We start from the raw sequence: 72,089 nt of genomic DNA on the forward strand, positions 1-72,089 counted from the left end.
TAATTTTAATCATCAATTTAAAATTAACTTTTTGTAATATTTATTAATATTATTAAATTACTTCATTTCTCTACTTACAGTAATTTTTAATTTATATTATTTTTTTAAATATGCATCTCTTATCAAGGTTTGTAATTATTTTAATAAAATAATACAACTTCTAAAATTAATATTGCTTAATAATGAAAAAAAGGTTCATCGATAATATTTTACATAAAATAATGTATCAGTTCAATACTCATTATTTGATCGATAATTAAAGGCCAAAGCAAGCCTTGGCTATTTTGCTAGTGATACATTAGTTCTAAAGGAATTGCCAATATGGTTGACAAAAATCGCAGATGATAAATTTTTTGATAAATATTAAAAATCAAATTTTATTTGGTGTACAGATAACTTCATGTCCAGTCCACTAATAATAACATTTAGTGCTTTGAGTTTGTTCTTTTTAAAAATATATATTTTTTATATTAAACAAAGTAATTCACAGACAGAAATAATAATTTATTGATAATATAAATAATAAATAAAAATAATGATTGAATTAAAAATATAAAAGATAACTGAATCGAATCGGGTCATGTATATTAAACGCTTCCTTTAAAACAGATTTGTTCTCACTGTATGTGAATTGCAACTGTTCTCAAGATAAAACAAAACACAGAACACCGACCCGTAGTTCTCGACAAACCAAAATTATCGTCCGAACCATGTTTAAAACCGAATCGGTGGCCGAACCGATGAAGCCACCGGTTCAACCGGTTTAACAAACTTTAAAAAATATAAAAAAATTCTGGTTCACCGTTATTTTACCGGTTCAACATCCGGTTTTTAACCATTCAATCATGTCCAATCCGGATAAACTAAAAGATCCGGTTTTCAGTTGTTTTAGACCGGACCGCTGGCCGGTTTTCAATTTAACCGGTTCGACCGGTCCGGTCCGGTTTTTTATAATACTGGTCTGAACTCTGTCACAAAGAATACAATTTTTGAGAGGAAAACTTAAATTTTTGATCTGTTTTTGCATTGGAATTGATGGCTTTATACACCCTTCAAAAATTCCATACACATCTGTAAATTAAATTGGCAAGTTATAAAACTGAAATTTAAAAGATAAAGAAAAAAAATTAAACCGGGTGTTATACAATTTGAAAAGAAATTAAAAATGTAAAATAAAACTTACACGAGATTAGTTTTGTCGTTGCATTGGCGTGCTCTAATCAATCGACCACTCATTATCCTTTGAAATTGGTTGAGTGAATTTTGAGCTATTTGGCTCACTAGCTTGTAAATAAGTGGGAATGAATAATTTTATTTTCAAATTCATTTTGTAAGGTGTGACTATTGATCATTCTGTTTCACCCTTTTAACTATTTTAAGCATATAAATATACGGTTTGAATACTCGCGGTATAAAATACAAAACCATCAAGATCCGACGCTTTTGGATAATAGGTCCAACTCAAAATTAAATATCAAAATGGATAAATAATCATGTAATTTTAACACCCATTTTTAATATTTTCCAACATTTTATTATTTTCTTTTTGAAATATTTTTTTATGAATGAAAATTTGATTAAAGCAAGAAAAAAGTGATAAAAAGTCCACTAATCAAAGAGTTTACACTAATCAAAGAATACATATTTTTATGAATATGAACAATCGGCAACAATATTTCCTGTCAGTGAAATTTGGGTGAAAATATGATGTAATTCTCGATGCAGCCAAAGTATTCTTCTCTAAATCAGATAAAATTTTATAAAAGTTACATTATTTTGAGTATAATTTTATATAATCATATTTTGATCGAAATAATAAAAACATTACAGAAAGATAAATGGAAAAAGCTCTTTTAAGAAAAATGTAAAGAAGACGAATGTATTTTTAGTAAGAGATTCATTCTAATCCTTTCTTATTATAAGATAGATTATTTAATTTTTTAAAATAAATTTTTAATCAATTAAATTGTTTGATATAAAAGATTAATCATATAAATCTCTAATTAACGGAATTAATCGTAAATAATTATAATACGATTAGTTTTAAAAATAGTAAAGTAATCTTTTTATTTCAAATTGGACCAAATAATTTTTTATTTAGCTAAAAAGATAAAAAAAAAATAGTTGAACAACCATGTTGTTTGATTTAAAAAAAAACAAAATCGTTTATTTAAAAAGTATTTCACTTTTTTTGATTAAATTTATGGTTCTGTTATGGTAACACATAATTATTTAAATATAAAAGGCAATATGTCTTAAAAAAAAAGCATACATCTTTTAACTCCTTTTTAATTAGGCCTAATGGCAAAAAAAACCCAAACCTTTACGACTTGTTGCAATTATATCCAAAACTTTTAATTTTTGCAATAATATCCAAATTGTATTATTTTGTTGCAATAATATCCAAATTGCACTTTTTATGTGAATTTTTTTGAGTTTTTTGTCATTTTTTGGGACTTTTACTATATTATTATACATCAAAACATAATAATAGCTTAATATCTTAATTAAAAACAACAAGTTTAGCCATCAATTTGACTATTATTGCTACAAAAAATACAATTTGGATATTATTGCAACAAAATAATACAATTTGGATAATAGTCAAATTGATGGCTAAACTTGTTGTTTTTAATTAAGATATTAAGCTATTATTATGTTTTGATGTATAATAATATAGTAAAAGTCCCAAAAAATGACAAAAAACTCAAAAAAATTCACATAAAAAGTGCAATTTGGATATTATTGCAACAAAATAATGCAATTTGGATATTATTGCAAAAATTAAAAGGTTTGGATATAATTGCAACAAGTCGTAAAGGTTTGGGTTTTTTTTTGCCATTAAGCCTTTTAATTATATTTTTATCTTATAAAATCGTCAATTTTGTTCAAGTATATGTTTTTCATTTTCGATTATATCCAATTTTGTATATTATAATATTTTTCAATCGAAAAAGCAATTCAAAACCACATTTATGAGTGACTTTTTTAAAATTTACCATTCAAAAGGAATTATTTGATTTTGTTTTGGAATAGAAAGATATTTTAAAAGTTGAGTATTTTTAAAGATATTTGCTTATTAAAAATTATAATATATTATAGATCACTCTTGAATGAAAATAATTGTACATTGATTATTAATACAATATTGTGATATATGAATAGAAAATTAATACAAATTAAGTTATTGAGAGAGATTCATATCATTCCAGGCATGAAAATTAATGCAAAAATATGGTTGCTTGCGAGTACAAGAATTTAATCGGGAGCCCAATCGTGTCTTGAAGTTGAAGAACAAATAGTAAGGGATAACCATTCCAGTCATCAGAGTCGGCTAGTAATGGTCAATACAATATATTTTAATTATAATTAATTAGTGATAGAATAATTTAATATAATTATATAAAGCATTAATTCAAACCTAAAAACTGTTATACATATTCATCAAAAAAGGAAAAATACTCTGTAAATTTGTTCAGATTGTCATTGAGAATTTTTTTTTTATGTTTTACTTTAATTGATAATTTTGATTTTCTGAATATCTTTTACACTATTTTTTTATTCTCTTCAATAAAACATTTATAAGAATTATAAAGATATAATGTATTTTAATATAATTTAAAAATATAACAATAAAAGAACTAATTTTTAAAAAATATGATATGTTAAACTAAATATTCAAATTCTCATGTATCAAAAAAAATACCACTCCTTATATTATATGTTAAATTACATATTCAAACTAAAAATTATAATTAGATTCAAATATAAAATATTATAAATTTGGAAGTGCCTTACCCCATGCTTTCTGTAAAGGCGGCTATAACACATTGTAGCAACTTTGGTTGTCATGATTTATTATAATTCAAATTTTATTGAAGTGCATGGACCAAACCCATAGTTGTCATGATTTATTGTAATTCAAATGTTATTAAAGTTTTTGACAAAAAAAAAATGTTATTAAAGTGCATGGACTAAATACAATAGGCAGGTGAGTTGGTAAGCCGCTTTTTTAATTTAAATTAAATTATGGGTTCGAACTGTATTCATGTATGTATTCGTTTAAAATTTAGAATCAGAACTTTCCCTCCCGCAAAGGATTTACCCTGCTTAAGTGGAGATTAGTCTGAATGTGGAAGATTTAAAGATGTCATTTCATTTTTAAAACCCGTTCAGAACACCTTATAAAATTAACAAAAAACAAAACAATTAATGGACCAATCGGTCAAATAAACACTACCCTTGAGACTTATGTATCAATTACTCTAAGTCCTACCAATAAAATCATCAAATATCCTACTTTCCTAGCACTACGATTGTGCAGGAATCGAACCAGACTGAAAAACTAAAGCTATCGAAGTTTGTTCTTTGGATCGATTGTTTGGTGATAACGGTGTGGTTTGGTTACTAGAATATAAAAATTTGGTTATCGATTAACAGTGCGGTTTGAAAGTGTTAGACCCATATTTGGATTTTTGGTAAGCTCAAAATAAAACTCATGGATATAGGCCTAAAGTCGACGATAGTATGAGTTATCCGCTTCATAAGAAATCCCAACATCAAAAATTTGAAACCAGGACATCAAGAGGTTTTTATTTAGCCAACATTCATCCTCTTGCTAAATTAAAGAAAGGGTGATCGGAATGGCAATGTCAACCTCACATAATGAAGTATTGGTTTTAAAGCCATAAAGACGGAAAAAAATCGAAGAGATGGCCAAGTAAGAAATGAGTAAATCATCCCTTAGAAGGCATACTCGCTGAGCATCACCATGCTTGAGGAGTAGGCAAGCTTCCAAACTTGCAGGCTGGAAGCCTGCTTGACGAGCATGGCCAGCTCGACGAGCATGGCCAGCTCAAAACATGGCCTGCCCGACGAGCTGGTAAAGGAAAACAACTATATTTTTCCTGAATTGATGAATTTTGCTTCTAAACCATTTTGCATAGGTTTTTTTAAGCCTGCATAAATCATAAATATTGTATAAAAAGAATTAAAAAGAGGTAGTTCAAGAATACAAGAGGTTAGGGGCATTTAAGAAAAGAAGGGAAATATGCAAGAAATTACCTATTATCCAAAAACAAGAAAATCGAACCTTTGGGAGTTGGGAAGCTAACCAAATATGTTTATATGAATAAATAACCGTATTTAGGAAATTGTGGACATGAAATATGAAACATGCATTGTGGAAATAGTTTGTTGTATCAAAAGAGAAGTTACATCAACTTATATGCTGCAAAATATGGGCAAAAAAGCACAAAATGGTACTTGAAGAAGCTTTGGAGTGATTGACAAGCTTTCAAAGAGGTTTTCAACTGCTTTCGCAATCCTATAAATAAAGGAACACTTTCTCATTTACCGGTTCGCTTTGGGTTTGCCTATATTTTTTCTGTTTCGCGACCTAAACAGCCCCCACCCGTTTTCTAAATCCTAAAACCTATTCTAAATTTTTCATAATCATTTTCCTCTCAATCCTTGGTTCCTCAAACATTTGGTAAGTGTTTCAATCCATATTTTTCTTTGTAAATCCTTGGTTCATCGTTTGACTCGATTCGTGGCTCAATCTTTCCTTTTAATTTCATTCTAGTAGCGTTGGAACCACTTCAATTTTGCGATTCCTTGATTTCTTGGATTATCAAGGTATCTTTCCCTTTCATTCTCGTTTTCCTCGATTCGATTGTTATGCTTTATAATGTTGTTGTTTATATCTTGTGATGTTAGTTGTTGTGGCTTGGATTTTGATTGTATAATGACTGTTTATAAATGTTTAGGACTGATCTAAGTATTGTGATTATTATTGTTGCGTTTGGCATGTTGTTGGATCGGACCTTGGATTTGTGGCTTTAGATTTAAAATTATGATTTGTTTTTGAAGTATAAATTGTTTCGGTCGCTTAGTTTTGTTCAAGCATGATTATTGAGATGTTTTGTATGTTGTTGTGATTCATACATGCTGGATTAACAATTGTTTATTTGAATCCAAGGTTTGTGATTGTTATTCGGGTTTGCGCGTTGGTTGATGTCTATAAACTGTATTGACTTGATTTATAAGTTTAGGGCTGTTTGTATATTGCTTTAAATGATGATTTTATTCATAGATCAAGGTGTTCGTTTCATGTTGGTTTAAGTCTAAATAAATCTAAAGAATATTGTGTTATGCCATGCTCCATTTTAAATGTTAGTATGATGTATAAATGGTTGTTGATGTTTCTTGGGCATATTAAAGATGTTTTATGTATAGATGACATGCTAAGGTAATTATGTGGCTTGTGTTAGCCACTTTAAGCGTGATTGTCCATTGTGAATCTTTATCAAACACCTTGTATGCTTGTTGTTAATAATTGGTTAGTTGAGCAATATTGAATTCCTTTACTTTTCAATTTGGTTTAGATTTATCAAATGACTTCCCGAATTTAAACCTTGGTTTGTTAACTTGGTGTTATGTTGGGTCGAGTTAGACTTAGATCGCCCGACATGTGAGAATAAACTTGGAAATTTTGATAACTTGGCTAACTCACCACTTTAGGATTTTAACTTGGTTTTATCGTTTTAACTAAGTTGTTTGAAAAGGTTTCTGGATTATGCTTTAAAAGTGGACTTCAATTAAACTTGACTTGTTGTTTAACTTTGGAAATGGTATGATTATGTATGTTTACTCAATGTTTGATTTATGCTTTGTCTTGATTGGTGAAGAAAGCCCCTACTCCTAACAGTTGCGGAGTTCTACCAATTGTTTATTCGCAATGGCAAGAAATTTTTTGATAACACGGATTCCTATTTCTCAATGATATCCCAGGATCAAGACAATTGGCTGAATCCCGTGAAACCATTTTCGTAGCGACTGAGGGGGTCGAAGACCAAGAAGTGAGTTATTTATCAGCCAAGCATTCTTCTTACGACTTTGATATTATTATTATAATTATAAGTGGCTGTATTTTGTTGATTATCAATAAAAATTACTACACGTTTGACTTTTTATGAACGAATTTCATTCTTCCCATCTATATTTGAGACAGATAGAGTTTTCACACAAACGCCTTGACTCGCCTATTCGAATCCTCTACTTTTCTTGTTCGTTCACCAGCCCGGTCTTCTTCTGGCGCCCCCGCCTCAAAACTGACGCACATGGCCCATTTGCTTCGCGCGCCGGAAGGCAAGAAAGTTCAATTCATGAGACGCAAAGTAGAATCGTAAGTCCCGACCTTGGGACTGGGACATGGAAAACGAAAATCAGTCTTTCCCGGAACAAGCAAAAGCTAGAGATCAGCTGATTTTCCGCTTTATCATTAGTCATTAGTTATATATTTTTCTTTAGAGGTTGGGGAAGAGTAGTCAGGTAACCGAGGTCGATTTCTCTCCATGAAATTACCGAAACCAAGTGCAGCCCGAAGATGAAGATGACCAATGGTTCTTCCTTTTTTTGGCTGAGTAAACTTGTTCAGCTTTACTGCAAGTCTAAAGAATTTTTTTGTATAAACAAATTAGGGTTATCCCCGTTAACTATTAATTAGTTAATTTTTAACTGATTAATAATTAAAAAGATAAAGAAATATATGGAATAGAACCACTATATTATCATGGTCGAATAAAATTCGACTCTTTAAAAAATTTCAAGAAAATAAAATTATTTAAATAAAAATTAATGAAAAAATAGAAAAAATATTAATTAGGGTTATAACGAATATTTTTTCTATTATAATTTTGATATCAGATCGCTAAAATTTAGAAATCCAATAGTCTAAAAAATTTCGCGAGTGAATATTTACTATGGTTGCTATCAAGCGAGCTTGCTTTTGCTTTTGAGTTCTTAACTACTCTGAATCTCTATCGCTTTTCCCGAAACCAAGGGAAACCCCCCAGAGAGACGAGTTCACACCGACCGCTACTCTGTTGTTTCGCCCTTCTTCAAGAAAGGCGGATCGAAAATCTATCTCTTTCTCGCAGCTCGTGCTTTAAAGTGAACGAATGGAACTCAAGTAATGATTGTTGACTACACTTATACAAAATTCCCTCTGATTCCTATGTTAACAAAGGAATAAAACTTGACTTCGACTTCAATTAGACCTCTTGTCGGGTTATTTGGTAAACCGAGTACCATAAAAAGGATTACCAATGACGTCGGGAATGGATCTAAGAAGAGAAAAAGGTACGTGCCGACCAGTCCATATTCCTGATTCGAGATGAAAAAGCAAAAGCGGATTCGCTAAGCATTCATACGCGAACCTAGTTTCATAAAAAAACTAATAGATTCCCCCGAAAAATGGACAAATTCCTTTTCTTAGGAACACATCCAAGATTCGTCACTACAAAAAGATAAGGGTAACCCCACCATTAACTATTTCATTTATTAACTAATTCATTTATGAATTTCATAGTAATAGAAAGAAAATACATGTATATCTTACCGAGACAGAATTTGTAACTTGCTATTCTCTTGCCTAGCAGGCAAAGATTTACCTCCGTGGAAAGGATGATTCATTCGGATCGACATGTGATAAGCGTATATTTTACGTCATTTAGAGGTCATTTATTTACTAGTTTTTAGTACTTTATGATGTAAAAATACGCTTATTTAGTTAATTTCACTTATTTGTTAAATTATATGAAAAATATAAATATTTAATATTTCTGGAGTTTTTAGGAATAAAACAGAGTTAAAATGCAAAAATAGTCAGAGCCAGAAGGATTCGGGCCAAGTTCCAAGCCAAACCGGAACCATGTCGCGTATTTCATGAGTTTTAACCCATTTGGAAGCCTTTTGAACCATAATTGGAATATAGTAGAATGTGGTGCGAAGATCTGATGAAAATAGACGCCAAGAGCAAAAATGCATACTTGTGAATCTGACCCCGCTGCAATGATTGAAAGTTTTGTAGTATTTAGAGACCTCAATTGTCTTTGTGTTCTTCATAAGAAATAAATTAGACATCTTAAGCTTTCCGTAGAATCAAGAATCAGCTCATTCCGACGTGTCTACAAGGAGTTATGAGGTTTTGAAGTTAGCGTTTGTGCAGTTGAATAAAGTGTCACGCAGAAGCTCGGCCGGCCCTTGGCCGGTCCACGACTTCCGGGCCGGCCACGGGCCGGCAGAGGCCTGGAAAAGTTGCATTTTTTTCCATTTTTGAAGGTTTCGGAAGTTTTGGTGAGCACTCATACACCTTCCATAAGCAACATATATTGGGTTCACACTCAAAGAGATTTTCCTTTGCTTGCACTAAAAGTATGTATCAAGATGAGATTTAATCAAGCTATCTTTGGAAATGAGATAAGTGAACCATGATTCACTCAAGACGGTTATGGAAGAACTTGCTCCCTACTCCGCTCTACATGGAAAGAAGAGATTCAAAGTTTGATCATCACTCAAAGTCCATAAAGAGAATAGAGATTCTTGACTTGAGCTCCACTCCTAGCAACTCTATAAATAGCTTGCATTTGTGTAGAGAAAAGACATCCTTTTTGGATCTTATCATCTTTTCCTTAGACAATTTAGAGATCATACATTTTGTAGTTTACATCTAGATCATAGACAAGCCATTAAAGGCAGTCTATTCTAGTATCATTTCTACTTTATCATTTGGGATTATTACGCAAAACATATTGGAATTCCGGAGTTAAGGTACAACATTATTGAGAGATCAATTACTGTTGTGCTCTTGTTAATCATGAATTCCATGAATGTTATTGTTGAATTTCCTTTAAATATGAGTAGCTAAACCCATTTTCGGGGATTATTGATTGGACTTATGTTTACTTAATCATATTGGGATATTGGATTGTTATTAAAATGATGTGTTAATTAATGCTCATAATGCTTGAATGTTTTTTGCCAATTCATTCACTGCCCTATGTTTTAATTATGACTTGAGAGAGCTTAATTGAAATAGATCAGTTAATTAACAACGTATGAATTAATAACACGAGAGTGAGTTAATGAATACGTGTTCTTAAGGTTTGCTTAATAAATATCATTTAATCACTTGATTTGTATTTTATAACACGAGAGTGAGTAATTTGCCTATTAATTGGTTATTTATATATTTTTATCTATAGCGGCTTGAGAGAGAGTTATAGATGCATTAGACTAGGCTGAACCATAAATTGATAACATAATCCATATATCCCATGAGATTAATGACATAGAGAAAATTTATAATCCCTGATCTTCCTTATTATTGTTTAAATCCATTTTTATTCAAAGCTTAATTTTATTCTAAATTAAATCTGCTAAATTCTATTTTATTAATTTCAAATCACTTCAACCAAACTATCTTTTTGGCTATCCAAATTGAGTATCATAATTGGGTGTATTTAGTTGCTTTCCTTGTGGGTACGATATCTGGACTTCACAGTCTATATTACGAGTTGACACTGTGCACTTGCAGCAAATTTTATCAACAACATGAGAGTCCAACTACATTGCATTGACAGAATCCATGCTGTATATTTGAAAGAGGTGGACCTCCTTGCTTGGCTGCGGTTCCCTCCTATCAATTCCATGTCTTCCCCCTTGTCCGACTTTGCTTCACAGGGTGAGACCAGGAATAACAGAAGATCTCTGAGAGCTCTTTCCTGGATCCGAAAGAGAGTACTTGGGTTTTTCCAATAACTAAAAAGTGTACCATGTCTGAATCTAATTGGGGTTCGCGGTGGTGGAGGAACTGGATCGGAAAAAAGAGGGATTCTAGTTGTAAGAGCTCTAAGACTAGGGATTTCTTGCCTACGCATTTTCATCTATACTTTGATGATAGTCATAGGGCCCACTTCAGTTGGGTCGAGACTTCTTTTGGTGACCGATTCCCTTCCAACTTCTCAATCTGGGGTGGTGGGTCACCTCATTTGCTCTCCTTCCTTTGACGGATGTGCACGGAGAGCCCCCTTTTTCCGCGCACTCTTTGGTCTTAAGAATGCTGGTTTTAATTTTTAAGAATGAGTGATTGCCCTTCTTTAATTCAAATTGAATGGATTCAAAACGCCGTTACTGCATGGATCGGGATTAAAAACTCTCCCATTTTCATTCAGTCAAATTGTAGGATGAAGATGCCTCTTTTTTCTGCTGATGTGAAGGAATTGGTACCAGCCTACTCGATATGTTCCTTGCCAGGAAAAAGCTCTTTTTCCAAAGAATGTATGGGAAGGCGTTTGTTCTAGTCAATGTGGTGTATAGTACTCCTTAGAGTTAGGGGATAATTTAATTGTGATTTATACTTTGTTTTTTAGACTTGTCGACTGCTCGTACTTCAGAGTCGAATCAGGTCTAGTTTGCTTGCCAAGCTATTTGGGAAATTCGCAAGTAGTAAGTTTATATTACTCCCTCCGTCCAATACAATAGTCCACTTTTCTCTCTTTTTTGTCCCAAATAGTTGTCCACGTTCTTAGTTAATCACAATGTAGAGTTTTGTTTTTTCCATATTGCCCTTATTTAAAATTTAACATTTAATGTCATTAGCCTAAAAAGTAAATTAGTCATAACATTCAATAAGGGTATGATAAGAAAATTGAAGATAAAGTCGTGAAAAGTAAGAGCATTAATTGTATTTCTTAAACTATGTGAAAAGAAGAAAGTGGACTATTGTCTTGGGACGGATGAAGTATTATTTACCGCTTTATCAAGTAAATTGTATACTTTGTTATATAAATGTATATGTAGTTTTTGAACTGGTTTTCGAACTCATTATGGATCTGGATTGTAGCGAGCTACTCGATTGGCATCATCGAGACCGCGTGCATCGGAATATACATTGACATCGCCAGAGTTACATATGGCCTACTTTAGGATCGATAGATTTATATCTGACCTACTTTGAGATCGATAAAAATTCGTCTCACCTATTTTAGGATTCTTTTTAATACTTATCTGTAATGTTATATATAAGTATAAAATGTTTTATTGTTTTGAAGGTTTTCACTTAATAAATATAAATGGTAGTATGAACTCCTCTCAGTATATCTGACTCCTATTGTTTTCCCACTTTTCAGGTTTACGTTTTGAGCGCGTCTATAGATCTCCTGCTTTCATTATTATGTGGAGGTCTACTTTTGTTTTACATAAAATGGTCATAACTTATTTAAAACTCTTAGACCGCAGTAGTACTAGTTTATGTCTTTATTTCTTATTTAGGCTTGTGGTTTGTCGGATTGCTCCGAATGTTATTATATTATGATTATTATTTATATATACCATGTTGTTGGAGTATCGGAGTTGACAAGCATTATTTACATGTTGTTGCTTAAATGCTAGATTAAGGTTGGAGTCTCGGTTACCCCCGAGAATTGGTTTTATGCAGGCTATGTGACGGTATTTATATTGTATGTTTGTCGGCGAAGTTAGCTACGGTCTTCGGAGTAATTACTCCCATATCCTAGCGCCGGTCACGATTTATGAATTGACGTCGTGACAAGTTAGATTTTGGATAATCATTAAAGTTTGTTTAGTAATTACTTTTTAATTAACTAATCAATTGGTGTCCTAATATAGCGAGAGTGAGTTAGGTATTGATTTGTTCATTGAATTGTAGTTTTATTGGTCCTAGACTTGAGAGACTGGGATCTGGTGATATAGAATAACTTGATTCTTGATAAATTTTTAAAAATTCATAATCCGTATTGATAATTTTATGAATAATATTAGCTCTTGAGCCTTTAATCTTATTATTTTAATCTTAATTACTTATTCGCTTTTAATTCATTATTTAAATTAAATAGGCAAAACCCATTCGCAGGCCCCTGTACTTTACAATTTTTATTCGAGAGGTCCCTACCTCAAAGTTGCTCACGCTTGAGTCCTCGTACTTTCAAAAAGCGTATTATTAGACCCTTACGTGGACGGGAAAAAACGCGTCTGCCGCACTCGCCGTTACTCTCCGTTATCCATTTCCACGTTAGTTTTTTGTTAATTTTGCAATTTGACACGGTGGAAAATAAAAAACACATGGCAATGTCCTAAATGGTAAATTATCTGCCGTTTATCTCTAAATCCTAAATTATCTCGCTTTCTTCCCCGTTCTCGTTTTTCCTGTTCTCTGTCGTTTTTATTATTCTCAATTGTTGTGCTCTTCAATGGCGGAAGAAATGTATGATGGTGTTATTCCTGCAAGCGAAATCAGTAACTGTAAGTGTGCGAAAAAGGCAAAAATGCTGGTTTCGTGGTCTGACAAGAACCCTGGAAGGAGATTTTTCCGATGTGAGGTAATGCGATGAGTTAATTTTTTTAATAAAATTAGGGTTTTAATATTTTTTAGAACAGATCCTGGATTTCGTAGTGGTATTTTAGGTTTTATATTGTTTGTTTCAGTCTCTTTGACGAGTATTTGGAAGAAACCCTAATTTTTAAGCTCCAGTTAAAACAGTTAGAAACCCTAATTTAACCCTAAATTGATGAACAACGGATTATTGTTTGTGTAATTGATGTAGTGTTTCGTTTTTTTCTTGTAATTCACGTGGTTGTGTAATTTAGGGCTTGAGGTTGTGATTCTGACGTAGAGTTTGCAATACAGTGTCTATAATTGAGTGGATTGTAAATTAGGGTTTTTTGAAAATCTTCGTATGTGGTTTGGGGTTGCAATGCAGGATTGATATAAGATGTTATAGGGCAGGTTTTTTTTATAAGATTTAACTCTTATATTTTTGTTAGGCAAACCAGTGCTCGTACTTTAAGTGGTATGATGAAGAGTATGCACACCACATTAAAGTCATGTTGAAGCATTTGAAAAATCAAGAAGCCACATTGTCGAAGGAGGGAGAGTATCTGAGGGGCGAAGTTTTCCGCTTGAAGTATTTGATGGATCATGCCAGCACTCTCGATGCAATTGAGATGGAGAAGAACGTGCAAGAACTGAAGGCTGACAAATGTGCCTTGGAGAGCAAAGTGGATGACTTGAACAAGGAGCTGAAGATGGAGCTTAACAGGAAATTGGTGGATATGAGGGAGTATGAGAAACAGATCAAGTCTGTGAAGAAACAGAAGGATTTCTGCAATTACCTTGCAGTTGCAGTGGTTGTCTTGTTTGTCACTTTAGCTATTATGAATAAGTTTTAAGTAGTATGATTATGTGGTGCATTATGTAGGAACTATTTATGTCGAAGTCTTCTATTAACTATTATTAAGTATTGAGCTCAGGCTTGTATTATGTAGGAACTTATTTTGCTGAATTAAACCCTGTAGTAGTAAGGGTAGTACTTAGTACTTTTGACTATTTAAGTACAATATTAACGGTTTATTTATCTTTGCATCTCTATTATATTTTATTTATCTTTGTAATAGACTGTTGGATTGTAAATGTGTAGCAATGAAGCCACAATTCTGTGCAAAAAAAACAAAGTAACACAACACAATGTTAATGGCTGGAAGCCACAATTCTGTGAAAAAAAAACAAAGTAACGCAACACAATGTTAATGGCTGGAAGCAACACATTGGATTACTAAATAGACATATATATTGAAGTAAAAATCATAAATAGATGTCAGTTTGTTTGACTACATATGAACATGCTTATAAGAAGCACCACTTCATACTTACAAAAAGCCACATCCTATGCAAGGCAGGCTCAAAAATAGCCTAGCATAATTAGCCTAAGTGTACACAAAATGAGGCAGGCACAAAAAACCAACCTTACATGCACAACTAGTCTAATTATGCACCAAAAAAACTACCATAACTACAGTGCCATCTTGTTCAAAATTTGACAAGTTTTTTGTAGGCATATCCAAAATCATCAAAAGCAGTGTGAACTTTCAAATATTCCTAGGTCTTTGGAATGGTTTCCTCAAAGCAGTGTCAACTTTCACTGAGCTTGCAGGCATTCCCAAGGGTTGACTTGGTGTAGTTGTTGGTGCAGCTGCTTCCTATAAAAACAGACAAATATAGTTACAGCCAACCCTAAAAATGCATAGTTGCAGCCAACATAACCCAAAAATATACTCACAGCTAAATTCCATGAAATTATACTTACAATATTTTGAGATGTAGATTTCCATCTCATTGATCTGAGTTCCATTTTCTGCTTCCCTTTTGCCTCCCTACTCAGTCTACGCATCTCCCCAGTAATCATAAAGGAAGTGAAGTCATTTAGGCTTTCGACAGAAGCTCTGATTTCAGCTTCAATCTCATCAGGTTGTGTGAGATCCATTCCTTCTGGTTGAGTAAATTCAATGACCTCAGGGTGCACTTGCAGTGGTGCTTCATCTACAATATCTTCTGGTGCATCATCAACAGCTTCTAGTGCAACATGTACTTCTGGTGGTGCATTATCCATATTTGCTTCATGCTCAGGTTGCACTTGTGGTGGTACAGCTTGCACTTCTGGTGGTGCAGCATGTACTTCTGGTGGTGCAGTACGTACTTCTGGTGGTGCAGTACGACCAGTAGCTCTCATTCTCTTTCTTCTATGACCAAATTCTGCAACCAATCGATCAGAAGGTCTGACCACTTGTGATGTTGAGGCTCCATTGCTTTTCTTCCTGGGTTTGGCTGGTTTAGCTGGAAGTGTTGGATCCTGCCAACATTAAAGGTAGTTAGTCCAATTATGTAATGATAAAGTTACTAAATAAATGAGAGGCAGTGTAGTAATATTACCTTGTTAGGACATCCCCTAGCATTATGCCCTGGTTCACTACATGTTTTGCATCGCATCACCCTTCCTACCTTGGTAATCTTCCCAACCTTCTTTGTTTCGTGAATGTCTCTTCTTCTGGACCTTTTTGGTCTACCTGGCATCCTCCTGTATACAGGTGGCTCAAGAGATTCAAGTCCACTTTCTGGCCACATTATCTTCCCTCTAATAGGCTCCAACATAAACTGGTAAGCTTCTCTGTATTTTTCCTCTTTATACCATTCATGTACATACTCCTCAGGCTTCCCACTTTTACTCTGAATTCCTGCAATAGCATGCTGGCAGGGAATACCACTAAGGTCCCACTCCCGACAAGTACAAGTACCCCTTCTGAGGTTCACAACATGCTTATCATGAGCATCATTCACATTGGTGATCTCATAGCTGTGCTCCTCATTCCATATCATCTGCCAATTGTAGGACATACTCTTATTCTTGTCAAGCTTTGTCATTGCTCTAGGGCATATGTCACTTATCCAGGTGTTACAAAAATCCCTTTTCACACGCAATCTGGTCATAACTTGAACTCTGATTGCCTCAAGCATACTGATTATAGGCAAGCAGCTGTAAAGATCAGAAGATATTACATAGTGTAAGACACAATCATATGAGCAGACATTAAAGGTTTAAAAGGAAATAAAAGAATAAAAGAATAAGTCTAGAATATACCGTGCATCAAGGATCCACCCATTAAAGGTTTCAGTCAGATTATTGTCAATGACATCGCACTTCACAGTTGTGTTGAAGTAAGCTTTGCAGAAGGTCTCTACATCATATGAACAGACATCCCTTGCCATCCCAACTCCCATTAGATCAAGCTTAGTCAGATTTTTTCGTAGCTGTTGTTCAAACGTTGATTTTGCACAGGTCCAGAAACCAAGTTTTCTGTCCTCTCCCTTCCAACGTTTAGCCAAAGCAGCGTAAACATGGCGTGCACATCGCCTATGCTCAACTTGTGGAAGTTGGTTATGTATAGCACTCTCCAATCCCTGAAAATAAAGTACACAAACAAAATTGGCACAAACTTGGCACAAACTTGGCACAAACTGAATATCATACGCTCACAGAACACAGGAATAGCTGTTTCTGGATCATACCTGACACTAGTTCTCCTAGGAGGCTTAGGATAAGGATCATCTTCGTTCTCACTGTAATAACTACCCAAGTCATCACTATCATAATAGACACTGCCAGTGCCACCCCCACCATCTACATCATTACCATGTACCTCATCTTCTTCAACATAGCTTTCATCGCTGCTATCATCACCACTACCCTCAAAATCTATTATATCCTCTTCTGCAGTTGGATGGTCTGGCCCAGAGTCTACTCCATCATCTCCTCCAACCTCTCCTTCATCCTCTCCTCCAACCTCTCCTCCATCCTCTCCATCCTGTTCACCAACCTCTACTCTAGCCTCATGTTCCTGAATACCCAGGTTCCTATCACATCTGCTATCATCATGGAAAATCAATTTTCTCTTAGATTTTCTAACATTCTTTCTAGCATGTTGTAGCTCTTCGTCCTCCTCATCATCAGTCAGTATACTAACATTGACACATACATTGTCAAAAGTTTGATCCATCTCACCATCCTGCACCCTGCTAGGCTCACCAACTACTTGTTCCTGAGCTACTTGTTCCTCCTCAGCTTGTTGCTCCACTTCAGCTTCTTGTTTCTCCACCTCATCTTCTTGTTGCTCCACCTCAGCTTCTTGATGCTCCACCTCAGCTTCTTGTTGCTCCTCAATATTATCTACCTCAAGCTGTAATTGCACAACAGGTGGCAGTTCTATTGGGGGGCCCTGCTTGCCATTCACAATGTGCTCTAGATAGAAGTACAAAACAGATCCACTCAGCGGCTTCCCAATCATATCATACAGTCCTTTATCATCAAATATTAGGACATGTTCCCCAGAAGCCAGTCTGTAGTATAACCCACTGATTACTGCATACCCCAACCTTTGCACATATGACATTATAACACTGTATGAGAGCAAATCCATATCCAAATATTCTTCTACCATGGTATGTTTACCAGAAATGTACTTCTGTCTTGCTGTAAAAATACCACCATGGTGAATCACAATGCTAACGTACCTCATTTTCCTGCATGAAATACAACACTACCCTTTAGGACTGCATGCTACAAATATTCACTCACTATAATAACCACACATAACTCCAAAAAAAAAACAATTCTAAACCTAAGGACCACATATTCAGCCCCCACAAACAAAATAGCATTAAAAACAGAAATAAATATTGATCCAATTTTATTACTAATCTAGTTATACTATTCAGTGCATAAAAATGTAAAGTAATATCAAAACCCTAATTGCATAAATTTTAATTAATTAAAGTACTAGCAAAACTCCCATTACATAAAGTTCAATTACAGATACAAACTTCCAAAAAGGCCATTGAGAAACCCAAAATATTGAAATTGCCGAGCACATAATGATTTAAAACAAAACCCTAATTGCAAAAATTTCAATTACCAACCCTAACTTCCAGAAACACCATTAACTTCCAAAATTGGGGACCACATATACATTACACACATTTACAAACATTAAAAAGATAGAGACTGTTCTACCAACTTTGCATTTTACCCAATAAAAAACCCTAACTTCCAAAACCCTAATTAATAAAGAAAGAGAGACATTGGGACCACTACCCAAAAGAATAACTAAACAAACAAACCCTACATGATACAGCCAACAATAATGGGGACCACAGTTAATGAATAAATATGTCAAATGTGAAAACTTACTAACCTCTACAACTACACCCAACTTTACAGCCTTTCTCTTACTTCTGCGATTTTTTGCAAGCACCGGCGTTTTACAACTTTTCTCTTACTTCTCAAATCTTGTCAACAAACAATCGCTAAACGGCATGTTAAGGCTTCTTTCAGTTCATGTTTTCTAGTTTTAGGGTTATACAATCGAAGCGAAAAAAGGAATAATTATGAAACTGGGATTACAGAATCGAAGAGATGAAGAGATTTGCAGTTGCACGAAGCGAAAATTCTTAGTCTAAGTGATTACTAAATTAGGGTTCTTCGATTTTGTGAGTGTTGAAAAAAAACGATTCAGTTTCTTTTACCTTTTAAGTTTCAACACCGACACCGTTTTAGAAAAATTGGTACTGATGTTAGTTGAAAGAATACGACGCCGTTCTGTAATGTTCAGATCAAAAATTAAACGGCGTCGTTTAGCGTAAGGTGACTCAGCATCGACGTGGACCACAAGGGTAACACACGTGGAGAAAAAAGTCTGGGCTGGCATTGCAAACTTACTCGTAACGCTCTGTAACGGCGAGTGCGGCAGACGCGTTTTTTCCCGTCCACGTAAGGGTCTAATAATACGCTTTTTGAAAGTACGAGGACTCAAGCGTGAGCAACTTTGAGGTAGGGACCTCTCGAATAAAAATTGTAAAGTACAGGGGCCTGCGAATGGGTTTTGCCAATTAAATATTTAGTTAATTTCTTATTTGAATTCTTATTTGATTTGTTTGGTTCTATTAGCTGTTTAAGTTTGAGACATAAAAACATTCAAAATCCTTATTTCGTTAGCTAATCAAAGTAATAAACAAAATTGGTGTGTTAAGTTCAATTGTCTTTGTGGGATAGACATCTGGATTTCTGAAATAATACTACTTTGGGGATACCGTTATTTGCAATTTTTATTAACAAGTTTTTGGCACCGTTGCCGGGAATAATTGCGTACTTAATAGATTGAGAGTAACTGTAGTAAATAACGACGGTTTTTGGAACCTCGCTTTCCGCCACATTAGCGACGGATCCATCGCTAAAATTTGTCGGTAATTCTTTACGCCAACTTCATACCATGCTAGCCGGCAGATTCTGTCAGTAATTTAACGATGGACAAATTCGTCGCTATTTACAAATTTAGCAATGAATTTGTGAATTGTCAATTCACGGTTTTCGAGTAGTGAAAAGAGGTGCCTATAAATTATAAATTATATAAACTAGTATAATTATAATAAATTTTAATTAATATATAAATTAACGAGTCACACGTATAGCTTGTAATGTGAAACTAGCCTACAATAAATATTCTTTATTACCTATAGTTACTTGTAAAAAATTCTCAATTTCACGTTTTTAGTGATATAAAACACAACCTTTAAAAATAGTAAAAAAAAGTTTAACTTACACTTTTCGTAGCAAATATGACATTATTTAATATCGACGAGCCCCAAATTGCTACAAAGTAGAATGCTGCCTTTTTTAAATTATAAGAGTTGTAATTAAATCGCTAAAAATACGAAAAGTTGAATTTATTTCGTAAAGTAATCATATTATTTAGGGTTAATGTCATAAATTTCACAAATTTTATGTGTTTTCTCAATTTAATTACGTTTTTTTAAAAGTGTCATATTTTGAACTTTTTTTTTTCAAATCAATACATGAAGTCATAATTTGCTGAGGTGACATCCACGTTTTAGTATAATATTTTGAGATATAAGTCATTTTCGGCTACCACCTCAGCAAATTATGACCCCATGTATTAATTGGGAAAAAAATAAAAGTCAATGTCTAAATATGACATTTTTAAAAGGTGTGATTAAATTGAGAAAACGTGTAAAGTTTGTAAAATTTTATGAAATTAATCATATTATTTCTGATATCAAAAACTAATATTTTGTCCAAAACACTTTTTTGATTTAAATAAATTTAATTTAAAATATACAATAAATTAATCCTCGTAATCACACGGATACCAGGGCAGATTTAAGTTAAGGCTAGAGTAGGCTAGAGTTCGGGCTGCTGTCGGAAAATTGAAAGTGGACCGGTGGAGGCGTGGTGGAGTGGCATCGGCAACAACTCTATTAACCCATGCTCTGTGTCGGTGAAATTCCTACGAAGAAGAAAACTGTAAAGGAGACGAATGCCTATAAATGCCTGTTTAAATAAATGCCGATAAAAAGATAAAATATTCTAAAAATACAATGTTAATTTTTTTAAAATACAAATTGTACTCTTTTTTTTGGAAAAATAACTTTTTTTATTTTCAAAAATATAATTTTGGTTAACCAACGGTATACTAACAGGTTACTAACGATATACTAAAAAATAATTTATGTTTTAAATGCACAATTTAAATTTACTAAAAAAAATTAGGTTTAAATGCACCTAAAATTACCAAATTTCGCGTGTTTTTGGTATTTAACATAATCTTTTAATTCTGACAAAAAAGTACATGAAGTTTCAAAATTTTGCAATTAAAGACACGGGCACCGTTTTGGATGTAAAACGACAGCGTTTTAGATTAAAACGACGTCGTTTTAGATGTATAATGACACTATTTTTCAAAGGAAAACACACGTGGTTTAATTGCAAAAAATTGAAATTTTCATGTTAAATATGGCAAAATTAAAGATTGTGTTAAATATTAAAAACACGCGAAAAGTTGGCGAGTTTTGGTGCATTTATGCCAAAATATTATTAACAATATAATAAAAATCAATTAAATATAAATTTATCAGTGGTTTACTCACAGTTCACTAACGGTATCCTAAAAATAAAATAATTAGTTTTTTAAAAGATACAGTTTGTTATTTATCTTCATAAACAGCTGTATCTTTTTTTGTTATGAAGAGCATCACATATTAGGATTTTTATATATAATATATTTATGAAAAGAGAAAACATAAAAATGAAAAAAAAAATACAAATTGTGTTTATCTAAAATAAAGCATACTACGGTGATCTTGAGATTAAGTTTATAAATTGTAGAATTGTATATAAAAAATTTAAAAGTTTAATCGCCCAAAGGTTGTGGCCCAACAAATGGGTCCGACCGAACAGGCCTCTCATATGTTTTAAACTTATAAGAAAGGGTGTTCCATTCTATAGATTCATAATACTTCTAAAATTCCACCTCTGTATCAAAGTCATGATCGATGTCGTCACTCACATTAATATCGTCACTATCATCAATAAAAAAAATCATTAGGCTTGTTATCCATAAACTTCTTCAGAAATATTGTAATGAGGGAAAGATAGGAGTTTGTCGGTAGGTATTTGATCAAATAGGATCGCCCATTTCTTATAGAACCTATCACTAAAATACCCCTAAAAGAGGATAGGGCTAAATAGAGCGCAAAAGGTTTTTTATGAGATGAGAAATGAAAACTATTCACGTCATTGTTATTTCTTGGTTTCGTCCAGTCATTAATAATTTGAATATTTTTAAATAATAGTAGATACAAACAACGCTCGTTAGGAGTCCTATTAAAACCAAGAATATAGGCTTGCCTGCTATCCGCACCAAAATAAATGGAATTTTTCGAGAAAAAAAATTTGCTAGTGGAGGAAGATCTCCTAGGGATAAGAGTTATAGGGCTAAAGAGAAAGCCAAAAAAATGAGAATTTCAAATTACAGGAGCAATAGGTCTTGCATATAAAGGGTCTTGTACCCATACTTCAAAATTTCCTTGTCAAACTACATGAAAGAGATTTTCGAAAGTCAACAGAAAAATGACTGCTAATTGTCCGAAATGAGAAGCAAAAATATTCTAATCAAGACGTTCCTGCCCCTTATCAAATTAATTTTCATTTTTTTTAAATGTCTCAATTATCATTTATCAAAAAACTACAAAATTCTTTAAATTAAATTCTATTTCAATATGTTAACCTAATTTTTTAATTTTTCAAATTTATATTTTTCAAATTATTTATCTTTCAAATCAAATTAAAATTTTCAATTAACAAATTTAATTTTAATAATTTTTTAATTTTTCACTTCAAAAATCAAATCACTTTTGATTTTGAGTATTTTAGTGATAATAATATTAGCTAAATGAAATCGTATTGCAGTGATCAAAATCAATATAAAAGATTCTCTTTTTTTTGAGAATTTATCTTATAATTGGCAATTTTCTTACATTAACATATATTGTATGCAAATAATATTTTATATATTTATCAGTTATATATTGTTTAGTCAGACTAAAAAAATTTCTGGATTCGACACTGCACGAATATATGACTAATTCTTATACAGTCCTATTTATGATGAGAAATTGTTGAGTGTCGTTGTTGGTAGCTTATAAGTGACCGGTGGAAATGAACATTGGTGTAGTCTTTGATTCATTCGAACTAATAACTGGATTCCTTTTGACAAATCTTATTTTCTTTTATGAATGATATATAATATTTTCTCCCAAATAATAAAGACAAGGTGTAAGAATGGCCCTAATACATATCACATGTCTTTTGTAAGCATTTTATATAGTTCGGACTTTAAATAATAACTCTAACATCATGAAAACGCATAAAAAAACACAAAAACTAAACAATGTTAAATAGAAATGTAAATAGAGTTGAGCTTTTTTATGTTTTTTTGAAGCATTTCAAAGACGTAGGTGTCATTTTTAAAATTCAAAATACTTGAGATGCTTAAAAAAGACACTGACTATATATTAGGGTCATTTTTACACCTTTTTCCGATAATAAATATATCATTATTTCAAGAGTACGTTTCCACTACTACACACTTAACTGATCAATGAATAATTCACATTAGTAATCTATTATTCGAATAGCCATGTCCATGCATGTGGTTAGCATTCAAATTGGCAATGGCGGATCCACATGGAATAGGGTGGGGTCCATGGACCCCACCTTTATCTTGGAACATAATTTACCTGTTTATATATGAAGATTATAAATGTTGAATAACAATATTAAGTGAATTATTATGAATTCATTTATTAAAGATAGTCCATAAAATAGCAAAACTTACTAATATATCCATTAAAAATCTTAATATACATTTTATAAATACAAATGATTAAAAAAATCAAACTCTTTTAAAAACCTAATATGTATTTTTTGTTAATTAAAAAAAATTAAATGCAATTTAAATTCTACACAAATATAGTGAAAAATTCAATATGATATATATAATTTTTAATATATATAATATTAATAAAATTTGAATATCATAAATTATTATTTATATATAAAGCATAATTATATTAAAAAAATTTACAGATTTGTTGATCTACTTTGTTTATTTATTAGTATTAAAATTTAAAAATGTATAATTATTTATTGTTGATTAAAAGTGATTTATGAATTAAAATGAGTGATAAATAATTGAATGATTGTTTAATGTTCTTCGAGAAAAAAAATGTAGATGTGTATTTAACTGTGCGATAACTGTTGGGTTTTATAGGTTCATAACGCAGCGGAATTTCAAAAATTTATCTAAAAACTCAAACCAAGATCCATGTAATTCGAATTAACAGAATAATTACTTACTTGTATGTCGAATTCAACAGCAATGTAGGAAGGAAGGAGGTGGTTCACTTTGATGATACCTGGCCTCGGATCAGAAACGCCTCCAAAAGAACGCGTCCTCTACGAGTATCCACACGAACAGACCTTAGCCAAAACTAGTGCTTGTGTGCTAGCACTATTGCTTCACAAGCAATTTCGAATTTTAGTGATTTAGTGAATAATGAATTTCGTGATTCTCAAACCAACTGCTTAATGAGTATTTATAGTGATAAATAACAATAGGGTTTGAGACAAATTCGAATTTCAATCTCATTGCAATTCTACAAGTTTATGTTTACCAAAAACTCCTTTTTGATAATTATCTATATATATTAATTACTATATTTATTATCTTCCAAAAATAATAAATTAAGGAAAACACTTATCCTTAAATTTCGAATTAATATATATATTTATTAATATATATATATATATTACGAATTATATATATATATATATATATATATATATATATATATATATATATATATAATTAATCACTTAATCACATTGGGGTTGTACAAGCCATAACTGTTTTGGGCCGGTCTTAGTGTGCGACCCTGTAGGTTCATATAACGTTGGCAGTAGGCTCGAAACCCCTATTTCAGCCCACAAGTCATAAGTGGCCTCTAGCAAGACATTATGACTACCCAAGTTATATGAATATCGATAATCCGATTTAACCATTTACAATAATATTTTAATCCTTTTGTCTCTCGATATCCAGATTGAATATAAGGCATAGTTATGTCATCCTTATAACATTCAATCATTAGTTTCTTGACTCTAAGTAGACTGAAAATGATAACTTCTTATCAATTAGTATGGTCATGCATTTTCTTCAGTCTATCTTCTTCAAGGGGTTCATAGATATCTTACTCAAATAAATGAGGGACAAATTCCTTCTCAGTCACTCACATTTCTCACATAGTTACTTTTATATTCAATGACAATCTATTCCATTATCCTGTTAAAGATAATGTAAGACTGTATCAAAATATGAAATAGCTATGTAGAAATCCATGATGATTTCAAGGTCAAAGGATTATACTAATAGAACTGTAATGAGAATTACTTATGACAGTGATCTATGTAGTATTCTCACAGTGGGTCATCCAGTGCCTTATTTCTCAAATAGCACCTATGATTTGACTTAATATCTCATATACATGATTAGTAAAACATAATCATCAGTCAACATCATACTAGTCTCAATGTTCTATTAAGACTAGGGATAGATGGTATATAATTCTTTTATTAAACCTAAGGGTTCTACTATCAAGTCACATACTCGATGACCTTAGAAAGAATTAACCATTCAAGTATTTTAATCATTAATATAAAGAGATAAAAACTGCCAATCAATAAATAATAAAATGATAAAGTCAAAACATGGTCAAACATGATTGACCTAGTGCATATCACTAACAATAACAATAGAATTTTTTTTCTTTTCAAAATATAAGAAATTATCGAGAATAATTGTAATAACTATATTTTAATATCTTCATATTATTTAATTAAAATTTTGAAAAGAAATTATAATTATAATTTTTAATATATTTATATAGATCCCACCATATGAAATGTCTAAATCCACCACTGCAAATTGGAATAAAATTTTAAATCAAATTTTACTACTGTTCGCCTGGAAATATTCCGGACTCGAATCTTTGAATTTATAATCGGGATCGGTTTGAGGTTTGATACTTTAACGAACCTATGCAGATATTCACAGGGCTTGTTTGGTTAAAGACACTTAACCACGTGATCTAAAAGATAATAATCTGGGAGTCACGGACTCAGGCGAGATTAATACCGAAAACTACTCCTAAATTAAAACAATTCGGAGATTGCGGGATAAAAAGCACTGGGCTTGGTTTTTGATTGATTGATTTGTTGATACAAAAATAATAAAGCTCTGAGCTATTTATAGCTCCTCATAACTAAGACTCCTAATTTAACTAGGACTAAGACTCTGAAAGTAAATTACTCCTATTGAGCTACAAACTCCTAATAAAATAGAAAAAGCAGTAAATAAACAAGCTTTCCGTTGGGCCTTAATCCCTGATAAGCCCATATGAAGTTCGATCCGGTAATTATTTGGGCCGGTGTAAACAACTACTAGTTTGGATTTATTTTAAATAGTAATCTTTATACCTCAATTAAAGGCAACTTAATTCAAATCGTAGTTGGCACTATGCAATTCTTTTGCGTTATTTTATGTTTTAAGATCAAGTCCGTAACTTTATTTTTTTAATGGTTTTAATTACGATTTGACAATGATATTATTGTGTTTAAGGAAATCATTTACAAAAATGAAATGATCACCCCACCGCGGTCCAGATCGATATGACTGTTAGATAATACCATAAGCATCATGAAGAAGTTACATTAAGACATAACCAGAAAATTTCTACATTTGATGAAAATAAGAGAGAATACCACTGTATCAGTTGTAAACTATAGCATATATCAAAGTTTATATATATAAGGCTGAACTATTTCGAGATTTCTAAATTATAGTACTATTTTATTTCATCAGATACTTCAACTTCTAGCTAGACCTGTTCATGGGCCGGGTTTGGGCAGACTCGGGCCGGGCTTAGACGGGCTTGATTTTTTTAAAGCCAAGTCCAAACCCGCCCAAACCCGGTTCGGGCTTTTAATATACTACCCAAATCCGGGCCTAATACACTATTTTTTCGGGCTCGGGCCAGATTTGGGCGGGTTTACGTTGATTTTTTATGATATTGAAAGCCCAAACCCGCCCATAAAAAAACGGGCTTTTTTCGGGCTCGGCCCGGGCCGGGCTTGAGACCAAATATTGATGTCCAAGCCCGGCCCTAAGAGGACGGGCGGGCGGGCCGGATACCCAAGCCCATGAACAGATATACTTCTAGCTGACTTTTTTAAATTCCTAAATTTTCATTTTTTCAATTTATCAGATTTTTCAAATTCTATTTGATTTTCTTAGATCCCTAAATTTTTATATTTTTGGTTCATTAGATCCTTAAATAGTGATCCATTTAAAAATTTAATGAACCAAAAAATAAAATTTAATATGAACAAAAAACGAAAGTTTAGAAAGCTGAGGAAGTCAAACAAAAGTTGAGGATCCTTATAAAAAAAACAAAAATTTAAAAATTGAACAAGTTAAATATAAGTTAAGAGACTTGAAGAACTAAAATTTTATAGTTTAGGGACCCAAAATAGGGTTAGTCTAAAACTAAATTATGGAGGTTATGATAAATATATACTTTTATAAATTAAAATTTTAAAATATATTTCATTAGTATATAAATTAGACTTAATCACTCAAAACTCTCCCACCTTTAACTTATTTTGCAAATATACTCTCACGTAGGAATTTCTCTAATTTTACCCTAATTTGCCCTTTTATGTTTCAATTATACCCCAAAATATTAAACTGACCTCTTTTCACTTATAAAAAAGTTTAAAATAATCTTTTATATTATTAATAATATTAGGGTCTAATTGCAATATAGGCTAAAAATGGAGGATTATTTTAAACTTTTTTTAAGTGAAAAAAAGGTTAATTTAATGCTTTAGGATACAATTGAAACATAAAAGGGCAAATTAGGATAAAATTGGAGAAATTCCTACGTCGGGATATATTTGCAAAAGGGGCTAAAGATGGGGGTTTTTAAGTGATTAGGTCAATAAATTAATATAAGTTTATCTCCTTTTAAAAAAACTAATCTTTATGGATTAATAATAAAATATTATATAACTTTATATGTTTAATATGATTTTATTTAAATTGGATCTTTCATGAACCCTTCTCACTTTTTAAATACTAATTTTATTTATATGAAGTAATTGATTATAAGTTTAATCTACATATTATTTTTTCATGAATAAAAATAATTTCAAATCTATTACCAAAATCCTATTTTTAACCAAAACTTCTCTATGGTGAAGTTATTTTTTTACCATGCAAAATCTTTTGCAAACCATCTGAAATTGGCTTAATATGAATCTTTTCCAACTTGATATGGTATGGAATTGGGCTTAATCATCATTTTCAAAATCATCAAGTTCATTCCACTTTTCATTTTTGCAGTTTTATTGCAGCCATTTATTTAAATGAAAGTGAAAAAAAAAAAATATATCCTTCTTGTTGTTTTCAAATTGTTTCATATTGCCTTTTCACTATAAGGATCCAAAACATAAAGCAATACGAGGTATATATTGAGTCTTTTTCCACTTCAGTTTAATTTAAGTTTATTGTTTAATATTCATTTATACCTATTTTTTAAATTAGTATTTTTTATTTGGAAAATATTTAAATGTGTCTTTTTATGTTTGATATATATATTCTTAATTTTTAGTAATTTTTAAAACATCAAAACTTATTATAATTATGTGTCATATATAAAGGATATTTTGAATTTTTTTAGAAGTTAACAAAACTCCAATATGAAATGTGAGTACAATTGAAATTGAAAAATGAAAAATAAAATAATATAAATAATACTAAAATTTCGAAATATAAACTAAAAAGGTTGAAAATATAAAATACTTTTTAATGATTAACCCTATAATTAAGTGTCAGTTGTAAAACAGCGGCAACGGCAAAAGATAGAAATACATCTTAAAAATTCTATCAAGGCTATATTTGATCCCTTCAAATTTGATTTTGTATAACTTGTCCCTTTAAATTGCCAAAATCATACAAATAAACTCTTGCTGTCAAACTGGTTAGGGAGCTATTTTTTTTTTTTTGAAACTAAGCTATTAGAGCATTTGTAATGAAAAGACACTCAAATTTTAGCCAATTAATGAATGATACAACAATTTATTAATTAATTATTTGTTTAATTGAATAATTCATCTATTTTAAATTATTTTGCGTCTTATTTAAGAAGAAATATATTTCATTTTCATTTGTCCCATATTACAAGTCCATTATTATTTTACTGTTATTTACATGAATAACGATACCTTGAGCACTTTAAATATTGACGGGCTTAGGGAAATACCAAGCAGTGTTTGAATAGGATTAGGATTCCTATTTCATAGTAGATATAGTTGAGTAATATTCTCTTATTATCTTCAAGATGGTCCAAGAACCGTCTAGATGATGTAAGAACCTTCTATGTAGATATCGAATTATATATTCAGATAAGGAGTTTTCGTTTGGATAGGTAGAACTTTACGAAAATACGCGGTTATTCGAAGTATGCTCAAGCCGAATATAAGGGGGCTATTCTTAGTAAGCGAATCCTAAAAGGTTCGTCGGATCCTTAAGGATTCGGTCTTTTATCTGATCTTTTCAAAACGTTGCTCTACTTTACAGATTGTGTTCGGACTTACAGGTTCGAATTCAGACTTAGGGAGTCTGATATCCATCAGTAACAATACCATCAACTAACCTCCACCGTTGCAGACACTAAAGATGATTGTTATGGAGTTTATCTCTCACCTATTTATTTTGTCCTTTAATCCTTAGTTAATATTCTTAGACTTTTAATTTTTCAATAATGAAAATGTTTGTAAATATATAGATGAATTAAAGTTATTACATTAATTGACTTTGAATTTAACATTATATTAGCGGACTTTTGACTAAAGGATTCATATATACCTATTTTTTGACTCTAAGGGTTTATCTGTGATACTTTAAATAGTTTACGGATATATCTGCATCTTTTGCCTCAAACAATTATCTGCCTAGACTACATTTATGGCAGTACCACAAACCCATCTTCCTTTATGTAATAATGTCCCGTTCTTCATCTACACGTGTCAACCTCTCCTAAGTTCAAGTACAAATTTGAAATTCTCTAGGAACCTGCCTTTCTACTATTCCTACACCTTCAACTATCTACCACTCATGTGCCTTTAAATCCAACCGTCATTAAAGTCAACCTCAAATAATCTGATGACACGCGTCCTTAACTCACCTCCTTATATATAGTAACATGCACCTGAACACAATACAAACTGCCAAAACCAAATAATCCAAATACTAAAAACCAGAGTATCACAAAAACCCCAACCACAACTTTTTAATCCATTTAAGTCCTTTTTTCATCCTATGATCCAAAACCAAAACCGGTCTACCCGTCGGATTCTCTCATTTCCGGCGGTGCATCCTTGCGAAAACATTGACCCAAAACCGCTTATTGCTTCAATTAAAGATCTAGCGCTTGAAATCTGCCAATTCAAGTCTAAATCATTCTGCACTAATGCAAGAAACGCCCGCGAAACGTTTCGTCAAGTTCGTAACATTCTCACTTTTATTGAGGAATTTCCGGTAGAGTTTGATTTGGGTATACATGAATCAGCCGTTCTCAGCTTGTCGGAGCTTTATTTCACGTTACAGAAACTTCGTTACTTGTTAGAAGATTGTGCCCGGGAAGATGCCCGTTTGTTCATGATAATGAAATCCGATCGGGTCGCAAATCAGTTCCGGGTATTTTTCCGGGCTATAGCTGCTGCTTTAGATGTTCTTCCACTTGGGTTAATTGATGTGTCTAGTGAAGTCAAGGAGTTGATTGAGCTGGTTATTAACCAAGCAAGAAAATCAAGATTTGAAGTTGACCCGGATGATAAACGGGTCATGGGTGATATTTTCTTGATTCTGGGTCAATTTGAAAACGGGTTTGTTCCTGATGGGAGTGATTTAAAGAGGGTATTGGATTACATTGGTGTCAGGAAATGGAGTGACTGTAATAAAGAGGTTAAGTTAGTGGATTCAGAGATTGGATATGAGTGTTCAAATGAAGAAAAGAAAGGCATTTTAAGTAGTTTACTGGGGTTCCTGATTTATTCAAGATGTGTTCTTTTTGATTCTATTGATAGTAAAATTACTCAACAACAGCAGTTTGATTCTAAGTGTAGCAGTGACTTGCTTAATTGCATCAACACTGATGATTTCAGATGCCCAATTTCACTAGAGATTATGAAAGATCCTGTCTCAATTCAGACAGGACATACTTATGATCGATCTTCGATCTCGAAATGGTTTAAATCTGGAAACTCTTCATGTCCTGTAACAGGGAAGAGATTAGGAAGTACAAGTTTGGTCTCGAATTTAGTGGTTAAAGGGTTGATTCAACAATTCTGTATAGAGAATGGTATTCCGACAGGAGAAACGAATCGCAAGAATCGCGATATAACAATGACTATTCTTGCAGGTAGTTTAGCAGCTGAGGGAGCTATGAAAATGGTGGCTGATTTTCTTGCTGACAAGCTAGAAAATGGAGATCTTGGAGCGAGGAATAAAGCGGCTTATGAGGTTAGGCTTCTTAGTAAAGCAAGCATTTTTAATAGGTCTTGCTTGGTGGAATCTGGTGTGATTCCATATCTATTGAAGTTATTAGTCTCTAGAGATTCTCTGTCTCAAGAGAATGCCATTGCGGCTTTACTGAATCTTTCGAAGCATTCGATAAGTAAAGGTGTAATTGTTGAGAATAGAGGATTAGAGTTGATTGTAGATGTTTTGAATAATGGACTAGCTTTGGAGGCTAGGCAACATTCTGCAGCGACTTTGTTTTACCTCGCGTCAGTTGAAGAGTATAGGAAATTGATTGGAGAGAGTACTGAGGCTATACCGGGTTTAGTACAGTTAGTTAGGGAAGGAAATGATCGCGCCAGAAAGAATGGATTGGCCGCGATCTACGGATTGCTTATACATTTCGGGAATCATCAGAGGGTTCTTGCTTCCGGGGTAGTCCCTCTGCTTGTTAATCTTTTGATATCTTGTGAAAAAGAAGAATTAGTAACAGATTCTTTAGCAGTTTTAGTTAGTCTAGCTGAAAAATCCGATGGGGCAAAAGTGATTCTTTGTTCTGGCGCCTTAGCTCAAGTTATCGGAATATTAGATTCCTCCACCTCACGGGCAGGAAACGAGCAATGTGTATGTTTGTTGCTTGCTTTATGCATCAATGGTGGCTCAGACGTGGTAGAGCATTTAGTGAAGAGCCCGTCTCTTATGGGATCATTGTATTCACTACTGAGTGAAGGCACTTCTCGAGCAAGCAAGAAAGCAAGTGCTCTCATCAGGATCCTCCAAGAATACTATGAAAGGAGTTCCTCGAGCTCGAAAACTCCGATTCTCCCTCGAGGACGGTTTATTCATGCTTTGTTTTCTTGAAAGCATATCTCCATGTAAATACATTAAACAGTGGAGAAATTGTTGCTTTTTTGTTTATTTTGTGATGTTAGCTCAGTTTTTTGAAGAGTTAATATCAGGATTAGCTTCTGTCTTTTTATGAAGCTTTGTACACATTGGCTTCTGGTTTTTTTGTGAAGCTTTGTACAAATATATCATTCTGTTGTAATATTTTTGTAAGAATAATGATGTATGACATTGTTGTATATATAATATCATTTATCAAATAATGCAATAAAAGTTCATAGTCGTTATACATATGTGCTATGTTGTGCAAAAACATTCCGAGCCCTGTATTTCTGTTTCCAGGAACAGATACGACTCTGGAATTCGGAAATTCTATTTTACAACATATTCTTATAATGCAATAGATGTTCATATTATTATTATTTTTATGAAAAATAGATGTACATAGTTGTTGCTATACATATGCGCTATCTTGTGCGGAAACTTCTCAAGCCCTAGGTCTTGTTGTTTCATTTTTGTTTCCGGAAACAATTCTAAGATACTAAAACTTTATATTTACACTATTCCTATAAAATGTTGTTTACCTGTTTCCTGTTTCGATATTTTTCATTCTGCATTTTCGTTCCGTGTTACGTTGCATACGAAATAGATGTCATTACCATAGAAGAGCGTTCTCTAACTTCAGTACCACTTGCTCCATTGATGGTCTATTTTGCGTAATCCCAGTACATGATAAGGCTAGCTTGAGTAACATTTCCAAGGCTTCAACTGAGTAATCTCCATTAAGTTTAGGATCAGCAAATTTTGTTGTGTTGCCATTTTCTGACAGAAATTTTGCCTGAGAAATTTACAAATTTAATATCAGTGTTACATAAGCAGGAATGAAAATATTTTTTGACTATGTTCCTTGTCCAAAATTTAGAGTTAACTACGAGTTATTTCATTGTTATAAAAACACATGATAACTAATAATTAGATATTTAAAATTTAAAATTAATGGTTACATAAACATTATCAATGTCTATTTGTGATTTTATTAATTGTTATATGATTATATAAATATACTATATATAAAAGCACGAATGGTGAGGGGTTGGGGGATAGGCAAATTTACTGAATAATATTTTTCAGTTTATACTAAATAAATGTTTTATAGTCATTAACTAATTAGTTATTTAATTAATCACGCTTGTAATTAAAGTGCTAATTAGAATAAGTAGCTAAATTGTCTCCAAATTAGTAGAAATACTTATCTTTTAGTTTGATTTAATTACAAAATTAAAATATTGTATCTTGTCAATATATTATTATTTAAATTTATATTTTATTATTTTTAAAGATATTATTAATAAAATTAAGTTGATTATTTAATTATAATTATTATAAAACCAAAATAAAAATAAATTTCAGTATGGAAAAAAAAATTAATAACCAAATATATTATATTTACTTTTATAAATTTTTTTACTAATTTAATATTAATTATAAATAAAAAAATTGATATAATTATAATAAATTTACTTATATGTACATTGACAAGTTACGTTACGAGCCACGTGCATAGCACGTAATGCGAAACTAGTATAAATAAAGAGTCGATTCATGAATATATAAACAAACGATAAACGAATAAATATATATTTAAAAGAAAAGTTCACAATGAGTTGATTAATTATTATATAAACACATGATAAATTAATAAATGAAAATTTTAAATTTAATGTTGACAACAAGTTGATTCATAGTTATAAAAACATATGATAAACTAATAAATATATTATCTAAAATCAAAAGTTTGCAATGAGTTGATTTATAGTTACATAAAACCAAGATAAAATAATAAATTTAAAATTTAACGTTGATAACGAGTTAATTTTATGATTACACAGACACATAATACACTAATAAGTGTATATTTAATATCAAAATTTCCATAAAATCAATTATTGATTAAGTATAGTTGATGCAAACTGAAAATTAGGGGTGTCAAAATGGGTTGGCGGGTCGTATTCGTGTCGTGTCGACCCACTCTGTTGACATGATTAGGGTTAACACGAACACGACCCATTTAAATAATCATGTCAAAATTCCCAACCCTAACGCGACACGAATTTTAAATGAGTGACACGATACGACACGATTAACACGTTAAAATAAACGGCTTACACGATTAACACAATTATACGGCTAACACGACCCACTTAACATTTAAGAATATTTTAAATCATACAAATATAATTTTAACCTAAATTTATCAATTAATATTCAAATTATAAGATTTTAATATAATTAACTTTATTTATATATTGATATAAGTAATTTAATAATTTTATTTTTATTTTTCATATTTATAACTATTTATTTTATATTATTATAAATAATATAATTTGTAAACGGGTTAGGTGGGTTAGATGGGTTCGCGAGTCAACCGTGACACGACCCATTTATTTCGTGTCATAAACGGCTTGACACGTTTTCGACACGAACCCGCTAAGCCTCAGTCCGGATTCGCCAAAATTACGGGTTAGGCGAATCGTGTTATCGTGTCATGCAGGGGCGAAGCCAGAAATTATGTAAAAAGGGGACAAATTTTATAATTTAGCATGAAATAATTAATTTAGGTGGTCAATTTACAAAAATAGAAGAACTATAAATATAATTTAAACTAATTATAAATACTAATTAAATATTTTTTTGGAGGAGAAGGTGGTCAATTGACCACCTTCCCCACAAGATGGCTTCGCCATTGGTGTCATAATCCATTTTGACACCCCTACTGAAAATCAACTCGATATAAACTGAGATTGATAAAATTTTATCGTTAGTTCAATTAATAACTAATTATGTATTTTGATTTCTTTCTAGCATATGTTGTATAAACTGTTAATTTTCTTTTTATTTCATTTTAATATTTAGTTGATATTAAATTGATATTTAGTTGATCTTAAAATTATTCAATCTGCACTACTAACTTACTCTCAAAATATTAAAAAAAATAAGTTAAAACTGATTCATGTCCTCAATTAATTACAAACATAAAAACTGTTATTTTACTCATATTTATGTAAAATGTTATTTTGAAGGCCCAACCCATAAAAGAGAGTGGTGTATGTATGAATAGAACCCTAAAATTGAAAACATAAGCCGCAGCGCAGCTAGGGTTTTGATACTGTGGTTATAAGTTTGTTCCTCTTCCATTTTCCTCTCTGCTTGGCATCCAACATGGCCGTCGGGTAAGCCTCATTCCGCCGTAGAACTCCGCCTCTTTATGAATGGTTATTGTATTTAAAAGATGAGCTGATCTGTAAATTGTGTTTTAACAGTAAAAATAAGAGGATTTCGAAAGGAAAGAAGGGAGGCAAGAAGAAGGCGTAAGTTTTAAATCTAATTTTAATTTTAATTCCTCAACTTAAATTTTTTTACTAATGGTGTTGTTTGAATTTGTTAACAGACAAGATCCTTTTGCAAAGAAGGATTGGTATGACATCAAAGCACCTTCATTATTTCAAGTTAAAAATGTTGGGAAAACTCTCGTTACTCGTACTCAGGGTACCAAGGTATTTTTTCATTTTCACATTTTTGCTCTTTTTTATTCAGCTGCTGATTAGGGTTGGTTTCAATAGGAATTATTTAATCTTAAAATTTAATTTATATTTTTAGGTTACATAAATGTCATGTGTTTGTTTAGTAGAAATTGAATTTATGTTTTGCAAATTACATTAATGCTGTGTAGTCGAGTAGTTGGAGATGGTCTATGTTTTGTGGTTTGATCTAAAAGAATTCTCTCTTATTGTTAAATTGAATGTGTTTGAGGTTAGATGTTGCCAATAACATTAATGTTGTATATTTGATTATTGGGTTTGAAAATTGATTGGGAACTATGATTTGGCTTGGGATAGATGTAATCATGTATATAGCTGTTATGATCAAATTTATAACTATTCCAAGCTCATTTATATATCATGTTCGCCTTACAGATTGCTTCTGAGGGCCTCAAACATCGTGTGTTCGAGATCTCCCTAGCTGACCTCCAGGGTGACGAGGATCATGCTTACAGAAAGATCAGGCTGAGAGCTGAAGATGTTCAAGGCAAGAATGTCTTGACCAATTTCTGGGTATGAAGATTACTAGATATTCCTTCTTGGGTTCTATGAAAAATTGCCAATTTTCATTTATCTTATGCTCATTATTATTATTTATTGTGATACAGGGTATGGATTTTACCACAGACAAGTTGAGATCGTTGGTTAGGAAATGGCAAACTTTGATTGAAGCTCATGTAGATGTGAAAACAACCGATAACTACACATTGAGGATGTTCTGTATTGGGTTTACCAAGAGACGACCTAACCAGATTAAGAGAACATGTTACGCACAATCCAGCCAAATTAAGCAGGTAAAACACGAGCTGACCCCATCTGCTTATATATTTTTTGATTTTGAATTTGGTTGTTTATTCTGTTGGAGTTTTGGTTGTGTTTGTAGATCCGTAGAAAGATGAGGGAGATCATGACATCCCAGGCATCATCTTGTGATCTCAAGGATTTGGTCCGCAAATTTCTTCCAGAAACTATTGGAAAAGAGATTGAGAAAGCTACATCCAGTATCTACCCTCTACAGAATGTCTACATCCGTAAAGTCAAAATTTTGAAGGCTCCTAAGTTTGATCTCGGAAAGCTGATGGAGGCATGTTTTTCACATATTGTTATGTCTCTTGTTGGTTCTACTTTTTCCAAATGCATGCCAAATGGATTGTCTTCTTTATTTGTTGCATAAAATGCATGAATTTTTGCAGGATTTTGCTCAAAGCGATTTTGTTGATTTTCTTGCTATGATATGCAGGTTCACGGTGATTATTCAGAGGATGTTGGTGTGAAGTTGGAAAGGCCAGCTGACGAACCAATGGCCGAGGCCCCTGCTGAAGTTGCTGCTGCTTGAAAGGGCTTTTGTTTGTAGAGCTTATGAGTTAAATGTTGATTGCTTATTTTGCACTCTAGTTACCAGTACTAAGTTGCTGCACTTTTCAAATTGAATTAAGATTTTGATTGGTTCTTCCTTTATTTTATTTAATGTAGTGTTTAATACTCTTCCTGAAGTTTTGAATCTTTAATACTACCTTATGGATTATACTCTATATCTAGATGGTCAGGACATTTTATTATATTTTTGGAATGTAACATTGTATTATATTTTTGGAATGTGTTCTGGACAGGATTTTGAATGTGTTTACTCCATAAAACATAAATTATCAAATCTTGATACCCCTAGACCATTATTTTATTTTGACTGATTTTGAAATTAAATGCTAATTTTCAAAGTTTAAGCTCATCATAATTTCTCTTTATAGGTAAAAAAATAACTGATTTTTCATTATAATCCGAATATCTGTTAATTTCAATACTGTCGATTACAGCACAAGGTTGAATACTGTCCACACTATTTCTCCTACTTAAAATATATTTGCTTTTTGTATCTGAAATGTGTTGAAAATATTTCAGTGATGTATCTTTGATCTATATGGTTATTTGTTTTGACTTAAAACGTTATTTACAAATTATAATTTTTTAGATGGTTGTGGTTTTCCTTTTAAACTTCGATAGTATGAAGTTGGTGGCAGCTGAGCAGAAGTACCTTCTCCTTTAATTGTATTCAGTTATACAAAATTGATTAACTAACGGTATTTAGTGATGTAATAAAGAGGTTAAGTTATTGGATTCAGAGATTGGAAATGAGTGTTCAAATGAAGAAAAGAAAGCTTTTTTAAGTAGTTTAATGGGGTTCTTGATTTATTCAAGATGTGTTCTTTTTGATTTTATTGATAGTAAAATTACTCAACAGTGATGATTTTAGATGCCCAATTTCATTAGAGATTATGAAAGATCCTCTCACAATTCTGACAGGACATACTTAAGATCGGTCTTTGATCTCGAAATGGTTCAAATCTGGAAATTCTTCATATCCTGTAACAGAGAAGAGATTAGGAAGTACAAATTTGGTCTTGAATTTAGTGGTTAAAGGGTTGATTCAACAATTCTGTATAGAGAATGGGATCCTGACTGGCGAAACGAATCGTAAGAATCACGATGTAATGATGACTCTTCTTGAAGGTAGTTTAGTAGCTGAGGGAGCTATGAAAATGGTGGCTGATTTTCTTGCTGACAGGCTTGAAAATGGAGATCTTGAAGAGAGGAATAAAGCAGCTTATGAGGTTAGGCTTCTTAGTAAGGCAAGCATTTTTAATAGGTCTTGCTTGGTGGAATCTAGTGTGATTCCATCTCTATTGAAGTTATTAGTTTCTAAGGATTCGAAGCATTCGAAAAGTAAAGGTGTAATTGTTGAGAATAGAGGATTAGAGTTGATTGTAGATGTTTTGAATAATGGATTAGCTATGGAGGCTAGACAACATTCTGCGGCGACATTGTTTTACCTCGCATCAGTTGAGGAGTATAGGAAGTTGATTGGAGAGAGTACTGTTAATTAGGGAAGGAAATGCTCGCGCTAGAAAGAATGGATTGGCCGCGATCTACGGATTGCTTATGCATTTCGGAAATCATCAGAGGGTTCTTGCTTCCAGGGCAGTTCCTTTGCTTGTTAATCTTTTAGTATCTTGTGAAAAGGAAGAATTAGTAACAGATTCTTTAGCAGTTTTAGTTAATCTAGCTGAGAAATCCGATGGGGCAAAAGTGATTCTTCGCTCTGGCGCCTTGCCTCAATTTATTGGAATTTTAGATTCCTCTGCCTCGAGAGCAGGGAACGAGCAATGTGTATGTCTGTTGCTTGCTTTGTGCATCAATGGTGGTTCAGACGTAGTAGCTCATTTAGTGAAGAGCCCGTCTCTTATGGGGTCATTGTATACGCTACTGAGTGAAGGCACTTCTCGAGCAAGCAAGAAAGCAAGTGCTCTCATCAGGATCCTCCAAGAATACTATGAAAGGAGTTCCTCGAGCTCGAAAACTCCGATTCTCCCTCGAGGACGGTTTATTCATGCTTTGTTTTCTTGAAAGCATATCTCCATGTAAATACATTAAACAGTGGAGAAAATTCGCTTTATTGTTTATTTGTGATGCAAGCATATCTCATGCTTTCTATTTATGTGTTACATGGCATACGAAATAGATGTCATTACCATAGAGATGTCAAGAGCTTTCTCTAATTTCATTACGACTTGCTCCATTGATGGTCTATTCTGCCTAATCCCAGTACATGACAAGGCTAGCTTGAGTAACATTTCCAAGGCTTCAACTGAGTAATCCCCATTAAGTTTAGGATCAGCAAATTCTGTTGTATTTCCATTTTCTGACAGAAATTTTGCCTGCAAAATTGAGGAATTCAATATCGGTGATATTTACAAAAGCAGGAATTGAAAGCTTTGATTGTTTCTGTTATATTACCATCTTATTTAGCTGCATTAGTCTGGTGAAATTCAGATTTATCACTCTCTTCCCAGAGATAAGCTGTAATAGAACTATACCGAAACTGTAGACATGGCCTTTTGAATATACGCGGCGATTTGTTCGATAGTCAGGATCAACATAACCAAATGTTCCTCTTACTTCTGAGCTTACATAAGATTGATCCACATTCATAACTTTTGATAATCCAAAGTCTGCGAGTTTTGCTTGAAATTCAGCATCAATGAGGATGTTGGTTGGCTGCCAGAAACAGTAAGGGATAGAAATATTATATCAAAGAAAGATTGAGATCCATTTGTTGTTCATTAAGACAAATGAAAGTGTTCGATAAAATTAGAGACGGAAGATAGGGTCGAGCCTACCTTGATATCACGATGAACAATACAGCCTTCTGGGTAAGTGTGGAGAAACCAAAGACCTCTAGCACAATCAATTGCAATCTCAAGTCTTTGGGTCCAAGAAAGAACCTTATACTTACCATATAACCATTCTGCTAGGTTACCATTGTGACAACTCATAAACTAAGAAACAATCATCAGTGTGCTCACAATATCCCTCCAGAGCTACAAGGTTTGGATGTCTGATGTGAGACAGGCTCGTAACTTCCCGGACAAATGTCTCAGCATGTCCGTCGTCGTTGATTATGTGCTTAACGGCAACATGCTGCCCGTCAGCTAGCACTCCTTTGTTCACCTTCCCTGCATAATAGTAAGGAGAAACGCTAAAAACGGGAAAAGTTGGAACTGAAATCGACAAAATAATTTTTTTTAGAATATAAATATAAAGTTTCTGAACTTTTCTAGTGTTTTTAGAAACAGAAACGAAATGCTGAAACGTAGGACTCGCCGAGTAATTACTATTAGTATTAAAAAGTTCAGACATTTTATTACCAGCTATGCCTTGGCCAATCAAGTTGACTTCATTGAGATTTTCTGTGGCCAAGTAAATCTCCTTTGCTGATATCTTGAGATCATTGGAATCTTCAGAATAGGAATCACAAGATTCAGAATCAATAGGAGTTTTAAATATTCCATGTGTCCCATTTTATTTAGGTTTAATTATTCAAAAATTGTTGACCTTAATTTCTTTTTAAAATTGCATTCTCACAATTATACCCGATTTTGTATGTTCGACTTTTAATTATATTCTAAATTAAAAAAATGAAAACATTCAAAACAACTAAAATTAAAGATAAAATTATATTCTTTTTTATTTGGAAAAATTCAAATAAGTCCTTTAACTTTAAAAAAATTCAAATAAGTCATAAGTAAACTTTTATGATAAATTAATACTCCCTCCATTCCACAAAAGTTGACGTTTTAGACTTTTCTAAATAATCCTAAATACTTGACGTTCTGGACTTTGGCACCTATTTTTGCCTAAATTAACCTTGTGATAAAAAGACATTCTCTTTCCTTGAAAATAGTTTACTTTCATTAACATTCCATCTTCTTCCTCACATATGCCTGTAACTCTGTATTTTCACCCACACTATAATCTAAACATGTAAATTTGTTTATTATCTGTCATTTATTTTACACCATCTAACTTCAACTCCAGTTAAAAAAAATCAGATCCCCATTTTGCAAGATAATGGAAGAAGAAGGTATCTTGTTGGGTAATTGAATTGAATTTCTTCTCTTTTTTAAAGAAACACTATGGTCATGTTTAGTTGTAGAAAACATTTTTTTATTTTATGTTTCCATTTTTCTTCTCATTTTCTTTATTTTTCAGTTTTTTGTTTTTCAAATAGAAAATTAGAAAATCAAATTTTGTTTGCTTATCTAATTTTTTTATTGTTTTTTATTTTCTATTTTCTAAAATTAAACAACATACTATATCTTTTTAACGAGATTTTTGTATTTTTATTTTTCATGAATGTTGTTTAACCTCAGAAAATATTAAAAAGAATTGAAATTCGAGTTTTAATTATTTAATATCTAATTTAAAATAAATACTTAATTTAAATATGAGGAGAAAATATGTGCTAAGGAACTTTTTTTTATATCATGATGAATGTGTATGACTTAATTCGAAAATAATATGGTTGGATCATTGATTATGTTTAAAAATCGGACCAAAAATGAACTGAGAGATTTTAGGCCGGTTCACAATTTTTTTTGGAACCAAAAATGTCGGTTGGTATATTTAAAAAAATATGCATTTTAAATTATATACTAAATATGTTTATATAATTCATTGTTAATATAATTAATTATATTAAATTTATTTTAAATTTATATTTATTTTAATGTATTTTTTAATTTTTTGAATCGGGTGCAGCCGGAATTTGCCGGTTTAAAAACGGTCCGGAACAATATAAGAGCCGGTTTAGGGCCGGTTCAAGTGTTTCTCGAACTAAACTGTGGTCAATTCTACATGCAAGTGTTTATTAATGATTAAAAAAAATTCATTAATATTAAAATTGAATAAATATTGATTCTCGTTGTTAAATTCTCAAATTATGTTTTATTATTTTTTGAACTTGTTAGATAGAAATATCAATTAAAAAATTGTGTTTTCTAAAAGTTAATTTTTATAAAGAAAAAGCGAGAAAACATGTTTTTGGTGTTTTTCAACCATTAGTTATAATATGGAAAATTATGAAAATTGTTTTTTAGTTTTCTAAATTAGAAAATAATACAACTAAACACCAGATTCTGTTTTCCAGTTTTCTTGGAGTAATTTTCTGAAAAACAGTCAGTATTTCCCACAACTAAACAGGGCCTATATTTGTTTTTCAAACCCAGAAGCCATCTGGGTTCTTTTTCTCTTTTCTTTCTTTCATTGATGCTCTTATTTGTTTTTGTTTTTTGGATATTTCAAATCTTGAAATATCCATTTTTTTCATTTTTTCATTCTAATAATCTTTGTATAAATCATATGGTTGTTGATGTAGTCTCCAACGCTCTTGGATTAGTTTTATAATTTCCATCAGATTTGCAGTACATACGAAGAAGATGAACGAGGCAAGCGAAGGTTAAAAAGAGTTAAAGTTAGTGGCTTTACACAGATGAGATCAACTCTTTAATGGGGGTAGTTTAGGGAATATAGTATATTTTAGTTATATCCTTAATATGTGTGCCCCATTCCACAACGTCAAGTATTGTGGAATGGAGGGAATATTAAAAAAGATTAATATATATCTATCTATCTATAATAACTATCTTATATGTGGGAAGGAGGGGATAGACAAAATTACGATATTATGGTCAATATAAATTAATAATTAATTTTTGAGAGAGATACAATACAAGTAACTCTAATAAAAAAAATACAAAATTAAATAGGAGTCTAACTTTAGAATCAAAATATGTGTTAATTAGAGTTTAGTTTCCGTAAATAACTATGCGAAATAGTATACTGCTACTGAAGATAAAATAGGATTCTTTACTTAGTGTCACAATCAAATTAGGTTCAAATTCTATAGTTGGCCGTTGCTTATGTATCATTGAAAAATTATACAATTAATATAAACCATCCAAAAAATTTAAGAAGATGATGGCAAAGCATATATATGCACCCTTCAACTTTTTATGAAGGAATTTTCATTTTTAAATACAATTCTTAAATTTATAAAATTTGTACAATTCTTAAATTTATAAAATTTGTACAATTTTTTTATATATCGTTTTTTATCTACTAATTTAACGGGTCATATAAAACCAATTAAGTGCTGTAATTATATATTTATTTAAAATTAGTTAAATAAATTAATCAACTAAATGCATAATATTAGTCTTCGTTAATAGGTAAAATTACAAATTAGCCTTCAATAACTAAAAAAATTACGAGTTAAGTACAAATCTAATTCTAATAAGAATAAACTCTTAATTATCTTAATTTAAGTACAAACGTAATTACAATTTAAATACAAATTTAATACTAATAAAAATATAATTAACTTTTTATTACATCAGTTAGACTTTTGCTATATTAATGCTTTCTATGCTAAATATTAGTTTTCGACTTATCAATTAACATAATTATAAAGAATAACTTTTAGTTTAAAACTACAGCACTAGAACACACTTAGTGTACTTTTATGTTGAATTTTAATTTTTAATCTACTACAACTATATTAGTTAATGAGTTTTCATTTTCAAACTACAATATTCACTTTCACTTTCAAACTCTAAATTGAAATTACACATACAACTTTTAACCATAAAATAGATTTGAAAGTTTAAAATATATTAAGATATTAATATGGTAATTTAATTAATATTAATATATATTTAACGGGTCATATGAATATCACTCACGTGCGTAACACGTGGCTAAACACTTAAAATAATAAAAATAAATGCTTAAAATAATTATTAATTACTAAAATATTATGAATAGTTATAAATTAGTATTATATAATAACGGATCATATTAATATAGCGAATGTGATATTTTTTAATTTCGATAAAATTAATGTCACGACCCAATCTCAGGGCCGAGACCGGCGCTAGGGAATGGGAGTGATTGCTCCGAAACCCGCAGCAAGCCTAAAAACGTAAAATAATTTTTCGCGAAACATAAACGTCATGCATGACATACATAAACACGTGTCATGCAGAAGCACACATGTCAGGCATACATATCCTCTAGCAGTCACAATATAAATAACACAGCAAGCGTAAAACGTTTAAAACTTTAAAACGTTAAAGTTATATTTACATAAAACTATATATTACAAGCTGACTTGCAAAATACTTATCTACTGCAGCTCTAAGAGTAAAGTACTGTTTCTTTACATACTCAAAAATACAGACTTCTGTAAGTAGGATAGAAGTCTGTCGCTTCAAAGCGTCTTTAACCTGAAAGGAAATCTGTGAGGGGCCAGTATATTAGGATATACTGAGTGAGTTCATACATTTACCAATAAGTATTCAAATAAAACATAAAACGATATTCAATCGTATGCAGCCAAGTACAGGATCCGATTGAAACCTTAATCCTCAAACATACTAATTAATCGATCAAGCAACCCAATCATTAACATCAAGTTGTGAGTCCAACTCACTGGTGGCCCAGCCACTAGATACGGGGACTCCAGACTACACCGTAGCCGAGTGCTCACTCGTATCAAAATCATAAACCCAATCGCAAATTTCATAATCATCATCAGCTCCCAGCCGAGTCACATCAAAACCGGTGATCACGCAGTCCTATTGTCGCCCAATAGGTAGCACGTTCCATCGGATCAATATTGGTTTCAAATCAAGCATATGCAATTCATAAAAAGAATTCGCATCGCAATCATGCAAAACAACATAAAGCAATATAAAATATTTGCTTAAATAAATACTTTAAAAGCAAATCGTATAAACTCACAGAAAACGCTTATCCAAAAATACGTCGGGGCTTTAAAACGTCAACCTTCCCGAACTACTGGTCCAGCTGCCTCTTGCCTCGCCGGATCTAAAGCAAATTTTAAAACATTTGACTTGTATTAGAATTCTATTCTAAGATTGACTCTAGACTCGAGACTCGACACATTGAACTTTTATTAATCATCGTGCTTCTCACGTAAACTCCGATAAACGGTATCAAACTCGTTTACGGATAGTAAATCACTTTTAACTCAATCTTCTTTTAACCTCACTAGGTTAACGCCTCTAATTAATCGGTGATTAATTGAATATTAGTCCATTTCAAATCTCGATATGCGTGTATATAATTTTCTCGATAAACTAGATCGATTGGCGAAAACACTATGCGTACGCGCGTCTGCCTGTGCGATTGCACAGGGGACTGTGCGTCCGCACGGTGTGACTGTGCGTTCGCACAGTCCTGGAAGACTGTGCGTTCGCACAGTGCATGACTGTGCGTTCGCACAGTCACCTGACTGTGCGTCCGCACAGTCGCACAGTCCATTGATTGTGCGTTCGCACAGTTCGGCTGTGCGACGCACAGCCACGAGCCTTCGCCCGGGAGTCGATTCCGACGAGCTTCAACGCGCCAAAACGCTCAAAACGTATCCAAAACGCTATTTCTAACTTTAAAACACCCAAATACAATCCTATAATCGATAAAACGATAAAATCGTTTCGTGGCCTAAAATTTTGAATCGATATAACTCAAAATATATCCGTTTAAACGAGAAAACGTCAAGCTTACCGTGATTCGCCTCGTGAATACGATCAATTCGAGCTATTAAACGTCGGAAACGGACGAGAAACGAAAACCACGCGACGAACCGTAATCGATCGCCGTTTGAACGAAAAAGGATAGAAAGAAGAAGGTTCTGGTGATTCCTTCATCTGAAGGAAATGATATATAACCTGGCTAATTTACACTTTAGTCCTTGAAACTCTTCAAAAGTTTCAATTTAGTCCATAACCTATTCGCGTCCAAATTTTAAACGATCTCCGATCGATTCGAAACTTATACCATAAATACTATATATTATTTTGCGGACTTTGGCGAAATAATTATCGTTACGGGATTTATAATTTATTTTATATTAATTTTCAAATTTATTTCCTCAAATCCCGCTAATTAACTTATTAAAAATTTATTCTAAATTCCCGATATAATTAAATTAAATTCTCCTTAATTTAATTTATCAGAAACCTCGACACGTGGCACGACGTAATTATCTTAAAATATTTTGGGGTATTACATTCACCCCCCCTTAAAATAAATTCGTCCTCGAATTTAAAATTTAGCCACGTACCTTGAGTAAACAGATATGGATATTTCTGCCTCATATCCTCTTCTGTCTCCCACGTACACTCTTCTACGGACTGCCTTCTCCAAAGAACTTTCACCATTGGAATTTTCTTCGTTCGCAATTGTCGTATCTGCGTATCGACAATCTGCACTGGCCGCTCTTCGTATGTCAGTTCCTCGCTGACATCCACCGCTTGCGGTTGAATTATTCGAGAAGGGTCCGGTACATATTTCCGAAGCATGGAAATATGGAAGACAGGATGAACTTGCGACATCTCTGATGGCAAATCCAGCTTGTAAGCAACTGAGCCTATGCGTTCTACGACCTGGTAGGGTCCGACATATCTCGGAGCCAACTTTCCCTTCTTTCCGAAACGAATCACTCCCTTCATCGCTGATATTTTGAGAAATACGTAGTCTCCGATCTGAAATTCGATATCCTTTCTCTTGGGGTCCGCGTAACTCTTCTGTCGACTAGAAGCAGTATTTAGACGTTGTTTTATTAACGGTACTTTTTCTGACGTAATCTGGATGATCTCTGCTCCAGTGAGCTTTCGCTCACCGACTTCATCCCAACAGATAGGGGATCGACATTTACGCCCGTATAACGCTTCGTATGGAGCCATCTCGATGCTCGAATGATAGCTATTATTGTAGGCGAACTCGACTAGAGGTAGGTACGTATCCCAATTACCTCCGAAGTCTAATACGCATAGTCGAAGCATATCTTCTAACGTTTGAATCGTCCGCTCAGACTGGCCGTCCGTCTGAGGATGAAACGCAGTGCTGAAATTCAATCGTGTTCCTAACGCGTCTTGTAAGCTTTTCCCGAAATGAGAGGTAAATATGGAACCTCTGTCTAAAACAATTGACACGGGAACTCCGTGTAGGCTCACGATCTTATCGATGTAAATCTCTGCCAACTTTGCTGCAGAATACGTCGTCTTGATCGGAATGAAGTGCGCTGACTTCGTCAAACGATCCACGATTACCCAAATGGAATCAAAACCTTTCTGGGTTTTGGGCAATCCGACTACGAAATCCATCGTGATCTGCTCCCATTTCCACTCCGGGATGGGTAACGGTTGAAGAAATCCATAAGGTCGCTGATGCTCCAACTTGACTTGCTGACAAGTCGGGCATTTTGCCACGAACTCTGCGATATCTTTCTTCATTCCGCTCCACCAATACGTTGATTTGATGTCGTAATACATCTTCGTGGAACCAGGATGAACGCTATACATCGTTCCATGCGTCTCCTCCATGATCTTCTGTCTTAAATCTTCCACGTCTGGAACGCACATTCGATTGCCGTATTTCAACATTCCATTGACGATACTGAAATCTTGACTCTTTTCTTGTTGAACTTCCTCAATTAAATGCTTTAATTGAGGGTCGTCCGCTTGCAACTCTTTGATCTGATCTATCAAAGTCGATCGGATCGTTAACTGGGCCATTAGGTTTCCGAGAGATGAAATCTCGAACTCCACTCCTTGGCTAAACATCGTATGAATCTCGTTGATTAACGGTCTCTGCCATGTCGTTGTAACGTGCGCGAGACTTCCTGCCGACTTCCTGCTTAATGCATCCGCCACGACGTTGGCCTTGCCTGGATGGTATTGTATCGTGCAGTCGTAATCTTTTAATAACTCCATCCATCTCCGCTGTCTGAGGTTTAACTCTCGTTGGTCAAAAATGTACTTCAAGCTTTTATGATCTGTAAAGATCTCACACGTAGCACCGTATAAATAATGTCTCCAGATCTTCAGCGCAAAAATCACTGCTGCTAATTCCAGATCATGCGTCGGGTAGTTCGTCTCATGCTTCTTAAGCTGTCGTGAAGCGTATGCAATCACTTTACCGTGTTGCATAAGGACACATCCTAATCCGACTCTTGACGCATCACAGTATACTGTGAATCCTTCAGTTCCTTCTGGTAGCGCTAAGACTGGTGCCGTCGTCAGACACTCTTTCAGTTTCAGAAAACTGAGTTCACACTGGCCCGTCCAATTGAATTTCGCGTTCTTCTGAGTTAACTTCGTCAAAGGCACGACGATCTTTGAAAAATCATGTACAAATCGTCTGTAGTATCCTGCCAAACCAAGGAAACTTCTAACTTCCGTAACTGATTCAGGCCGCTTCCATTCTATCACAGCTTCAATCTTCTTCGGGTCGACCTTAATGCCGCTTTGTGAAACCACATGACCTAAGAAAGCCACTTCCGTTAGCAAAAATTCACATTTAGAAAATTTGGCGTAAAGCTGATGCTCTCTTAGCGTCTGTAGTACTATCCCCAGATGTTGAGCGTGCTCTTCTTCTGTACGCGAATAAATCAAAATGTCATCGATGAACACGATCACGAACTGATCCAAGTACGGTTGAATATTCTATTCATCAGATCCATGAAGGATGCTGGGGCGTTCGTCAATCCGAATGACATAACGAGGAACTCGTAATGACCGTATCGAGTTCGAAAAGAAGTCTTCTGAACATCATTATCGCGAATCTTCAGTTGATGATAGCCTGATCTCAAGTCGATTTTGGAGAAGTACTTCGCTCCTTGTAACTGATCGAATAGGTCGTCGATTCTAGGTAACAGATACTTATTCTTGATCGTTACCTTATTCAGCTGTCGATAATCGATACATAGTCGAAGCGATCCATCCTTCTTTTTCACGAATAGCACTGGTGCACCCCACGGGGATACACTTGGTCTGATGAAACCGCGATCAAACAACTCTTCTAATTGATCTTTAAGTTCCTTGAGCTCTGCTGGCGCCATTCGATAAGGGGGTATTGATATTGGCTTCGTGTCAGGAGCCAATTCGATACAAAACTCAATCTCACGATCTGGGGGTAATCCAGGTAATTCTTCTGGAAAAACGTCTGGATACTCCGTCACCACTGGTACATCACTTATATTCGCACATTTCTTCTCCACGTCTCGTACTATCGCTAAGAATCCTTGACATCCCTTCTTCAACATACGACAAGCTTTGATAGCTGAAATAATACTCGTAGAAGATTCCATCTTGTCACCCTGAGTTGAAACCGCTTCAATTCCAGGAGTATTAAACATTACTGTCTTCTTTCGACAATCCACATTGGCGTAGTGCTGAGCTAGCCAATCCATTCCTAATATAACGTCAAAAGCTAATACCTCGAGTAAAATCAAGTCAACTAACAAATCTCGTCCTTGAACTTTCACAGGACAAGACGGATAAACGATACTAACTTCTACACTCTCTCCAACTGGAGTAGCTACGGACAAGGGATTCCTAAGATACGCTGGTTGCACTCCTAACTTACTAGCAAAACTAGGCGAAACAAACGAATGCGTAGCACCCGGATCAAATAAAATTAGTGCGTCTTGAGAAGCGATAGGAAAGGTACCTTGCACCACAGCATTGGAAGCCTGAGCCTCCTGAGGATTCAGTGCAAAGACCCTGGCTTGACTTCCGCCAGCCTGCGAAGTCTGGCCAGTACCGCGTCCTCCGCCATTTCTTCCTCCACGATTTGCATAACTGTTGAGCAAAAAGCGCAACTTGTAATAATCCGGAAGTCGGAATCGATCCCACGAGGAGTGAGTCTAGAGCGATTGATGAGAATGAACTTTAGTTGCGATTCAATTCGTTTAGCATAATAGACAATTGGAATTTGAATTCAAGTATCAATTTAACAATAGCAATTAACTAAAACAAAACTTTCAATTAACAATTAATCAACAATTCTAGAAGACTAAAGCGCTTAAACAATTACGGATAACTCAATTAATAAAGGGGTTTGGAGATCGAAACTACGCTTAGGTCATGCAATTAATAGTTCGGGTCTAGGGCTTCAACAAGTGAACCGAGCGTTCCTAAAGCATAACTCCCGCTCTCTCGAGCCTCAAGGAGTTATAAAATCACAAACAAGCCAACCAACCAAGCCTAATCCACTCTCGTGGCACTAAACACGATTAACAAGCCAATTGGCGATTAACAATCCACTCTAAGGTTTCCTAATTTCTAACCCACTCTCATAGTGTCATTAATTAGGATCCTAATTGATCTATCCAATTAATTAACCTTCTCTCAAAGTGTTAACCAACCTAGAATCATGCTTTAGGTAGCTAATCTAAAACAAGCATTAGGGAAATCAATTAGAACACAACAATAAGCCCAAACCCTAACCCAAATCATACATTTCTAAACTTCATTTCAACCCCCAAACAAAGGGGTTTTAGCCAACCATGGCTAAAACAACAAACATCAAGAAAATAGAATAATAAATCATTGAGAGATAGATCTAATTACCTTTGTAGAAACCCAAGCCAATAACATTCAATAAGATAATACTTCAATAATAAAATGAGAATAAATCTTCAATAGAAAAAGCTTAAGTATTCAACAATGGAGGAAAATATGAAAATCTGGAAATTCTATTGAAGAAGGCAAGGACTAAACTTAGGGATTTCTAAAATTAGGAGAAGATTCAAAAGTACACTCATAGAATAAAGTCTAGGAAAATCTTCTATACCTAAAATAGAGATAAGGCCCCTTATATAGTACTTACAAAAGAAGGAAAAAGACAAACAATCATTTAACATGTGTTGGGCCCAAAATAGCAAATTAATAAAGCCTTGTTGTATCTTGAAATAAGATTTCCCCATTCCAGCAAGCCCAAGCTCGAATAGAGCTCCTTGGGCTAAATGAGGAGCCCGATTCGAGCTGCCATTTTCCGCTCCGGATCTCGATCTTCAAACCTTCGCAACTCGGTGTAGAAATGTCCGATTGAGTCGATTCTTGAACCGTTGGAAAGCTTAGGACGTCTACTTTAACTTTCATGAAGATCACGAGTTCATTTGAGGCTTCTAACTAGTCCAAATTGGTCAATTAGTGCCCAGGGGTCAGCTTTTCAGATTTGCAAATGAGCTTCCGCATCGCTTTTGTCGTCTTTCCCAACTTTTGCACCAAAATGCTTCCGCAATGCTCCTAAGTACCTGAAATACTAAAACACGTAATAAGGCATTCGAAATACCATAAAACCGTGATAAAACGTTAATAAAGCATGCGGAAACGACACTAAAGATAGGAGTAAAATACTCCTATCAAACCTCCTCACACTAAATCTTTGCTTGTCCCCAAGCAAGAAATGAACTTAGGCAAATCAAACGGTAACTAACCATGGCGATCTCGAACAAGTATCAACAAATGAACTCCTATTCAACAATGGCTTAAATGATATTGTCTAAAGTCAACAACCTCTAATGATGCACACAAGAGATGAATGCACTTTTAATGACAAAATGTGATGACAATTAGACTACACTTGCATTGACTTAAGGTTCTTGTTGAACAAATCAAGTCATTAAGGTCATCTAAGGGACATGCACTACTTGGTCAAGTGATAAGAGGGTAATCAAGGCATAGCAAACATAGGCATCAATTAAAAGCATATTAATTCTCACAAGATTCACTCTAACACACAAGTGTTTGGGGTGCACACAATTAAGCTCAAGAAAAATGCTAATTCACCATAGGCTTGCTTTTAGTCTGATTCTCCCCTACTTAGTTCGGTAATCAATTGCTATCATATGGTCTTTTGAATGGGTTGTAACTTGGCTAGGGGTTAGGGGGTAGATAAAGAAGGATAATTTGGCTACAAAAATTTGACTTGATAACTAGATATTTGTTCACATTTATTTGTCTAACTTGGAATTTTCTTGCACATTAGAACTTCATCTTGATTTTCATGCCTTTTATTCAACTTTTCTTTTTACTCTTTTTTTTTTCTTTTTATTTTTCTCGATCTTTCTTTATTCTTTCTTTCTTTTGCTTTTCTTTCTTTTCTTTAGGCACATAATTAATTCTTTGCTCATGCTTTTCCTATTCTTCAAGTTAGACAAATGTCTTAATAGTTAAGAGTCATTCAAGTCAATTTTTGGGGTATTTTCAAAGGGTAATTTGTTGAAGGGATGGTGTGTTAACATGTGTTATAATTTGAAAGAAATGGTTTAAGGCTCAAAGGGGTGACCTAGTGGTAAGGGTAGGCTTTTTTAAGTGGTCTTAAACAAATGGTGATCCTAATGCCATAATCACTTAGCAATCGACACTCAACTATATAGTCTTAAATGGACACCAAGCAAGTTCTAGGAATATAGCTACACAACACACAAGAATTATAATCAAGGCTCAACATTTTAGAAAAGAATGTGGTGTTATGCACTAATTTAATTCCTATGTTCTCATGCCAATCATGCCCAATTTTATTCACAAATGACCCAAAATATTCAAAAATTTGCACATCATGCATCCATATCCCAAAACAACTATCATGCTCACAATTGTTTTCACCAAAGAACATTTTCACCCAATTTCCATCAAAATTTGTCACATAAAAGTATTTTCATCAATCAATCATCCTTGGAAGTTGCTTAAATTAGACAAAAACACATTCATGCCATTAAAGATCGGGAGATGTCACAAGTTGATAGATTTCCAAATTCCGCCACAATCACAAACATACAAAACATTCAATATCATGCTTAGAACAAAGATTTAGTGGAGGTGACTCAATAACTAGACTACTAACACAAACTAAAACAACAACGTAAAATAAAACACACTAAAGCATAAAACAAGATAAAATTCAACTAGCGACATACAATTGACTAACCCTCCTCACACTATTTCGAACTTAGTCCCTAAGTAAGAAATATAAAGCAAAATTGTATGAGTTGAGTTAGAGAAATGCAAATCTTGTTTTAGTCGAATTCCGGTGGTTCGGGCGATGGAGTTGGAGATGGATAAGCCGGCGCCCCGGGGCATTGAAATAGTCACGTAATTTTTCCTCGTGGCGCCTTTGTCGATCATGAAGCCTCGTCATGCGATATTCCATACGTGCCCACATCTTGCGTTGATCCTCCATGAATCGGAGTTGGGCGGCTTCAAAGTCATTCCTTGTATCCACATTAGGAGCGGGAGGCTCCCATTGCACGCCCTCCGGTATTGCTCCTCCTTCGGCGCTTGTTCCGGCCGCATTTTTGTCTTTCCGTCGCACCGGCTCTTTAGGTCGCCTCGGCTCTACTTCTTGTCTTGGTGATGCGCGCAACCTAGGCGGAATTGGCTCGCCGGGATGTACTTCCACCCAATTATCATGCTTGTACTTTCCTACAACTCTTTCCTTCCGCACATACCCTCCGATGCTCAAGTGATCCATGTCTATCATTCGTGGCGGTTGAATTTGATACTTGCTTTCATCAAACTCCGGATCTTTTCGTGCCAAAAACAACACCAACCATCCAAATCCTTTCTTCTTTTGAGCTTTAGGCTCCTCTTGAAGCAACTTTATCAACCGATACGCCAAATGCACTTGCTTCTCTCGTTCCGTTGGGTGATTCAAAGCTTGCAAAAGGAACAAATCCGACCGTGCTACTTTGTGATGCTCATGGCGTCCATAGAAGGTGTAGCCGTACCACTTAAGCAAGATTATGGTGGCAATATCCCGAACCTCTTTCAACTTGGAAAAGTGTGAGTCGTAGCTTGTTTCCCCGATGCCTTGTTCCATATCACGTTTGCATCAAAATCACCCTTATGCGACAATTCTTTCATCCCTAAGTCGGTTAACCCAAAATCTTGATACAAGTTGATCATGGAATATTCCCGCTCCTTGCCGTCCAACCGAAAGGTAATAGAAGTGTCGGTGGTGGACTCAATTGTAGTGAAGAATTCGTATGTGAGTGCTTCACATTGCTCATGCGGTATCCTTATCAACTTATCAAGAAAAAGGAATTGAATGAGATCATCCAACTTCTCATGAATGCCCAATTTTTCCATAGTCATCCAACAAATTTCATACGCATCAGTGACACCAAATTCCTTAAGCTTCTCAAAGCGTTCACCCTCACTAACCGAGCGGATTTCAAAGGGTGCCTTGTATTTCCGTGAGAGAGCCCCGAAATTGGTTGTTTTCTTCGATGAACGGATAGGTTGTGGTGGTAGTTCAACTTGAAATTCTTGCTCACTAGGAGGTATGGATTTTTGCTTGGAGGCTCGGCTTGCTCTTGTATTCCGAGACATTGTAGAGGAGGGAAAAGGGTGTTTGGAAGTGTGTTTAGATTTGAGTTTGGCTTGAGAATGGTGGAGATAGAGCTTGGAAAATTTTTTCTAGAAGAAAGAGAATGGAGGTCTTGGCTATGGAGTTTTTGATAATTGGGGAAAAGAATTTGGAGAAGAAGAAGTGTTGGAGCTCTTTTTGGGGTAAGATTTGAAAAATAGGAGAAGAGGGGTGGAGATCTTGCCATGTCATGAATCTTTGTGAAATGTTTTTTCTAATTTGAAGGCCAAGATTTAAACACCTCATCAATCCATGAGCCTTAAAACACCAACCAATAGGAACATTTCAAAGCCAAGAAGGAAAAAAAATAACCCCCCTTTTAATAAGGTGTAGCTCGAATCGAGCTACACAAATCTGTTGGTAGATTTGTGTAGCTCGAATCGAGCTACACTTCCTTCAAAGGTAGCTCGATTCGAGCTACACAAATCTGTCACCAAATTTGTGTAGCTCGAATCGAGCTCTCCTTTTTCCAAGGAGAGCTCGATTCGAGCTCCCTTATATAAGGGGAGTTCGATTCGAGCTCCCTTATACAGGGGGAGTTCGATTCTTTTCCGCTTTTTCTTCTTACCTACACATTAAAAATCAAACACACCGGCGTTATCTTGAACAAAAAAGACATAAAATCAACAACAACAAAAACAACATCTAGACAATCTAAAGAAGGTAAAACAACAACCAAAAACATTAAATCGAACCTCTTGGGAATGCCTCCCAAGTGCGCTTGTTTAAAGTCGAAAGCTCGACCGTCTCACGGTGGATTCATGTAGGAGTTGTGAAAGATATCTCATCTTCCACCCGATTCATCAAGGGTCCAAGATATGGTTTGCACCGGTGGCCATTAACCTTGAAAGTTTCACCCTTAGAATTCTCCAATTCCACCGCACCGTGATTCGCCACATTCCGGATTTTGAATGGGCCACTCCAACGAGATTTCAATTTACCCGGAAACAACCGCAAGCGTGAATTGTAAAGAAGTACAAACGAACCAACCTCTAAGACCTTTGGGGAGATGTGAGCATCATGCCATCGCTTCGTTTTCTCCTTGTAGAGCTTGGCATTCTCATAAGCCATGAAGCGAAATTCATCTAACTCATTCAATTGAAGTAACCGCTTCTCTCCCGCCTTCTTGAAGTCAAAGTTCAACTTCTTAATAGCCCAATACGCTCTATGCTCAAGCTCTAGAGGAAGATGACACGCCTTCCCATGGACAATACGGAACGGATACATCCCAAGTGGAGTTTTGTAGGCCGTCCTATACGCCCACAATGCATCATCCAATTTCAAAGACCAATCTTTCCGGGATCCATTCACCGTCTTCTCTAGAATTCTTTTCAATTCACGGTTCGAAACCTCAACTTGGCCACTCGTTTGGGGGTGATAAGGTGTGGCGACCCGGTGATGCACATTGTACTTCCTCATAAGAGCTTGAAATTGCCGATTGCAAAAATGCGAACCACCGTCACTAGTAATCACTCTAGGAGTCCCAAACCGATTCACTAGCCGCTTAAGAAAACTCAACACCACCTTAGCATCATTAGTGGGCAAAGCCTCCGCTTCTACCCATTTTGAGACATAATCCACACATACCAAAATGTATTGGTTTTTGAATGAAACCGGAAAAGGCCCCATGAAATCTATACCCCATACATCAAATATCTCCACTTCTTGAACCGAAGTCAAAGGCATCTCGTCTCTTTTTGAGATGTTGCCTACACGTTGGCACCGATCACAATGGTCAACAAACTCTTTAGCATCACGAAATAAAGTTGGCCAAAAGAACCCGCTCTCAAGCACTCTAGCGGCGGTTCTAGCCGAACCATAATGTCCGGTCTCATGACATGAACTCAAAATGGGCATCATTTCCCCCAAGGACACACATCGTCTCAACATTCCATCACCACATATTTTAAACAAGAAAGGTTCATCCCACAAGTACCTTTTAACATCGGATAAGAACTTCTTCCTTTTGTGGGATGTCAAGTCCGGAGGCATGACTCCCGATGAGAGGTAATTTGCAAAATCGGCATACCATGGTGTCTCCACTTCCCGAATCATCATAAGCGTTTCGTCCGGAAACCGCTCATTAATCTCCACACCAATAGGGATTGGTTCCGGAATTTCAAATCTCGAAAGGTGGTCCGCTACCACATTCTCCGTACCTTTCTAGTCTCGGATTTCTATATCGAACTCTTGCATTAGAAGGATCCATCGAATAAGCCTAGGCTTTGCGTCTTGTTTAGTGAAAAGGTATCTCAAAGCGGCATGATCGGTATAGATGATGGACTTTGATCCAAGCAAGTATTGCCGAAACTTGTCCAAGGCAAACACTACCGCCAACATCTCCTTTTCGGTAGTGGTGTAGTTGAGTTGCGCGCCCGCCATAGTCCGACTAGCATAATAGATCACATGCACCCGCTTATCTTTTCTTTGCCCCAACACGCAACCCAATGCTTGGTCGCTAGCGTCACACATTAGCTCAAAAGGCAAACTCCAATCCGGAGATGATATAATGGGAGCGGTCACAAGTGCCTCCTTTAGCTTCTCAAAAGCATCTTGACATTCCCTTGTGAAGTCAAACGGCGCATCTTTTACTAGCAAACTTGTCAACGGTCGTGCAATAGACGAAAAATCCTTAATGAATCGCCGGTAAAAACCCGCGTGGCCCAAAAATGCCCGAACTCCTTTGACCGTAGTCGGAGCGACTAATTTTTCAATAACCGCCGTCTTTGCCCTATCCACTTCAATTCCCGCCTCCGATATCCTATGCCCGAGTACAATGCCTTCATCCACCATGAAGTGGCACTTTTCCCAATTTAAAACTAAATTTGTCTCCACACATCGTGCTAAAACCCGCCTTAGATTCGCTAAACAACCATCGAACGAATCGCCAAACACGGAGAAGTCATCCATGAACACCTCCATAATATCTTCAATCATATCGTTGAAGATTGAGGTCATACATCTTTGAAATGTGGCGGGTGCGTTGCATAGTCCGAAGGGCATTCGCCGGTATGCAAAGGTACCGTAGGGGCATGTGAAGGTCGTCTTCTCTTGATCTTCCGGGAGGATTAATATTTGATTGTAACCCGAGTACCCATCAAGGAAACAATAAAACTTGTGTCCCGCTACCCTTTCTAACATTTGATCGATAAATGGTAGCGGAAAGTGATCTTTTCGGGTTACCTCATTGAGCTTCCGATAATCGATGCATACTCGCCAACCGGTTACCGTCCTTGTGGAGATTTGCTCTCCTTTTTCACTTTCCACCATTGTCATACCGCCCTTTTTAGGAACACATTGAATGGGACTAACCCACTCACTATCCGAAATCGGATAGATTATTCCGGCGTCGAGGAGCTTGACGATCTCTTTGTGCACTACCTCCTTCATATTCGGATTTAATCTTCGTTGCCTTTGAGCCGACTTCTTTGACTCGTCTTCGAGATTAATCTTATGCATCACAATTTGCGGACTTATTCCTCGAATGTCGGAGATTTGCCAACCCATTGCTAACATGTGCTCTTTCACTACTTGCACAACCTTCCTTTCTTGATCCTTAGAGAGCTTGTTTGAGATGATTATCGGCAAGGTCTCATTTTCCCCAATAAAAGTATACCGGAGGTGTGGCGGAAGCGGCTTCATTTCAACCTTCGGGGGCAACTCCGAAGATGGTGGAGTCACACCATTGCTCTTGTTTAAACTTTCCGGCTTCGGTTCATCCTCTCTAGTATATTCATCATCCCCCGACTCGGAATGAAACGAGACTTGAGAGATTTGTTGAGGACAAATTTCTACCCTCTTTGCTTCGTTCAACAATTGCACATTCTCCCGGAGTTGCTCTTCCACAATCTCATCAATCACATCAATCCTCATGCAATCCTCCTCCTCGATGGTACCCCGCATGACTTTCTTCATATCAAACTCAACCGATTCCTCGTCAATCCGCAAGGTCAATTTGCCACCATGCACATCAATTAAAGCCCTTCCGGTGTTCATGAAGGGTCGCCCCAAAATCATTGGGCACTCCTTATCAACCGCATAGTCCAATATAACAAAATCAACGGGGAAGATAAATTTATCTACCTTGACAAGCACATCCTCAACAATCCCAAACGGCCTTTTTAACGAATGATCCGCTAGTTTGAGTACCATCGAGGTGCTTTTCACGGTTTGATCTCCACAAAGCGTCCTGAAAAGAGTTAAAGGCATAAGATTGATGCTAGCACCTAGATCACATAAGCAATTAATGGAACTCATGTTTCCTATAGTGCAAGGTATAGAGAAACTCCCTGGGTCCTTCAACTTAGCCGGTAGATCATTCAAGATGATTGAGCTACACACTTCCGGAATAGGAACCGTTGCACCGCTATCCCAACTTCGTTTGTTGGTAATGATGTCCTTCAAGAACTTGGCATATTGCGGCATCTCCCGGAGTGCATCCGCCAAGCTAAGATTGATTTGCAATTTCTTGAAAATCTCAAGGAACTTATGAAACTTTTCGTTCCCTTGAGCTTTCCTTAACCGGCTTGGGAACGGAACCGGTGGTACAAACGGCGGTGGTGGTGGCGGTCTCACATAGGGCTCTTCAACCTCAATAGCCACCTCCTCACAAACAATAGGTGGCTCTTGACTAGAGCTAGCAACATCAATCACCACTTGAGGCTCATCCTCCTCAACCACATGCTTCTTACCATTAGCTTTTTCTAGATTTCTCCCGCTTCGGAGCTCTACCGCCTTAACATGCTCTCTAGGGTTGTTCTCCGTAGTAGATGGCAACCCTCCTTGAGGTCTTCCTTGAAGCGAAATGGCCATTTGAGAAATTTGAGTTTCCAAATGATGGATAGTAGAAGCTTGATTCTTCTCCCTTTGCTCCATTTTTTCTAGCTTCTCTAGTACCTTAGAAAGCACATTTCCCTCATCCGTATTCTTTTGTGGTTGGAATCCCGGAGGGTGTTGAGGTCTACCACCATAGTTGTTTCCTTGCCCTTGTTGGTTGTGATAAGGACCTTGATAAGGACCTTGTTGTTGGGGCCTATTTCCTCCTTGGAAACTAGGACCCGCTTGTTGATTTGCTTGCACATTGCCTTGGCCCTCTTGATTCCTCCATCCAAAGTTAGGATGGTTTCTCCAACCCGGATTATAAGTATTCGAGTAAGGATCATTCCCTTGGCGTTGACCTCCCACATAATTCACTTGTTCGCTCCACGCTTGACCCGTGGTATAGCACTCACTACTTCCATGATTGAAATCCCCACAATGCTCACAACCTACTTGAACATACGCAACCGGAGCATTCCGTGGGGCCACTTGCTTCTTCAAGGCATCAACTTGACTTTGCAAAGAGGCATTCATAGCTTTCATCGCTTCAAACTCCTTGGATTGGTCAAGTGTCATTAATGTCTTTTGAGCCGGTGGTCTTCTCCTTTCCGAGGACCAAGTGCTACTAACCATAGCCAATTTCTCAATCAACTCGTTAGCCTCATCAAGCGTCTTTTGCATCAAAGAACCTCCCGCGGCCGAATCAATGGTAGATCTTGTAATCTCACCCAAGCCATTATAGAATATTTGAAGCACATGCTCCCTTACAAGTCGATGATGAGGTACGTGCCTTTGGAGATCCTTGAACCTCTCCCAAGTTTCATAGAGAGATTCCCCTTCATATTGGTAATAATCAATGATGTCCTTTGTCAACTTTGCGGTTCTCCCCATCGGAAAGTACTTGTGAAGGAAAGCTTGAGCAAGATCCCGCCAATTGTGGATTGATGCATTAGGTAATGACCGAAGCCACAAGCTTGCCTTATCTCTTAGTGAGAATGGAAACATCCGAAGCTTGATTTGGTCGGAGGTGACATTATGGAGCTTGAATGTGTCCAACACTCCCAAGAACTTGGCTATGTGTTCATTCGGATCCTCACTTGCTAACCCAAAGAATTGGCACCGATTCTCTAGGAGTTGAATCGTGCTAGGCTTGATTTCAAAAGTAGCCGCGGTGACCGGTCTTGCAAAGCACCCATAGGTGGCATTATCCACATCCGGGAGGAAGAAATCCCCCAAAGTTTGTCTTTGTGCTTGATGGCCTTGAACTTGAGGGTGATTGTCCCCTTGTTGCTCTTGTCGATTTCTCTCATCGAGTGGAGGAGGCGGATGTTGCCTCACTCCATCGTCTTGAGGGTGATATTGCTCCTCCTCATAGTTATCATCCCCATGTTCCATGATAACGGGTATACGATTCTCCCTTCTCACACTTCTTTCAAATCTCCCGAGGTTGTCTTGAAACGGTTCTAGCGGAAGATTGGCCCTTCGTGTATTGTGCATACACTATAGTTGATCTCCTAAACAAACAACAACAAGCAAACCACGCGTAAATCCGGAAAGAAGCAAAAACAACAAAAGTGATAAAAACAGTAAATAAAGCTAACTCGACCGAACAATAACTAATTTCAATCAATCAATAAACACTCGTCACTCCCCGGCAACGGCGCCAAAAACTTGTTGAGCAAAAAGCGCAACTTGTAATAATCCGGAAGTCGGAATCTAGAGCGATTGCTGAGAATGAACTTTAGTTGCGATTCAATTCGTTTAGCATAATAGACAATTGGAATTTGAATTCAAGTATCAATTTAACAATAGCAATTAACTAAAACAAAACTTTCAATTAACAATTAATCAACAATTCTAGAAGACTAAAGCGCTTAAACAATTACGGATAACTCAATTAATAAAGGGGTTTGGAGATCGAAACTACGCTTAGGTCATGCAATCAATAGTTCGGGTCTAGGGCTTCAACAAGTGAACCGAGCGTTCCTAAAGCATAACTCCCGCTCTCTCGAGCCTCAAGGAGTTATAAAATCACAAACAAGCCAACTAACCAAGCCTAATCCACTCTCGTGGCACTAAACACGATTAACAAGCCAATTGGCGATTAACAATCCACTCTAAGGTTTCCTAATTTCTAACCCACTCTCATGGTGTCATTAATTAGGATCCTAATTGATCTATCCAATTAATTAACCTTCTCTCAAAGTGTTAACCAACCTAGAATCATGCTTTAGGTAGCTAATCTAAAACAAGCATTAGGGAAATCAATTAGAACACAACAATAAGCCCAAACCCTAACCCAAATCATACATTTCTAAACTTCATTTCAACCCCCAAACAAAGGGGTTTTAGCCAACCATGGCTAAAACAACAAACATCAAGCAAATAGAATAATAAATCATTGAGAGATAGATCTAATTACCTTTGTAGAAACCCAAGCCAATAACATTCAATAAGATAATACTTCAATAATAAAATGAGAATAAATCTTCAATAGAAAAAGCTTAAGTATTCAACAATGGAGGAAAATATGAAAATCTGGAAATTCTATTGAAGAAGGCAAGGACTAAACTTAGGGATTTCTAAAATTAGGAGAAGATTCAAAAGTACACTCATAGAATAAAGTCTAGGGAAATCTTCTATACCTAAAATAGAGATAAGGCCCCTTATATAGTACTTACAAAAGAAGGAAAAAGACAAACAATCATTTAACATGTGTTGGGCCCAAAATAGCAAATTAATAAAGCCTTGTTGTATCTTGAAATAAGATTTCCCCATTCCAGCAAGCCCAAGCTCGAATAGAGCTCCTTGGGCTAAATGAGGAGCCCGATTCGAGCTGCCATTTTCTGCTCCGGATCTCGATCTTCAAACCTTCGCAACTCGGTGTAGAAATGTCCGATTGAGTCGATTCTTGAACCGTTGGAAAGCTTAGGACGTCTACTTTAACTTTCATGAGGATCACGAGTTCATTTGAGGCTTCTAGCTAGTCCAAATTGGTCAATTAGTGCCCAGGGGTCAGCTTTTCAGATTTGCAAATGAGCTTCCGCATCGCTTTTGTCGTCTTTCCCAACTTTTGCACCAAAATGCTTCCGCAATGCTCCTAAGTACCTGAAATACTAAAACACGTAATAAGGCATTCGAAATACCATAAAACCGTGATAAAACGTTAATAAAGCATGCGGAAACGACACTAAAGATAGGAGTAAAATACTCCTATCAATAACCACGGCCTCTCTGACCAGTGAAGGTACTCTCTGTCTGATCATATCCTGACGCTGTCTGATGCGCATTCCTCTGCTGCTGATAAGAAGGCTGCATAACAGTGGTCATCGAGCCCTGGGGCATCTGCCTCGGATAATCTCTAGCAAAATGGCCCCGTTGACCACAGTTAAAACATGCTCCACTAGCAATGTAGCACGCGCCGTAGTGTCTTCTATTACAGTTCAGACATAAGGGCACTCCACCTCCCATGTCACTCATAGATCTGGCACTAAATCCGGTGTCTGAAGTACTGACTCTAGTTCCATACCGAGCTTTCTTATTTCTCTGCTGACGTGATGGGGGTCGAGAATAACCCCTAACGTATGATTGGGTAGGTGCGCTCTGTACACTGCGGAACATATCACTCCTCACAGGCGCAACACTGGAAGGATCGGGAATCTTTCCAAAACGGATCAAAGAAATTTCCATCTACCTAGCGCTATCGATCAGTTGCACTAGGGTTCTTCCGATATCAGACGTCAGACTCACAAATTCAGCTCCTAGACCCTCTACAAATCTTGAGTTCACTCTGACTGGGTCCGTAGTCAAGTCTGGTGCAAACCTACTTACTCTGGTAAACTCCGTCACATACTCTTGCACAGACCGATTGCCTCTACTCAGGGTCAACCACTGACTACGATAACTCTCCGTCACCGCATAAGGTAAAAAGTACTCTCTAAAGTGGTTAGCAAATTCAGCCCAGGTCATAGCATCCATGGTTGGCTGAATGTGCTGCTGAAACCAATCTTTCGCGGGTCCTTTCATTGACATTTCCATCATAATGATGGTCTGTCTCTCATTAGCTTGTAGACGTCGAGCGTTACGTTCTACTTCTTCGAGGAAATCGAGAGCATCGCCTGAGCCGTCAAACTTAGTTGGCTTAAGGCGCATATAAGCCAAGACGATATCTCGGTCAGTGAAAGCCACATTGCGTAACTGTTGCTGCTGTAGTTGTTCACGATGCATATTTTGCACCTCCGCCCGATTCGCTTGCATAGCCGCAATTTCAGTAAGAAACTGATTCAGATCAAAACCCACAACATTAGGTTGTTGGGCTTGCGCTATGCACTCCGGGTGCCTGCGCCTGGGCCTCTTGGCCACAACCTCCTCCGTGAACAGAAGACTCATCCTGAGCTTCTGGATGGACGTCATGCGCCCCTTCTATAATGTTTCGTGCTGCAGCAGCAACTCGCTCTACTTCTTGTCGTTGGTCAGACATCCTGACCAAGACAAACAGCGTTACTTAGCCACATAATCGCATATTATCGCAAACGCATATCGTATTAATCGTGCATCTCATCATAAGCGAACACACACGTAAGACAGACTCACATCCTAGAGGGAAAGCTGAAAGTTTAAAAATCAAACGAATACGTAACAAAGACAAAACTCGAGTCCTATGTGCTGCAGTAGAGTTCTAGAAAAATCAATCACTCTTCTAACATAAGCAATGGTAACTGGACCATGCTCTAATACCAACATTGTCACGACCCAATCTCAGGGCCGAGACCGGCGCTAGGGAATGGGAGTGGTTGCTCCGAAACCCGTAGCAAGCCTAAAAACGTAAAATAATTTTTCGCGAAACATAAACGTCATGCATGACATACATAAACACGTGTCATGCAGAAGCACACATGCCAGGCATACATATCCTCTGGCAGTCACAATATAAATAACACAGCAAGCGTAAAACGTTTAAAACTTTAAAAGGTTAAAGTTATATTTACAGAAAACTATATATTACAAGCTGACTTGCAAAATACTTATCTACTGCAGCTCTAAGAGTAAAGTACTGTTTCTTTACATACTCAAAAATACAGACTTCTGGAAGTAGGATAGAAGTCCGTCGCTTCAAAGCGTCTTTAACCTGAAAGGAAATCTGTGAGGGGTCAGTATATTGGGATATACTGAGTGAGTTCATACATTTACCAATAAGTATTCAAATAAAACATAAAACGATATTCAATCGTATGCAGTCAAGTACAGGATCCGATTGAAACCTTAATCCTCAAACATACTAATTAATCGATCAAGCAACCCAATCATTAACATCAAGTTGTGAGTCCAACTCACTGGTGGCCCAACCACTAGATACGGGGACTCCAGACTACACCGTAGCCGAGTGCTCACTCGTATCAAAATCATAAACCCAATCGCAAATTTCATAATCATCATCAGCTCCCAGCTGAGTCACATCAAAACCGGTGATCACGCAGTCCTATTGTCGCCCAATAGGTAGCACGTTCCATCAGATCAATATTGGTTTCAAATCAAGCATATGCAATTCATAAAAAGAATTCGCATCGCAATCATGCAAAACAACATAAAGCAATATAAAATATTTGCTTAAATAAATACTTTAAAAGCAAATCGTATAAACTCACAGAAAACGCTTATCCAAAAATACGTCGGGGCTTTAAAACGTCAACCTTCCCGAACTACTGGTCCAGCTGCCTCTTGCCTCGCCGGATCTAAAGCAAATTTTAAAACATTTGACTTGTATTAGAATCCTATTCTAAGATTGACTCTAGACTCGAGACTCGACACATTGAACTTTTATTAATCATCGTGCTTCTCACGTAAACTCCGATAAACGGTATCAAACTCGTTTACGGATAGTAAATCACTTTTAACTCAATCTTCTTTTAACCTCACTAGGTTAACGCCTCTAATTAATCAGTGATTAATTGAATATTAGTCCATTTCAAATCTCGATATGCGCGTATATAATTTTCTCGATAAACTAGATCGATTGGCGAAAACACTGTGCGTACGCGCGTCTGCCTGTGCGATTGCACAGTGCGTCCGCACGGTGTGACTGTGCGTTCGCACAGTGCATGACTGTGCGTTCGCACAGTCCTGCTGTGCGTTCGCACAGTTCGGCTGTGCGACGCACAACCACGAGCCTTCGCCCGGGAGTCGATTCCGACAAGTTTCAACGCGCCAAAACGCTCAAAACGTATCCAAAACACTATTTCTAACTTCAAAACACCCAAATATAATCCTATAATCGATAAAACGATAAAATCGTTTCGTGGTCTAAAACTTTGAATCGATATAACTCAAAATATATCCGTTTAAACGAGAAAACGTCAAGCTTACCGTGATTCGCCTCGTGAATACGATCAATTCGAGCTATTAAACGTCGGAAACGGTCGAGAAACGAAAACCGCGCGACGAATCGTAATCGATCGCCGTTTGAACGAAGAAGGAAAGAAAGAAGAAGGTTCTGGTGATTCCTTCATCTGAAGGAAATGATATATAACCTGGCTAATTTGCACTTTAGTCCTTAAAACTCTTCAAAAGTTTCAATTTAGTCCATAACCTATTCGCGTCCAAATTTTAAACGATCTCCGATCGATTCGAAACTTATACCATAAATACTATATATTATTTCGCGGACTTTGGCGAAATAATTATCTTTACGGGATTTATAATTTGTTTTATATTAATTTTCAAAATTATTTCCTCAAATCCCGCTAATTAACTTATTAAAAATTTATTCTAAATTCCCGATATAATTAAATTAAATTCTCCTTAATTTAATTTATCAGAAACCTCGACACGTGGCACGACGTAATTATCTTAAAATATTTTGGGGTATTACAATTAATCTATAATAATTTAGTTAAAAGTAAAATATTATATTTTATTTAAATTAATAGTTAATTTAAATAACGGGTCATATGGATATCACTCACGTGCATAGCACGTGGCGAAACGCTAGTAACTATCTTATATGTGGGAAGAGAGGGGGGGGGGGGAGGGGAATATTAGTCTTCAATAATTAAAATATATACAAAATTAAGTATAAGTATAAGTCTAATTCTAATACAAATTATAATTTAATTTTATTAAGTGAATATGAAGTCTAATTCTATTAGAGAAGTTATTTTAATTAAACAAAAGTCTAATATCAATAGAAGCTTCCTCACTTAACTATCGAATATAAATAAAAAAATATTTTAAATTAATTAAAATTAACTCATATGAAAAATAATGTAAGTTTTTTAAAAAAATCCGAACTCTTATACTATAGAAATTGTTTTATATAAGAAGCCTTCTTTTATTATTTTTTGGGTTAATAATCACACATTGCCGCTGACTTTAAGGGTACCTTACGACAAACCCCCTGATAAAAAAAACGATCAGTAAACCCCCTGATCTTTGTGGCGGCGCTCGCTAAACCCCTTTTGGACGAAAATACCCCTGGCACCATTTTTTTGGTCAACTGACTTTTTAAAAAATAAAAAATAAATAAATAGTGGTGCCACGTCAGCTGCCACATCACCAAACTACCCTAAAAAATTAAAACAGCTAAAATACCCCTAAAACACCCAACCCAATCAAATCTAATCTAATGACATCCAACCAAACCACTTTACCCTAACCGCCACCACCACCCCACCGCTCTCCGGCCACCACCACCAACCGCCGCCATGGACGAAATTTTTTCCGGCCGGTCCGTTCTTCGTGGAAGAACAGCGCCTCTCTGTTCTTCCATGATAACTGGAAAATTTTCCGACGGTGGTTGCAGTGGCGGCGGTGGTTGGGTGGTGTTCGCGGTTGGGTTGGTTAATTAAATGGTTTAGAGTGGGTTGATTTGTTTTGTTTTTGTCTTTTTCTAAATTAAATTAGGGATAATTTAGGTGTTTGAATTTTTTAAAGTCTTTCGCTGATGTGGCAGCTGACGTGGCGCCGCCAGATTTTTTTTTTGTTAAGACTGACAGTTGACTGAAAAAGACAGAGACGGGGGTATTTTCGTCATATTTGGGGTTTAGGGGGTTTAGGTGGCGCCGCCATAAAGATTAGAGGGTTTATTGATCGTTTTTTTTTATCAGGGAGTTTGTCGTAAGATACCCCTAAAATCAGGGGCCATAGGTGATTATTAGCCTTTTTTTTTTATGAAAAAAAGTGTTGCACAGCAAGAATTAAGCAGCTGCACAACTAATTCTACTAACAGTATTTCTAATATTTAAGTACCCAATTCCAACCAAAGTCTTTGAAATATTTTCACACCAAATGTGGCCCTCAACATCCAACCTTTTTTTTATCATTAATTAATGAAGACTTAATCACCAAAAAAAACTCTCACCTTATAGCCCCTTTTCAGTTGCATCCTGACGTTGCAATTTTGTCAGTTACACCCTAATTCGCACTTTTGGGTTTCAATTCCACCCTCAAAATTAAATTGGACTATTTTCACTCGGGAAAAATTCATAAAAACCCTTATAAAATACTCATTTGAACTCTTTTTCACATAAAAAGTTAAAAATGGATGACTTATTTTAACTTTTTTCAAATGAAAAAGAGATCAATTTAGTACTTGAGGGTGGAATTGAAAAACAAAGGTGCGAATTAGGGTGCAACTAAAAAAATTGTAACGTCGGGATGCATTTGAAAAGGGGCTAAAAAGTGGGTTTTTTTTTGTGATTACGCCATTAATGAATAGAAACTTGAATAGTTGAAAAGTCATTTAGTGTTCTTTAAACACTAACATTAGCTACGTATTTTTTTATTTGAAAAAAATAAAAAGTGATAAAAATTTAGTAACGTAATCTAATAACTTCCATAATTATTAAATAAATTATTAATATAAGTTTCAAACTATTTAACACTATATTTTTGGTAATATTTAATTATTCAAAATTATATTATTATATTTAATAATTTAAAAAATTACTTAATATGTAACGGGTCATATAAATATTACACACGCGTAGCACTTTTTTTGTATGAATTTAATTTATATAAAAATTGATTTTAATAACTTATTACAAAATGAAGTATTATATATAACGGGTCATATTAATATCAGCATGTGCTGTAGTTCTAATTTAAATAAAATAATTAATAATAGTAAATAAAAATTAAGATATTTTATTAAAAAAATTAATATTTTATACATGTAACAGGTTATATAAATGTCGCTCACGTAAGGGGGACAAGCAAAATTACCAAACAATCCTTCCTAATAAATTATTAAATATACACTCTCCGTCCCATTTAAGAAGAGACATATCCGTTTTAAACAAAAATTAAGAAGACAACTGTTATTATTATTATTTTTGTTTTGCCCCTATTTATTATAGTCTTATAATTTGTGTTTAGAGCATTAACCATTAATTATAGAGAGAAAAATGAAGGTAAAAGAAAAAATTCATCATAAAATGGCAAAAAAAAAATATGATATGGCCTTCTTATATGGAACACAATAAATTGAAATATGTCTCTTTTTAAACGAGATGGCGGAATTATATTTAGAGTCCTAATTAGGCCGTGGAGAGAGAATTTTTTATAAACGGTCGGCTAAAAACCAGTTCCTACAAAGAAAAGTCCGATAGGTTTGTGAAAAGATAGAAAGAGAGTTCAGAGTAGAGAAAAAAGAGAGAAAAATAAGATGAAACTGATGATGCAAGATTAGACACAAATAGATTTGTTTGTGGGCTGGGTTTGCGCCGGGCTTATCGGACTGCTCCATTTTTTAAGTAAATCTAAGTTCGATCCGATTTCAAACCGAGCTTTATTTTTACTAACCAAGTCCGGCACTTAGCATTCTATATTTGCAGAATCAGGCCGAATGTTTATAGGTTTAAATGTAGAAATTTAAAAATTTACCTAAAAAATAAAAATAATAGGAGTTTATACCTCACAACGGAAAAGTTGGTAAAATTACATCACAATTTTATTTTTTTATAATTTTACTCTCCGTGTCTAATTATTTATAATTTTACTCTGCCTATAAAAAACATGCAATCTGACACCTCTCTCTCTCTAACATATCTTACACAACACGTGCCACATTTTTTGGCTTACCTTGACATTTCTATTTTATTTTTCAAACATTATTTTTGCTTACTTGCGGACAATTTTTTTTTTTTAAATATTCAGTTTTTTCTATCTCTTTATTTTCTTCGTTCTTTAAAATAATTATAAATAATTTTTTTAATTAAAATATCAAATGTTTCTATTAATTTTAAATTATATACTATTATTTATTTAATATCTTATTTTAGTGATAGTAATTTTAAAATTTATATGAATTAAATCAAATAATTAAAATTTGATAAAATATATTTATAACATATACGTATAATTAATTATATATTATCATATGATTATTATCAGTATCATATGTAGCAGATTATTGTATGATAATGTGAGATACTGCTGGATAATATAAGACAAAATCACATTATTACATTATCATATGATTATCACTGTATCACCTTATCATATGATTATAACGGTTTCACCTTAGAATGTAATTGTCAGTGTATATTACATTGTCATCTTATTATCATGTCATTATCACTACCGTATGAAGAATATTATTATATGATAATGTAATGATACTGGTGGATAATATTAGATAAAGTCACAATACATATTATCATATAATTATCACAGTATTATCTTATCATAATTTCATCATAATTTTGTTATAAAATTATTAATTTACTTGCTTCATAATAAATTCATCATAATATTAGTATAACTTTGTTATATCTTTATCATAATATTATTACTGTCTTATCATAATACTAACATAATCCTATAAAAATATTATCATAACCTTAATATAAAATTATCATTACATTATCATAAGTATTATAATTGCATTATCATAATATTAATTTTTACATTATCATAATATTAGCATTACATAATTATAATATTGTCATTACATTATCATAAAAATTATCATTTCGTTATCATAACCTTATCATAGCTTTATCATCATATTATCATATGACATTATCATAAATAATAAGATGGCCCATGTATTATTTTTCTATAATTATAAGTAACTACAATTTTATAACAATAAAATATGGTTTGTAGTTACTGAATATTTTCAGTAACTACAATTTTATAAAAATAAATTTACTTGCTTCATAATAAATTCATCATAATGTTAGTATAACTTTGTTATATCTTTATCATAATATTATCACTACCTTATCATAATACTAACATAATCCTATTAAAATATTATCATAGCCTTAACATAAAATTATCATTATATTATCATAAGTAACAACTATTTTATAACAATAAAATATGGTTTGTAGTTACTGAATATTATAAGTAACTACAATTTTATAACAATAAATTTACTTGCTTCATAATAAATTCATCATAATATTAGTATAACTTTGTTATATTTTTATCATAATATTATCACTACCTTATCATAATACTAACATAATCCTATAAAAATATTAGCATAACCTTAACATAAACTTATCGTTACATTATCATAAGTATTACTCCCTCCGTCCCACAAAGATATGTCATTTAGACAAACACGAGATTTAAGAAAAATACAGTTAAGTTTGTTGAAGTTAGTTTTTTTATTGAGCTTTCCAATTTTATGTCACGACCCCAATTATTGAGCCGAGACCGGCGTTAGGGAATGGGAGTGGTAGCTCCGAAACCCGTAGCAAGCCTAAAACCACTATTAATTTTTCGCATTTAAAATTATAATATCATATATAAACCTTTTTAGAAAACTCTTTTAAATAATATAATTGTAGATATTAAAATATCATATTAAAGTCTACATTCAAAACTAACTATTTGAAATCCAAATGTCTATCTAATACTGACATCTACTGACTACTGCAGCTCTAGGAACTCATGCTTGTGCAAGTCCAATGACTTCTGGCACAATGGAGATGGTTTGTCTGATCGGACTCCGTCTACCTGCAAACATCAGAGTGAGGGGTCAGTATTTGGGAAAATACTGAGTGAGTTTGCAAGTTACTTACAGTATTATCAAAATATAGCGCTACACGCTTAACACGTATATAAACGTATGATATAAGCAAACATTATTAATTTCAAAAGTGTGAGTCCAACTCACTAGATACGGGGACTTCCAGACTACACCGTAGCCGAGTGCTCACTCGTATCGAAATCATAAAGTGTGAGTCCAACTCACTGGTGGCCCAGCCACTGGTGGGCCCAGCCCACTAGATACGGGGACTTCCAGACTATACCGTAGCCGAGTTCACTCTCGTATCGAATTCATAACATATCATGCATAATTATATTATCTTACTTCTTAATTACAAAGTCAGACACTCTAGACTGACTCACTAATGATCACACAGCCTATTGACACCCAATAGGTAGTTGGTCTCTTTGGACCGCACATTAGACATTCATCTTCAAAACAACGAATACAAAAGAATTCATATAATCAAATCTATCAAACAAAGCATCTTATACGAGCAAATCATATAGATACGAAATACTTAATAACAATACTCATAATATAAGAAAGTAGTTTTTATACTAATAATACGCGAAAGTAAACTTGCCACTCACAGTGACCGCTATCCAAAACTGCATTATTATAATCCCGCAAGCGTAAGCTCCATGCATTGTCCAATCACGTAACCACTCCGGCCCAATGGCTTGGTAGCTTGTCGATACGTCCGTTACTTAGTCGAGTTACCTGTACGTTTAATCCATAAACGTAGGCTTAATATCAAAACCCTAAGTTATAAACTTAGGTTAATATAATCGTAGTTCAAATACGACTTTTAACCTTGATCGTATTCTAATACTTAGTCGAGATACTTGTTATATCTCTTAATCGTATTCCAATACGTATGATACCTTTAAACTTTAGGGTTTAGTTTCATTCCGATGAAGTTTCAAGTAGTTTTCAGAATAATGTGCAGGTGCTGCCTGCGCACTGACACTGTTTAGTAAAACGACGATCTCTCCCAATTGAACCGTTGGATCGAGATAAAATTGGACAGAGGCGTTCCTAAGAGGCAAATCTATAAA

At 34.7% G+C, this 72,089-nt stretch overlaps 2 protein-coding genes, 1 non-coding gene and 2 pseudogenes across 3 annotated transcripts; 4 read left to right on the forward strand and 1 right to left on the reverse strand.

The window, feature by feature from the left end:
- Positions 1 to 29,876: 29,876 nt before the first annotated feature.
- LOC126655870 (U-box domain-containing protein 19-like) lies at positions 29,877 to 32,322 on the forward strand. Its single transcript, XM_050350212.2, has one exon. It carries the CDS (start codon positions 29,986 to 29,988, stop codon positions 32,044 to 32,046), a length of 2,061 nt encoding a protein of 686 aa, XP_050206169.1. The 5' UTR covers positions 29,877 to 29,985; the 3' UTR covers positions 32,047 to 32,322.
- Positions 32,323 to 35,153: 2,831 nt separating this feature from the next.
- Positions 35,154 to 37,165, forward strand: LOC126655876 (40S ribosomal protein S3a-1). The gene is made up of 7 exons (XM_050350217.2): positions 35,154 to 35,264; positions 35,355 to 35,402; positions 35,483 to 35,588; positions 36,009 to 36,146; positions 36,242 to 36,427; positions 36,517 to 36,717; positions 36,874 to 37,165. Exons 1-7 carry the CDS (start codon positions 35,254 to 35,256, stop codon positions 36,967 to 36,969), a joined length of 786 nt encoding a protein of 261 aa, XP_050206174.1. The 5' UTR covers positions 35,154 to 35,253; the 3' UTR covers positions 36,970 to 37,165.
- Positions 37,166 to 37,725: 560 nt separating this feature from the next.
- On the forward strand, positions 37,726 to 39,032 carry LOC126655877 (U-box domain-containing protein 19-like; annotated as a pseudogene).
- Positions 39,033 to 39,063: 31 nt separating this feature from the next.
- LOC126657199 (probable serine/threonine-protein kinase PBL22) lies at positions 39,064 to 48,891 on the reverse strand (annotated as a pseudogene).
- Positions 48,892 to 59,792: 10,901 nt separating this feature from the next.
- LOC126658905 (small nucleolar RNA R71) lies at positions 59,793 to 59,900 on the forward strand. Its single transcript, XR_007634472.1, has one exon. It is a non-coding gene; the product is annotated as a small nucleolar RNA R71 (small nucleolar RNA).
- The last annotated feature ends 12,189 nt before the right edge of the window (positions 59,901 to 72,089 follow it).

Source organism: Mercurialis annua, linkage group LG7 (genome assembly GCF_937616625.2).
Source record: "Mercurialis annua linkage group LG7, ddMerAnnu1.2, whole genome shotgun sequence".
Taxonomy (NCBI): domain Eukaryota; kingdom Viridiplantae; phylum Streptophyta; class Magnoliopsida; order Malpighiales; family Euphorbiaceae; genus Mercurialis; species Mercurialis annua.

What these genes read in the sequence shown, in the direction of transcription:
- LOC126655870 (XM_050350212.2), top strand. Translation starts at nt 29,986, where the DNA reads ATGATCCAAAACCAAAACCGGTCTACCCGTCGGATTCTCTCATTTCCG.
- LOC126655876 (XM_050350217.2), top strand. An exon ending in ATGTCTTGACCAATTTCTGG is followed by an intron (nt 36,147 to 36,241) that starts GTATGAAGATTA and finishes ATTGTGATACAG; the next exon opens with GGTATGGATTTTACCACAGA. An exon ending in AATCCAGCCAAATTAAGCAG is followed by an intron (nt 36,428 to 36,516) that starts GTAAAACACGAG and finishes TTGTGTTTGTAG; the next exon opens with ATCCGTAGAAAGATGAGGGA.